Source organism: Cherax quadricarinatus, chromosome 14, assembly GCF_038502225.1.
Source record: "Cherax quadricarinatus isolate ZL_2023a chromosome 14, ASM3850222v1, whole genome shotgun sequence".
Taxonomy (NCBI): Eukaryota; Metazoa; Arthropoda; class Malacostraca; order Decapoda; family Parastacidae; genus Cherax; species Cherax quadricarinatus.
Genome location: NC_091305.1, coordinates 15,297,361 through 15,369,449, shown reverse-complemented (window position 1 = coordinate 15,369,449; position 72,089 = coordinate 15,297,361). Strand labels below are relative to the sequence as shown.

Here is a 72,089-nt window from a genome sequence, read left to right as displayed (position 1 = left end):
AGGCGGGGCCAGGAGCTATGACTCGACCCCTGCAACCACAAATAGGTGAGTACAAATAGGTGAGTATACACACACACACACACACACACACACACACACACACACACACACACACACACACACACACACACACACACAAACATACATATACAACAGGCTAAGTGTCTAACGACAAGCGCCTCTGACAACCAGTAACTAACAGCAGGCCAGGTGTAGAGATGGGTGCTCTTCCCTGGCGGGTGGGTGGGTAAGGCAGCGGTCGATGTTGCCGTGGCTAGCCTGGCCTCACCACAGTACCGCCAGTTACTCCACCCTCCCTCACTTGCAGCTTCACACTTCACTGTTCCAGAGAGCGTCAACCATAACCTCGTCGTCACTGTACGGATCATCTTATGACCATGACTTATATCGTGTTTAATCCTGACGACTGAACAAAGAGTAAGTCTTACCATACACTCAGCTGGAGTAGTGGGTCCTCTTTAACACATGTGAATAAAAAATTCGAAATCAGTAGTGTTGTGAGGTGTGCCGCTTGACCGCACCTGCTGGTCTTTCCTAGTGGTTCTCCCACCTGGCTATAACACCTGGTATCCAGGTACTTCGTTGAAAAAGTTGATTCAACCATCAACAGTTGCTCAATGTCAAAATTACTCAACAACAAAAAACAAGTAACAAATGACAATGCCTAAAAAATATAAAAACTGCCTTATACATATTTTTTTTTCAGTATTCTCAACGAGAAGTCTCATTTAAAATTTGTTAATTTTTATGTAGATTATCGCAGTGATCTTTCTCTAACGTTGCTTTGTCTAAGACCAGGCCTCTTGGCTGATGTCCTGGGTAGTTAGGCTGTTGGTGCTGGCTGCCCACATTCCAAAGTTAAAATCAGGGCCCGGATGATCAGAAGTTCTGGGGGGGGGGGAGAAGTTGTAAAGCTTCGGACCCTTTATTATACATAAGTTTTAGTACACTGACTTTCTTACGCCACTGCCTTTTTCATCCAAATTATTCCGGTTGATACCAGGTGTAACTTGTTATATGTCTCGTCTGCACTCTTTGACTGTGCAATTTAATGAATATAAATAGTTCCAAATGTTTTAAGTGTTTAGTTATATTAATATGGAAAATTAAAATGTTTAAAATTTGTAATGTCGCCTGCCACGTACGTGGAGTGTTACTGTATCCACCAGGTACGTGGAGTGTTACTGTATCCCCCAGGTACGTGGAGTGTTACTGTATCCGCCAGGTACATGGAGTGTTACTGTATCCGCCAGGTACGTGGAGTGTTACTGTATCCACCAGGTACGTGGAGTATTACTGTATCCACCAGGTACGTGGAGTGTTACTGTATCCGCCAGGCACGTGGAGTGTTACTGTATCCACCAGGTACGTGGAGTGTTACTGTATCCACCAGGTACGTGGAGTGTTACTGTATCCACCAGGTACGTGGAGTGTTACTGTATCCGCCAGGTACGTGGAGTGTTACTGTATCCGCCAGGTACATGGAGTGTTACTGTATCCGCCAGGTACGTGGAGTGTTACTGTATCCACCAGGTACGTGGAGTATTACTGTATCCACCAGGTACGTGGAGAGTTACTGTATCCGCCAGGCACGTGGAGTGTTACTGTATCCACCAGGTACGTGGAGTGTTACTGTATCCACCAGGTACGTGGAGTGTTACTGTATCCGCCAGGCACGTGGAGTGTTACTGTATCCACCAGGTACGTGGAGTGTTACTGTATCCGCCAGGTACGTGGAGTGTTACTGTATCCGCCAGGTACGTGGAGTGTTACTGTATCCGCCAGGTACGTGGAGTGTTACTGTATCCGCCAGGTACGTGGAGTGTTACTGTATCCGCCAGGTACGTGGAGTGTTACTGTATCCACCAGGTACGTGGAGTGTTACTGTATCCGCCAGGTACGTGGAGTGTTACTGTATCCACCAGGTACGTGGAGTGTTACTGTATCCACCAGGCACGTGGAGTGTTACTGTATCCACCAGGTACGTGGAGTGTTACTGTATCTGCCAGGTAGGTGGAGTGTTACTGTATCCGCCAGGTACGTGGAGTGTTACTGTATCCACCAGGCACGTGGAGTGTTATTGTATCCACCAGGCACGTGGAGTGTTACTGTATCCACCAGGCACGTGGAGGGTTACTGTATCCACCAGGCACGTGGAGTGTTACTGTATCCACCAGGTACGTGGAGTGTTACTGTATCCACCAGGCACGTGGAGTGTTACTGTATCCACCAGGTACGTGGAGTGTTACTGTATCCACCAGGCACGTGGAGTGTTACTGTATCCACCAGGCACGTGGAGGGTTACTGTATCCACCAGGTACGTGGAGTGTTACTGTATCCACCAGGTACGTGGAGTGTTACTGTATCCACCAGGCACGTGGAGGGTTACTGTATCCACCAGGTACGTGGAGTGTTACTGTATCCGCCAGGTACGTGGAGTGTTACTGTATCCACCAGGCACGTGGAGGGTTACTGTATCCACCAGGTACGTGGAGTGTTACTGTATCCGCCAGGTACGTGGAGTGTTACTGTATCCACCAGGTACGTGGAGTGTTACTGTATCCACCAGGCACGTGGAGTGTTACTGTATCCACCAGGCACGTGGAGTGTTACTGTATCCGCCAGGCACGTGGAGTGTTACTGTATCCACCAGGCACGTGGTGTTACTGTATCCACCAGGCACGTGGAGGGTTACTGTGTCCACCAGGCACGTGGAGTGTTACTGTATCCACCAAGCACGTGGAGTGTTACTGTATCCACCAGGCACGTGGAGGGTTACTGTATCCACCAGGCACGTGGAGGGTTACTGTATCCACCAGGCACGTGGAGTGTTACTGTATCCACCAGGCACGTGGAGTGTTACTGTATCCACCAGGCACGTGGAGGGTTACTGTATCCACCAGGCACGTGGAGTGTTACTGTATCCACCAGGCACGTGGAGTGTTACTGTATCCACCAGGCACGTGGAGTGTTACTGTATCCACCAGGCACGTGAAGTGTTACTGTATCCATCAGGCAGGTGGAGGGTTACTGTATCCACCAGACACGTGGAGGCTTACTGTATCCACCAGGCACGTGTGGTGCTACTGTATCCAACAGGCACGTGGAGTGTTACTGTATCCGCCAGGCACGTGGGGTGTTACTGTATCCACCAAGCACGTGTGGTGCTACTGTATCCACCAGGCACGTGTGGTGCTACTGTATCCAACAGGCACGTGGAGTGTTACTGTATCCACCAGGCACGTGGGGTGTTACTGTATCCACCAAGCACGTGTGGTGCTACTGTATCCACCAGGCAAGTGTGGTTCTACTGTATCCACCAGGCACGTGGAGTGTTACTGTATCCACCAGGCACGTGTGGTGCTACTGTATCCAACAGGCACGTGGAGTGTTACTGTATCCTCCAGGCACGTGGAGGGTTACTGTATCCACCAGACACGTGGAATGTTACTGTATCCACCAGGCACGTGTGGTGCTACTGTATCCAACAGGCACGTGGAGTGTTACTGTATCCACCAGGCACGTGGGGTGTTACTGTATCCACCAGGCACGTGTGGTGCTACTGTATCCACCAAGCACGTGTGGTGCTACTGTATCCACCAGGCACGTGTGGTGCTACTGTATCCACCAGGCACGTGTGGTGCTACTGTATCCAACAGGCACGTGGAGTGTTACTGTATCCACCAGGCACGTGGAGTGTTACTGTATCCACCAGGTACGTGGAGTGTTACTGTATCCACCAGGCACGTGGAGTGTTACTGTATCCACCAGACACGTGGAGTGTTACTGTATCCACCAGGCACGTGGAGTGTTACTGTATCCACCAGGCACGTGGAGTGTTACTGTATCCACCAGGCACGTGGAGTGTTACTGTATCCACCAGGTACGTGGAGTGTTACTGTATCCACCAGGTACGTGGAGGGCTACTGTATCCAACAGGCACGTGGAGTGTTACTGTATCCACCAGGCACGTGGAGGGTTACTGTATCCACCAGACACGTGGAGTGTTACTGTATCCACCAGGCACGTGTGGTGCTACTGTATCCAACAGGCACGTGGAGTGTTACTGTATCCACCAGGCACGTGGGGTGTTACTGTATCCACCAAGCACGTGTGGTGCTACTGTATCCACCAGGCACGTGTGGTGCTACTGTATCCACCAGGCACGTGGAGTGTTACTGTATCCACCAGGCACGTGGGGTGTTACTGTATCCACCAAGCACGTGTGGTGCTACTGTATCCACCAGGCACGTGTGGTGCTACTGTATCCAACAGGCACGTGGAGTGTTACTGTATCCACCAGGCACGTGGAGGGTTACTGTATCCACCAGACACGTGGAGTGTTACTGTATCCACCAGGCACGTGTGGTGCTACTGTATCCAACAGGCACGTGGAGTGTTACTGTATCCACCAGGCACGTGGGGTGTTACTGTATCCACCAGGCACGTGTGGTGCTACTGTATCCACCAAGCACGTGTGGTGCTACTGTATCCAACAGGCACGTGGAGGGTTACTGTATCCACCAGACACGTGGAGTGTTACTGTATCCACCAGGCACGTGTGGTGCTACTGTATCCAACAGGCACGTGGAGGGTTACTGTATCCACCAAGCACGTGTGGTGCTACTGTATCCAACAAGCACGTGGAGGGTTACTGTATCCACCAGACACGTGGAGTGTTACTGTATCCACCAGGCACGTGTGGTGCTACTGTATCCAACAGGCACGTGGAGTGTTACTGTATCCACCAAGCACGTGTGGTGCTGCTGTATCCAACAGGCACGTGGAGGGTTACTGTATCCACCAGACACGTGGAGTGTTACTGTATCCACCAGGCACGTGTGGTGCTACTGTATCCAACAGGCACGTGGAGTGTTACTGTATCCACCAGGCACGTCGGGTGTTACTGTATCCACCAGGCACGTGGGGTGTTACTGTATCCACCAGGCACGTGTGGTGCTACTGTATCCACCAAGCACGTGTGGTGCTACTGTATCCACCAGGCACGTGTGGTGCTACTGTATCCACCAGGCACGTGTGGTGCTACTGTATCCACCAAGCACGTGTTGTGCTACTGTATCCACCAGGCACGTGTGGTGCTACTGTATCCACCAGGCACGTGTGGTGCTACGTGGGGTGTCGTGATCTGCATATAAATTAGGGTTGAGCAACAGTTGGGGCTACCAACACAATGCTCTGTACACTCTGTGAGCAAGTCAAGACAGTTCAGAACCTGCAATTGCAGAGTAATTCGAGAGGAGCAGCGGGACCCTGGCTTGCCACCCGTCATCATCGCTACGATATATTACTTAACTCAGAGAAACAGCTAAGTTAAGAGCGTGTATGAAATTTGTGTACAAAGTTTGAGATTAATTTAGTTGCTAATTTAGAGGGAGGAGTTAGTGAGACCAGTTGTGGGTTAGTTGGTTACGTTATATTATTATACACTACGAGAGTAACATAATAAAATATTTATATTACGTATTAATAATGTGAAATAAAAATGATGTGAATTAGGGTTGAAATATAATGTTAAACAGGTGTAAATATTAATCATGATTAATTTACAGATCCGTGATGAAAAAAAAAAAGTTCTGAAATATTAGAAAAATGGTGAAGAATATAGGCTACATCCCGGGAATATTATCAGTTGATGAGAGAGAGCGAGCGAGAGAGAGAGAGAAAATGAAAGCGAAAATGAGAGAGCGAACATTTACGTAAATTTCTGCAATTAATGTGACGAGAATTTATATGCGACATGTTTTTCTTTATTTATTTTTCTGCAGAGTAAACTCATTTTGAGTAATATTCCACAGCTGAGGTTCCTCACCTAGTGGATGTAAGAACATAAGAAAGAAGGAACACTGCAACAGGCCTACTGACCCATGTGGGGCAGGTCCATGTCAACCCCCGGCTTAGACCAATGGCCCACCCAGTCAGGTCACCTCCACTTAAGGAAGGAGCAAAGCATCTGACACAGCAGCACCAGATGGTCAGGTCCAACTCACATCCACCCACACCCACTCATGTATTTATCTAACCTATTTTTAAAACTACACAACGTCTTAGCTTCTATAACTGTACTCGGGAATTTGTTCCAATCATCCACAACTCTATTACCTATATAGCCGTCCTGCTCCCCCTCTGGTTAGTGTGACTTTGTCAATGGTCCAAGTCGGACCGAAACGTCGTCGTAAGCTTCTCTCTTTTATGTGCGGGTTATTTGTGTATCTATTAACAAACCAATGCTTTCCTGTATCCTTCCTGAATCTGAAATTTTCCACCTTAAAACCATTGCTGCGAGTCCTGTCTAGGCTAGATATTTTTAGCACGCTATTTACATCCCCTTTATTCAGTCCTGTTTTAAATTTATACACCTCAATCATATCCCCCCTAATTCTACGCCTTTCTAAAGAGTGCAGATTCAGGGCCCTCAGCCTATCCTCATAGGGAAGATTTCTGCTACATACGTTGTCCAATGCATTTATATCCATTCTGTAATACGGTGACCAGAACTGTGCAGCATAATCTAAATGATGCCCAACCAAGGATATATAGAGTCGGAGAACAATCTGAGGATTTCTATTACTTATGCTTCTTGATATGAAGCCAAGAATTCTGTTACCTTTATTGCAAACGCTTATGCACTGTTGTCTTGGTTTCAGGTTACTGCTAACCAGAACTCCTAAATCCTTTTCGCAATCAGTAATATTAAGATCTACATTATTTAGTTTATATGTGGCATGGTTATTATCCTTTCCAACATTTTGAACTCTGCATTTGTCTATATTAAACTGCATCTGCCACTTCTCCGACCACTGCATCAGTCTGTTCAAATCATCTTGGAGTGCTCTAATGTCCTCATTAGAATGAATTGGACGGCTTATTTTGGTGTCATCAGCAAATTTGCTTATGTCACTATTTATTCCCTAATCTATGTCGTTTATGTAAATTGTGAACAACAAGGAGCCCAACACTGACTCCTGTGGAACACCGCTTGTGACGTGCCCCATTCTGATTTCTCCCCATTTATTCAAAATCTCTGCTGCCTCTCCCCAGGAAAAATTTTCTCCTATTCCGTGTGCCTTAAGTTTCCCCAATATCGAAAGCCTTACTGAAGTCCATATACACAATATCGTATTCAATACCTTTGCTTCTATCCTCGCGTGTAAACACGATACAGCACACACAGGACACTATATTCACACTAAAAGTCATAACATTAAAACTGTTCTGACGATTGGTGGCATCATTAGTTTAAAGCCTATCTACTATTCGAAGGCCAATTTGGCAACCTATCACGTACATACCACCAATCAAGAATACACTGAGAGGTACATACATCTCAGTGTTTATAACATATGTTATGATGAATAATATTCTCCATCTTGGGAGCACCTTTACAAACGTCCCTACATCACAGATGTTTTTTAATCAGCGGGATGAGCTAAACACATAAAGGATATTCAGCTCCAGGGAAGGCAATCAGATTCAATCCAAGGAAGGACAGGACAGGTCCAGTTCCTTAGATCAAGAACCCTTCACTAGTACTAGACCTACCTTCCTTGAGGGGCATAGATTTGCTACAGTTGGAATACACATACTGATACATGCGTTAAAAACGGGTATTAAGAAAATGGATTACTCGAGAATACATTAAATTTGGCGTGAGTGAAACATTGTCTCGAGTTATAGTTTTTCAGATAGGTTATACCTTGACTGCCATAACCTTGACACAAGTCAGGTTCCTACACATCCTGCCATGCTTAAGCAGTGAGTGTAATGATACCAATACTAAATAACTACAAAATACCCTACAATGTCACCATAAGCAGTGACGTGCAGAGGGAGGGGGGCGGAAGGGGCGGTGGCCCCGGGCATCCAAATGGGAGAGGGCATCCAATTAGAGAGGGAAATATGATAGTGATTTTGAAATTTCAGCGGTGATAAATCAATTTTTGGAGGCTCACCGCACTACAGAAGCAGTGGTTAGCCTTTGTTCCTTTAACATGGTGTACCCTTTCTGTCCAGAGAAAATGGTGCCCCCCAATTGAAGATGAACAAGAAAGAGAGAAATGAAAAAAGGAGTGTTCAGACTTTGCAAATTATTATGATAATGATATGGCAACCATTCAGTTATACGACGAAATTACTGATTTTGTAATGCTCCTTCGAGCTGGAGAAAACAGAATTCCCCGTGATGGTAAAGATGCTGTGGAGTCTTGACTGCAGTATGGGAGGGATGTCTTTCCGACGCTGTGTTTCATACACATTACTGCTTACAATCGCATTTTCAGTCGCAAGTTGTGAAATGTGATTTTCAAAACTGAAAATAATAAAAACATATTTGAGGTCTTGAATGTCACAGGAGCGACTGACCAACCTGGCTTTATAAAACATTGAAAAAGAATTTCTCACAGCTGATGTAAAAAGTGAAGTAGTTCAAGTGCTTTCTGACAGGAGGGATCATTTGGTTGATTTGCAGTTAAATCGAATAAAGTGTTTATTTCATGTTTCATCTGTGTTCACATACTCCAAATATCTCCCTTTCTCATAATATTTCTCAGTACTAGGCCTTATACTGGAGTCTTAGGGGCATACAATCAAGCAGTTGGCTCCGGACATCACCAGACCTCTGCACGACACTGAACATAAACCTACGGTTAATTTAATTTTGGTATTAGTGGTTAACCTTACATAATAATAATAATAAATAAATAAATAAATGTTTACTTCCTTGCAAAGCTTACAATGTGTGGTTTACATATTTTAAAATGTTGATTACAAGGATGGCCTCTAGCAAGCTTAAGCATGCTAGAGGCCATCTAATCCTAATTCTTACTCTTAACTGACACAGGTTATGGAGCAGTACATTGTAAAAACTAAATACGAAGGATAACTGATTATCCAAGGTAAAATAAATATTAAGAGTTCATCATCACTGCGTCTACAATCATTTGCTTAAATCAAACACTACGCGGACCCCAATGGAAATAAGTCACTCTGTCTGACTTTTTTGGGTTATCCTAGGTTCTCTACACATATGCTGCTATGTATGATAATTCTATGTAACTGTATTTGTGTATACCTGAATAAACTTACTTACTTACTTACTTGCGGGTTTAAGAGTATGACAAATAAATCTCCAAAAATTGATAAAACTTAATTAAGCGAGTGATCCTAAATACAGAGTGGCAGACATTCGCCAGTTAAAAACAAAATGTTTGTATAACGAGTGCAACTAGGATTAACATTAGATTATTACAACCTGTCATTATATCTGTACTTTTTGACTTCCAGTTAAAACACAGTTTCATACGGCATAGTTTCATTTGGTACTTAAATTTAGTTGCCCTCCATCAACACTGATAATATTAATTACAACAATTCTAATAAAGTTACTACTTTGGCAATATATGAGGTAGTACTACCCAACCTGGCCTAGTAGAGAGATCCATGGGTTACTAAGCAACACGTATCATCTCAGAAGATGCAATAACCACCACATCCACATATTTATGATACCAACAAACTTAAACCAAAGCGCATAATATACAGTAATTGGTGAGAATTCCTGAACCCCCAAAAGAACTGTTGTAAATTATTGAAAATCTTTGATCTTTAACACTAACGAAAACTATGATTTATGCTGCGGCGCCGCAAGACGAAGCAATAATGTGTTGACTGTTTTAGTTACTAGACGTTGAGATAAACTCTCAGGGTAAAATTTACTTTCTGTAACAAACTATAAAATGCCGCGAGTTCAATCCCCAACCGTACTGTGATTTATCTGCAATTGTATCATTACAATTTCGTGAGTCAAAATGTTATTCTTATATTCACACAAAAATAAATCGTTAAATCGGCAGTGGTAATGCAGTTAAATCTTAAACAAGTGTTAATAAAATCATGTCGGGCGCCTAGAAAAGACCATTATTATTATTATTATTATTATTATTATTATTATTATTATTATTATTATTATTACATTACAATCATAACTAAGCGCTAAACCCATAAAGGATATACGTGTTGTAGGAGATAGCTCAAGTTGAGGGACGTAGAGCAGATACAAGTTATATATTGTATACTTAACGTTTTCGACGCAGAATAATTAAAAACGAGTAATTTTAAGGTTAATAATAAGTAATTATAAAAGTTAATCGACGGATAAGTGTTCATCTGAGAGGAGTTAGGTATGAGGTTGAAGGAAGGTAGGTGCTGGAAGTAGGTACTGAAGGAAGGTACGTGTTGAAGGAAGGTAGGTGTTGATGGTAGGTGCTGAAGGAAGGTAGGTGCTGATGGTAGGTGCTGAAGGAAGGTAGGTGGTGAAGGTAGGTGCTGAAGGAAGGTAGGTGGTGAAGGTAGGTGATGAAGGAAGGTAGGTGCTGAAGGAAGGTAGGTGTTGATGGTAGGTGCTGAAGGAAGGTAGGTGTTGATGGTAGGTGCTGAAGGAAGGTAGGTGTTGATGGTAGGTGCTGAAGGAAGGTAGGTGCTGAAGGTAGGTGCTGAAGGAAGGCAGGTGGTGAAGGTAGGTGCTGAAGGAAGGTGCTGAAGGAAGGTAGGTGTTGATGGTAGGTGCTGAAGGAAGGTAGGTACTGAAGGTAGGTGCTGGAGGAAGGTAGGTGCTGAAGGTAGGTGCTGGAGGTAGGTAGGTGTTGATGGTAGGTGCTGAAGGAAGGTAGGTACTGAAGGTAGGTGCTGGAGGAAGGTAGGTGCTGAAGGTAGGTACTGAAGGAACGCAGGTGGTGAAGGTAGGTGCTGAAGGAAGGTGCTGAAGGAAGGTAGGTGTTCATGGTAGGTGCTGAAGGAAGGTAGGTGGTGAAGGTAGGTACTGAAGGAAGGTAGGTACTGAAGGAAGGTGCTGAAGGAAGGCAGGTGGTGAAGGTAGGTACTGAAGGAAGGTAGGTACTGAAGGAAGGTGCTGAAGGAAGGCAGGTGGTAAAGGTAGGTGCTGAAGGAAGGTAGGTGCTGAAGGAAGGTAGGTGCTGAAGGAAGGCAGGTGGTGAAGGTAGGTGCTGAAGGAAGGTAGGTGTTGATGGTAGGTGCTGAAGGAAGGTAGGTGCTGAAGGAAGGTGCTGAAGGAAGGTAGGTGGTGAAGGTAGGTGCTGAAGGAAGGTAGGTGCTGAAGGAAGGTGCTGAAGGAAGGCAGGTGGTGAAGGTAGGTGCTGGAGGAAGGTAGGTGTTGATGGTAGGTACTGAAGGAAGGTAGGTACTGAAGGAAGGTAGGTGTTGAAGGAAGGTAGGTGCTGAAGGAAGGTGCTGAAGGAAGGTAGGTGCTGAAGGAAGGTGCTGAAGGAAGGTAGGTGGTGAAGGTAGGTGCTGAAGGAAGGTAGGTACTGAAGGAAGGTGCTGAAGGAAGGCAGGTGGTGAAGGTAGGTACTGAAGGAAGGTAGGTGTTGATGGTAGGTGTTGAAGGAAGGTAGGTGGTGAAAGTAGGTGCTGAAGGAAGGTAGGTGCTGAAAGAAGGTGCTGAAGGAAGGCAGGTGGTGAAGGTAGGTGCTGAAGGAAGGTAGGTGTTGATGGTAGGTGCTGAAGGAAGGTGCTGAAGGAAGGTAGGTGGTGAAGGTAGGTGCTGAAGGAAGGTAGGTGCTGAAGGAAGGTAGGTGCTGAAGGAAGGTGCTGAAGGAAGGCAGGTGGTGAAGGTAGGTGCTGGAGGAAGGTAGGTGTTGATGGTAGGTACTGAAGGAAGGTAGGTACTGAAGGAAGGTAGGTGTTGAAGGAAGGTAGGTGCTGAAGGAAGGTGCTGAAGGAAGGTAGGTGCTGAAGGAAGGAAGGTGGTGAAGGTAGGTGCTGAAGGAAGGTAGGTACTGAAGGAAGGTGCTGAAGGAAGGCAGGTGGTGAAGGTAGGTACTGAAGGAAGGTAGGTGTTGATGGTAGGTGCTGAAGGAAGGTAGGTGGTGAAGGTAGGTGCTGAAGGAAGGTAGGTGCTGAAGGAAGGCAGGTGGTGAAGGTAGGTACTGAAGGAAGGTAGGTACTGAAGGAAGGTACGTGTTGAAGGAAGGTAGGTGCTGAAGGAAGGTAGGTGCTGAAGGAAGGTGCTGAAGGAAGGTAGGTGCTGAAGGAAGGTGCTGAAGGAAGGCAGGTGGTGAAGGTAGGTACTGAAGGAAGGTAGGTGTTGATGGTAGGTGCTGAAGGAAGGTAGGTGGTGAAGGTAGGTGCTGAAGGAAGGTAGGTGCTGAAGGAAGGTGCTGAAGGAAGGTAGGTGCTGAAGGAAGGCAGGTGGTGAAGGTAGGTACTGAAGGAAGGTAGGTGTTGATGGTAGGTGCTGAAGGAAGGTAGGTGGTGAAGGTAGGTGCTGAAGGAAGGTAGGTGCTGAAGGAAGGCAGGTGGTGAAGGTAGGTACTGAAGGAAGGTAGGAACTGAAGGAAGGTACGTGTTGAAGGAAGGTAGGTGCTGAAGGAAGGTAGGTGCTGAAGGAAGGTGCTGAAGGAAGGCAGGTGGTGAAGGTAGGTGCTGGAGGAAGGTAGGTACTGAAGGAAGGTAGGTACTGAAGAAAGGTAGGTGTTGAAGGAAGGTAGGTGCTGAAGGAAGGTGCTGAAGGAAGGTAGGTGCTGAAGGAAGGTAGGTGGTGAAGGTAGGTGATGAAGGAAGGTAGGTACTGAAGGAAGGTGCTGAAGGAAGGCAGGTGGTGAAGATAGGTACTGAAGGAAGGTAGGTGTTGATGGTAGGTGCTGAAGGAAGGTAGGTGCTGAAGGAAGGCAGGTGGTGAAGGTAGGTACTGAAGGAAGGTAGGTACTGAAGGAAGGTACGTGTTGAAGGAAGGTAGGTGCTGAGGAAGGTAGGTGCTGAAGGAAGGTAGGTGCTGAAGGAAGGCAGGTGGTGAAGGTAGGTACTGAAGGAAGGTAGGTGTTGATGGTAGGTGCTGAAGGAAGGTAGGTGGTGAAGGTAGGTGCTGAAGGAAGGTAGGTGCTGAAGGAAGGTAGATGCTGAAGGAAGTTAGGTGCTGAAGGAAGGTGCTGAAGGAAGGCAGGTGGTGAAGGTAGATGCTGAAGGAAGGTAGGTGTTGATGGTAGGTGCTGAAGGAAGGTAGGTGGTGAAGGTAGGTGCTGAAGGAAGGTAGTGCTGAAGGAAGGTAGATGCTGAAGGAAGTTAGGTGCTGAAGGAAGGTGCTGAAGGAAGGTAGGTGGTGAAGGTAGGTGCTGAAAGAAGGTAGGTGCTGAAGGAAGGCAGGTGGTGAAGGTAGGTACTGAAGGAAGGTAGGTGTTGATGGTAGGTGCTGAAGGAAGGTAGGTGGTGAAGGTAGGTGCTGAAGGAAGGTAGGTGCTGAAGGAAGGTAGATGCTGAAGGAAGGCAGGTGGTGAAGGTAGGTACTGAAGGAAGGTAGGTGTTGAAGGAAGGTAGGTGCTGAAGGAAGGTAGGTGCTGAAGGAAGATAGGTGCTGAAGGAAGGCAGGTGGTGAAGGTAGGTACTGAAGGAAGGTAGGTGTTGATGGTAGGTGCTGAAGGAAGGTAGGTGGTGAAGGTAGGTGCTGAAGGAAGGTAGGTGCTGAAGGAAGGTAGATGCTGAAGGAAGTTAGGTGCTGAAGGAAGGTGCTGAAGGAAGGCAGGTGGTGAAGGTAGATGCTGAAGGAAGGTAGGTGTTGATGGTAGGTGCTGAAGGAAGGTAGGTGGTGAAGGTAGGTGCTGAAGGAAGGTAGTGCTGAAGGAAGGTAGATGCTGAAGGAAGTTAGGTGCTGAAGGAAGGTGCTGAAGGAAGGTAGGTGGTGAAGGTAGGTGCTGAAAGAAGGTAGGTGCTGAAGGAAGGTGCTGAAGGAAGGCAGGTGGTGAAGGTAGGTACTGAAGGAAGGTAGGTGTTGATGGTAGGTGCTGAAGGAAGGTAGGTGGTGAAGGTAGGTGCTGAAGGAAGGTAGGTGCTGAAGGAAGGTAGATGCTGAAGGAAGTTAGGTGCTGAAGGAAGGTGCTGAAGGAAGGCAGGTGGTGAAGGTAGATGCTGAAGGAAGGTAGGTGTTGATGGTAGGTACTGAAGGAAGGTAGGTGGTGAAGGTAGGTGCTGGAGGAAGGTAGGTGTTGATGGTAGGTACTGAAGGAAGGTAGGTACTGAAGGAAGGTAGGTGTTGAAGGAAGGTAGGTGCTGAAGGAAGGTAGGTGCTGAAGGAAGGTAGTTGTTGGCGGAAGGTAGGTGCTGAAGGAAGGTAAGTACTGAAGGAAGATAGGTGTTGAAGAAAGGTAGGTACTGAAGGAAGGTAGGTTTCAGGGAAGGTAGGAGCTGAAGGAAGGTAGGTGTTGAAGGTAGGTGATGAAGGAAGGTAGGTGCTGGAGGAAGGTAGGTGTTGATGGTAGGTGCTGAAGGAAGTTGGGTGGTGAAGGTAGGTGCTGGAGGAAGGTAGGTGTTGATGGTAGGTACTGAAGGAAGGTAGGTACTGAAGGAAGGTAGGTGTTGAAGGAAGGTAGGTGCTGAAGGAAGGTAGGTGCTGAAGGAAGGTAGTTGTTGACGGAAGGTAGGTGCTGAAGGAAGGTAGGTTTCAGGGAAGGTAGAAGCTGAAGGAAGGTAGGTGTTGAAGGTAGGTGATGAAGGAAGGTAGGTGCTGGAGGAAGGTAGGTACTGAAGGAAAGTAGGTAGTGAAGGAAGGTAGGAACTGGAGGAAGGTAGGTGCTGAAAGAAGATAGTTGTTAAAGGAAGGTAGGTGCTGAAGGTAGGTATTGAAGGAAGGTAGGTGTTGATGGAAGGTAAGTGTTGAAGGAAGGTAGGTGTTGAAGGAAGGTAGGTGTTGATGGAAGGTAAGTGTTGAAGGAAGGTAGGTGTTGAAGGAAGGTAGGCATTGAAGGAAGGTAAGTGCTGAAGGAAGGTAGGTGCTGAAGAAAGGTAGGTGCTGAAGGAAGGTAGGTGTTGAAGGAAGGTAGGTGTTGAGGGAAAGTAGGTATTGAAGGAAGGTAGGTGCTGAAGGAAGGCAGGTGCTGAAGAAAGGTAGGTGCTGAAGGAAGGCAGGTGCTGAAGGAAGGTAGGTGCTGAAGGTAGGTAGCTGCTGAAGGAAGGTAGGTGTTGAAGGAAGGTAGGTGTTGAAGGAAAGTAGGTATTGAAGGAAGGTAGGTGCTGAAGGTAGGCAGGTGCTGAAGAAAGGTAGGTGCTGAAGGAAGGCAGGTGCTGAAGGAAGATAGGTGCTGAAGGAAGGTAGGTGCTGAAGGAAGGCAGGTGCTGAAGGAAGGTAGGTGCTGAAGGTAGGTAGCTGCTGAAGGAAGGTAGGTGTTGAAGGAAGGTAGGTGTTGAAGGAAGGTAGGTGTTGAAGGAAGGTAGGTGCTGAAGGAAGGCAGGTGCTGAAGGAAGGTAGGTGCTGAAGGAAGGTAGGTGCTGAAGGTAGGTAGCTGCTGAAGGAAGGTAGGTGTTGAAGGAAGGTAGGTGTTGAAGGAAGGTAGGTGTTGAAGGAAGGTAGGTGTTGAAGGAAGGTAGGTGCTGAAGGAAGGCAGGTGCTGAAGGAAGGTAGGTGCTGAAGGTAGGTAGCTGCTGAAGGAAGGTAGGTGTTGAAGGAAGGTAGGTGTTGAAGGAAGGTAGGTGTTGAAGGAAGGTAGGTGCTGAAGGAAGGCAGGTGCTGAAGGAAGGTAGGTGCTGAAGGAAGGTAGGTGCTGAAGGTAGGTAGCTGCTGAAGGAAGGTAGGTGTTGAAGGAAGGTAGGTGTTGAAGGAAGGTAGGTGTTGAAGGAAGGTAGGTGTTGAAGGAAGGTAGGTGCTGAAGGAAGGCAGGTGCTGAAGGAAGGCAGGTGCTGAAGGAAGATAGGTGCTGAAGGAAGGTAGGTGCTGAAGGAAGGCAGGTGCTGAAGGAAGGTAGGTGCTGAAGGTAGGTAGCTGCTGAAGGAAGGTAGGTGTTGAAGGAAGGTAGGTGTTGAAGGAAGGTAGGTGTTGAAGGAAGGTAGGTGTTGAAGGAAGGTAGGTGTTGAAGGAAGGCAGGTGCTGAAGGAAGGTAGGTGCTGAAGGTAGGTAGCTGCTGAAGGAAGGTAGGTGTTGAAGGAAGGTAGGTGTTGAAGGAAGGTAGGTGTTGAAGGAAGGTAGGTGTTGAAGGAAGGTAGGTGTTGAAGGAAGGCAGGTGCTGAAGGAAGGTAGGTGCTGAAGGTAGGTAGCTGCTGAAGGAAGGTAGGTGTTGAAGGAAGGTAGGTGTTGAAGGAAGGTAGGTGTTGAAGGAAGGTAGGTGTTGAAGGAATGTAGGTGTTGAAGGAAGGTAGGTGTTGAAGGAAGGTAGGTGTTGAAGGAAGGTAGGTGCTGAAGGAAGGTAGGTGTTGAAGGAAGGTAGGTGTTGAAGGAAGGTAGGTGTTGAAGGAATGTAGGTGTTGAAGGAAGGTAGGTGTTGAAGGAAGGTAGGTGTTGAAGGAAGGTAGGTGTTGAAGGAAGGTAGGTGTTGAAGGAATGTAGGTGTTGAAGGAAGGTAGGTGTTGAAGGAAGGTAGGTGTTGAAGGAAGGTAGGTGTTGAAGGAAGGTAGGTGCTGAAGGAAGGTAGGTGTTGAAGGAAGGTAGGTGTTGAAGGAAGGTAGGTGTTGAAGGAATGTAGGTGTTGAAGGAAGGTAGGTGTTGAAGGAAGGTAAGTGTTGAAGGAAGGTAGGTGTTGAAGGAAGGTAGGTGTTGAAGGAAGGTAGGTGTTGAAGGAAGGTAGGTGTTGAAGGAAGGTAGGTGTTGAAGGAATGTAGGTGTTGAAGGAAGGTAGGTGTTGAAGGAAGGTAGGTGTTGAAGGAAGGTAGGTGTTGAAGGAAGGTAGGTGTTGAAGGAATGTAGGTGTTGAAGGAAGGTAGGTGTTGAAGGAAGGTAGGTGTTGAAGGAATGTAGGTGTTGAAGGAAGGTAGGTGTTGAAGGAAGGTAGGTGTTGAAGGAATGTAGGTGTTGAAGGAAGGTAGGTGTTGAAGGAATGTAGGTGTTGAAGGAATGTAGGTGTTGAAGGAAGGTTGGTGTTGAAGGAAGGTAGGTGTTGAAGGAAGGTAGGTGTTGAAGGAAGGTAGGTGTTGAAGGAATGTAGGTGTTGAAGGAAGGTAGGTGTTGAAGGAAGGTAGGTGTTGAAGGAAGGTAGGTGTTGAAGGAAGGTAGGTGCTGAAGGAAGGTAGGTGTTGAAGGAAGGTAGGTGTTGAAGGAAGGTAGGTGTTGAAGGAATGTAGGTGTTGAAGGAAGGTAGGTGTTGAAGGAAGGTAGGTGTTGAAGGAAGGTAGGTGTTGAAGGAAGGTAGGTGTTGAAGGAAGGTAGGTGCTGAAGGAAGGTAGGTGTTGAAGGAAGGTAGGTGTTGAAGGAAGGTAGGTGTTGAAGGAAGGTAGGTGTTGAAGGAATGTAGGTGTTGAAGGAAGGTAGGTGTTAAAGGAAGGTAGGTGTTGAAGGAAGGTAGGTGTTGAAGGAATGTAGGTGTTGAAGGAAGGTAGGTGTTGAAGGAAGGTAGGTGTTGAAGGAAGGTAGGTGTTGAAGGAAGGTAGGTGTTGAAGGAATGTAGGTGTTGAAGGAAGGTAGGTGTTGAAGGAAGGTAGGTGTTGAAGGAATGTAGGTGTTGAAGGAAGGTAGGTGTTGAAGGAAGGTAGGTGTTGAAGGAAGGTAGGGGCTGAAGGAATGTAGGTGTTGAAGGAATGTAGGTGTTGAAGGAAGGTAGGTGTTGAAGGAATGTAGGTGTTGAAGGAAGGTAGGTGTTGAAGGAATGTAGGTGTTGAAGGAAGGTAGGTGTTGAAGGAAGGTAGGTGTTGAAGGAATGTAGGTGTTGAAGGAAGGTAGGTGTTGAAGGAAGGTAGGTGTTGAAGGAAGGTAGGTGTTGAAGGAAGGTAGGTGTTGAAGGAATGTAGGTGTTGAAGGAAGGTAGGTGTTGAAGGAAGGTAGGTGTTGAAGGAAGGTAGGTGTTGAAGGAAGGTAGGTGTTGAAGGAATGTAGGTGTTGAAGGAAGGTAGGTGTTGAAGGAAGGTAGGTGTTGAAGGAAGGTAGGTGTTGAAGGAAGGTAGGTGTTGAAGGAAGGTAGGTGTTGAAGGAATGTAGGTGTTGAAGGAAGGTAGGTGTTGAAGGAATGTAGGTGTTGAAGGAAGGTAGGTGTTGAAGGAAGGTAGGTATTGAAGAAGGTAGGTGCTGAAGGAAGGTACGTGCTGAAGGAAGGTACGTGCTGAAGGAAGGTAGGTGCTGAAGGAAGGTACGTGCTGAAGGAAGGTAGGTGCTGAAGGAAGGTAGGTGCTGAAGGAAAGTTGCTGTTAAAGGAAGGTAAGTGTTGGAGGACGGTAGGTACTGAAGGAAGGTAGGTGTTGAAGGCAAGTAGGTGTTGAGGGAATTAGAGATGCCTGGAGGGTGTTCAGGGGGTCAATGCCCCCGCGGCCCGGTTCATGAACAGGCTTCGTGGTAGATTAGGGCCTGATCAACCAAGCTGTTACTGCTGGCCACACGCAAACCGACGTACGAACCACAGCCTAGCTGGTCAGGTACTGATTTTAGGTGACTCCAGCTCCCTCTTGAAGACAGCCAGGGGTCTATTGGTAATCCCCCTTATGTATGTTGGGTAGCAGTTGAATACTCTTGGGCCCCTGATACTTATTGTGTTGTCTTTTAGCGTGCTCATGGGTCCCCCTGCCTTTCATTTTGGTGGGAGGGGATGTTGCACAGTCAGCTTAGTCTTTTGCTTTATAGGGAGTGATTTCCGTGTGCAGATTTGGGACTAGTTCCTCTTAAGATTTTCCAAGTGTATATTATCATGTATCTCTCTCGCCTGCGTTCCAAGGAGTACAGGTCAAGGGACTTCAACCGTTTCCTGTAATTTAGGTGCTTTATTGTACTTATATGTACAGTGAAAGTTCTCTGTATATTCTCCAGGTCTGCAATTTCGCCTACCTTGAAAGGGGCCACTAGCTTACAGTAATATTCCAATCTAGAGAGAACAAACGATTTGAAAAGAATCATCACTCGCTTAGCATCCCTAGTTTTGAAGGTTCTCATTATCCATTTTCCAAGCAGATGTGATAGAAACATTGTTGTGGTCTTTGAAAGTGAGATTCTAACATTATCACCCCCAGGTCCTTCACATTAGTTTTTCGCTCTATTGCGTGGTTGGAATTCGTTTTATACTCCGATCCAGTTGTTATTTCCTCGGGTTTTCCACAGAGGAGTAATTGAAATTTGCCTTCATTGAACTTCATATTTAAAGTAAAAGGACACAAGTGCAACTAATGTGACATTTATTGTGGCAACGTTTCGCTCTCCAGGAGCTTTATCAAGCCATTACAAACAATACATGGACACAGAGGGTATATAAAGGCTCAGAGTGAGGTGAATACTAGTGAGGTACCATTTCGATGTTCACTAGTGGTAGTAGTAGTAGTAGTAGTAGTAGTAGTAGTGGTAGTGACAAAAGTAATACAATATGGTAGAGCAATTAATTCGTACATGAGTAAAAGGATATAAAAGCTATTACTTGGGTAACATAAAAATAGGTTGGACAAATATAGACTGGAAGGAGGCAGGTTGTTTCAGTGTTCACTCTCTGTGCTTTGTGTAGTATAACAGGAGAGACTATGTGATGGCAGGGTTTACTGTTTTCAGGAGGATTCTTGCTAAGACTTCGGAGATGGTGAAGCTGCCGTTGTTTTGTTTAATTGTATTCGAAACAGCGATCAGTGCTGATTCAAGGCACTTGCGTGTGCGGAAATTAGTTTCTTTTATCACTAATTGGGCGTCTCTGAATTAGTGATAAAAGAAACTAATTTCCGCACACGCAAGTGCCTTGAATCAGCACTGATCGCTGTTTCGAATACAATTAAACAAAACAACGGCAGCTTCACCATCTCCGAAGTCTTAGCAAGAATCCTCCTGAAAACAGTAAACCCTGCCATCACATAGTCTCTCCTGTTATACTACACAAAGCACAGAGAGTGAACACTGAAACAACCTGCCTCATTCCAGTCTATATTTGTCCAACCTATTTTTATGTTACCCAAGTAATAGCTTTTATATCCTTTTACTCATGTACGAATTAATTGCTCTACCATATTGTATTACTTTTGTCACTACCACTACTACTACTACTACTACTACTACTACTACCACTAGTGAACATCGAAATGGTACCTCACTAGTATTCACCTCACTCTGAGCCTTTATATACCCTCTGTGTCCATGTATTGTTTGTAATGGCTTGATAAAGCTCCTGGAGAGCGAAACGTTGCCACAATAAATGTCACATTAGTTGCACTTGTGTCCTTTTACTTTACATATTGTCGGTAATTCTACCAACTTTATTACGAACTTCATATTGTTTGTGTGTGTGTGTGTGTGTGTGTGTGTGTGTGTGTGTGTGTGTGTGTGTGTGTGTGTGTGTGTGTGCATTCACCTAATTGAGATTGCAGGGGTCGAGTCCAAGCTCCTGTGTGTTTACCTGGAGTTTACCTGGAGAGAGTTCCGGGGGTCAACGCCCCCGCGGCCCGGTCTGTGACCAGGCCTCCTGGTGGATCAGAGCCTGATCAACCGGGCTGTTGCTGCTGGCTGCACGCAAACCAACGTACGAGCCACAGCCCGGCTGATCAGGAACTGACTTTAGGTGCTTGTCCAGTGCTTGTGTGTGTGTGTGTGTGTGTTTGTGTGTGTGTTTGTGTGTGTGTTTGTGTGTGTGTTTGTGTGTGCGTGTTAGTTACCATTTTGTCCTAGGCACATGTCGATTAGACACTAGGCCTGTTGTATTTGCGAGTGTGTATGTGTATGAGTGTGTGTGTGTGTGTGTACTCACCTATTTGTGGTTGCAGGGGTCGAGTCTTAGCTCCTGGCCCCGCCTCTTCACCGGTTGCTCTTCACCGGTATGAGTGTGTGCGCGTGTGTGTGAATGAGTTTGTGTATGTGTGTGTGTGTGTGTGTTTATGTGAATTTGTATATATATATATATATATATATATATATATATATATATATATATATATATATATATATGTGTGTGTGTGTGTGTGTGTGTGTGTGTGTGTGTGTGTGTGTGTGTGTGTGTGTGTGTGTGTGTGTGTGACTCAACAATCAATATTTGCACCAATAACTCATTACAGTTGTGACCGGGTGTGGAAGTGTGAATTGCTCATTACTCTATAATTTGTTCATGATTGTAGCCATGTATAAACGTAAGTAACCATTCTTACAGTATTCATTACCTTTGTAACTTGTGAGTTCATTACCTTGTACCTAGTTCAGCCATCCAAACTTTGGGGCCCAGTCCCTGGACCCATTCTGTACCTCTGTAATCTGTAAATACCTTTGTAACTTGTCATGATTGTGACTAGACCTACCCGGAGTTCATTACCTTTGTAATTTGTGAGTTCATTACCTTTGTAAATTGTGAATTCATTACCTCTGTAACTTGCTCAGCTATCAAAACTTTGGAGTCCAGTCCCTGGACCAATTATGTACCTCTGTAATCTTTTGACTACCGCCCACAGGATGGGTATGGGGTGCATAATAAACATATTAAACTAACTAACTCAATGGATGACACTCATGCAAATTCTGGTATCATCAACAAAGCAGGACGCGGTGCTGTGACCTATATCTTTGTCAGATGTGAGGATGAGGAAAAGGATGGGAGCAAGTGCTGCACCTTGTGGGACAGTTTTGTTTTTTTTTAACTTTAGCCGCTTTTAACTTTACTCTGTTTACTATAACTCTTTGTGCTCTATTTATTAGGAATTTATAGATCCATCTACCCATTTTTCGTGTCATTCCTTATCACGCATTTTGTGTGCTATCAGGCCATGATTGCACTTGTTGAAGGCTTGTGCAAAGTCTGTGTATACTACGTGCATTTTGCTTGTTCTTCAGTGCATCCAAGACCATGTCATAGTGGTCCAGTAATTCTTTGCAACTGCTTTTCTGCCACCTTTGTGGAGTGGGGCTATGTCTGTTAGTTTTAGTGACTATGAGATGAATGACCCCTGTGTCTATGCTCCCTCTCCATAGAATATTTAAGGCACGTGACAGGAGTTTCTTGCAATTCTTGATGAATATAGAGTTCCACGAGTCTGGGTCTGATAGAGAATGCATAGGCATGTCATTTTTTTTTCGAAGTCCTGTGGTGTTAGGGTTATATCTGAAATTCTTGAATTAACCATATTTTGAGTCTCATTCATAAGAAATTCATATAGGCTGTCGACCCTTAGTTTGATTAATGGCTGGAGTTTACCTGGAGAGAGTTTCGGGGGTCAACGCCCCCGCGGCCCGGTCTGTGACCAAGCCTCCTGGTGGATCAGCGCCTGATCAACCAGGCTGTTGCTGCTGGCTGCACGCAAACCAACGTACGAGCCACAGCCCGGCTGATCAGGAACTGACTTTAGGTGCTTGTCCAGTGCCAGCTTGAAGACTGCCAGGGGTCTGTTGGTAATCCCCCTTATGTGTGCTGGGAGGCAGTTGAACAGTCTCGGGCCCCTGACACTTATTGTATGGTCTCTTAACGTGCTAGTGACACCCCTGCTTTTCATTGGGGGGATGGTGCATCGTCTGCCAAGTCTTTTGCTTTCGTAGTGAGTGATTTTCGTGTGCAAGTTCGGTACTAGTCCCTCTAGGATTTTCCAGGTGTATATAATCATGTATCTCTCCCTCCTGCGTTCCAGGGAATATAGGTTTAGAAACCTCAAGCGCTCCCAGTAATTGAGGTGTTTTATCTCCGTTATGCGCGCCGTGAAAGTTCTCTGTACATTTTCTAGGTCGGCAATTTCACCTGCCTTGAAAGGTGCTGTTAGAGTGCAGCAATATTCCAGCCTAGATAGAACAAGTGACCTGAAGAGTGTCATCATGGGCTTGGCCTCCCTAGTTTTGAAGGTTCTCATTATCCATCCTGTCATTTTTCTAGCAGATGCGATTGATACAATGTTATGGTCCTTGAAGGTGAGATCCTCCGACATAATCACTCCCAGGTCTTTGACGTTGGTGTTTCGCTCTATATATTGGGACTTCAGTATCTCACTCATTTTTTTTTTTTTTTTTTTGCTGAAATTTGTGTAAGTCCCATCTTGTTGAAGCAGGGGGCCCAAAACTGGATGTGATTTTTGCCCTAGATCTGCCATAAGAAAAGAAATACCTTTTTTTTCAATTTCATTTATGATTTTAAGTTCTTCCTGTGTTTCTTGGCTAGTGCTTCCTTCCGTATCTCAGATGTAGTGGCCTCTTTCGTAGCTCTGTGATTCTTCGCCTTCACCTGTAGAGGGAGCATCTCTCTAATTTGCATCTCTTCTTTTTTCTTAGGGGAATGTGCCTTGAGCATACCTAAGGAGTCAAGCGGGGAATGGCTGTCGATGGAGTGCTAGATACTAGGAGGCGCTAATTGTTCTTATCTTGTAAATAAAAGAAGCACACAATTTTATCCTTAATGCTTTATTATTATTCCAGTTTATGGTTTAGTTGGGAAATGAGAACTATGATTGCCAGAATCAAAACTATCTTAATAAGCATCTATACACAATAGATGAAAGTAATAAAATCATGCAGTGTTGGTACTAAAATGTTATTATTCTTTGTATGTAATAAAAGATTCATATTTGTGTAAACGTTTATCACGTAAAATAAGAGGGGCTAATATTAAGTTCAAGGGTTACAACGAATTACACCTTCCTTTTCATTTCTATAATACAATCACTCTATCCATAGACCGGCAAAAGCAGTTATTTCTTAAGTAAATTTTTTGAGGGAGAGATATTAGCAAAAAAATATTTTTATGGGAGGTAGAATATATCAGGTAAATTGTACACAGGGCCAATCAGCGCGCGTGGCTTGCCGTCCTAGTGATGTAAACAGTTCCAATAATATCAACACTCGAGCAATGTCTCCGATGTACATGTATTAAATTGGATTAGGTTAGTTTTATTAGTTAAGTAAGGGTCTTTTATAAACCTTTCTTCTCGAGACAAAAAAAATCAAGGTTTTGTCATATTTTCACAAATAATTATGTTTCACAAACCAATCACTATTGGTCCATAAATTTACATCAACAAAATAATCAAGAATGAAAGGTTTACCTGGAGAGGGTTTCGGGGGTCAACGCCCCCGCGGCCCGGTCTGAGGCCAGGCCTCATGGTGGATCAGGGTCTGATCAACCAGGCTGTTACTGTTGGCCGCACCAAGCTGACGTGGAAAATTATTTTTACTATTATTATTATATTCATGGGTCATACAGGACCTGGGTAATAGAAGACAATCAGGTTCGATCCAAGGAAAGAGAGCAGATTAAATTTCTTGGACCAAGAACCCCGGAAACATATTAAATCTAACCTTTACCTATCAGACGAGGTTAGGATGGCAACTGCCTTCCAATACAGCAAACAAAAATGAGAAGTGTGTAAAAAAACCTTGAACGTCAGATGACAAATGAGGCACCTCAGGACAGAAAATGGAATAACATCTAAGCCACTCGCGTGATGGTAGGATGCGCAGGACTCTAGAGGTAATTATAATCTTCCTAATTTAAACTCATCGAGTAAGCACAACCTGCAGTCGTGCAGGATCAGTGTCTGCTCATTTATCCCAACAAACACATTTTCACCAGACTAAGCATGGAAAACATTCAAATTCATTTCAAAGTTTATTCTCTATAAGGATTACAATGCTGAGTTTACAGAAATTTAGTTATTGTGTGGTTTACATGTAGTAAAATAGTGATTACAGAGTGTACCACTAGAACGCTTAGCATGGCTAATGGCTAGGCATTTCGGGCAGACTTAGTTTTATTCTTAATTGTAAAATATTACAAATTATGAGGTAAGTTAGTATTATGGCTAAGTGACTAAATACTAGTTTGTGAGTTTAGCAATGTAAATGCTTTTGTTTTGGCACAGTACATGGTCCCACAATGTCTCATACAAAACTCCGAGTGTTTCTTACATAATTGTAGATATAACGGTGATTACTTGCAGTAAATGTGGGCCCCGTGCAGTGATGAAACTAACATTTGCAGGTAGGGATGCCGTGTCAAGTTGAATATGTATTAGCTGGTAGTAGCCCAACCTGCATTCCAATGTCCCACAATGGACACCTGATGGTCTCCAAGACTCCATTATCCACGTAAACAAGTCACATTACCTTCGTCTGTAGTTGTAACAGCTGAAGCATCGTCTGCACATTTCTAGAGGGCTGGAACAATCGAAGCTTTGTGTCCCTATGCTCCTTGAGCTACACAACTAAGCCTTCATATTCTCGTTTCCACTAGACCAAGGACGTACTTTGCGTTGTATAACTATGACCTTCCACCGTTTCCCGTGACTCGCTCATCTCTCGTGTACCGGGGAGGATATAAGTACCTGAAGCATTCCTGTTCACATCCCATACTGAGGGTACTCCTTCGCCTGTTGCTAAATACCCCCAGCTTTGTGCAGTGGTTAAGCCATTTTTATCTGCTTTCCCATGTTCGCACATGGTTGAAGTTGGTTTTAGTAATGCAAACACAATTCTAACTAAGCAGAGGAACAGAGTGAACCTGGAAGAGCGTGGTGACTTACCAGTAAAACTCACCAATCACCAACTAAATATCAGTGACACTCATCAGATGCATCCTTCCAATTAATGATATCAACAGTTTCAGTAAAGAAAAATGGTATGCTAAATCTTATAGTTTTCATAATTTAAATATTACCTATTTTTTATGAAATTATTATTATTATTATTATTATTATTATTATTATTATTATTATTATTATTATTATTATTATTATTAGTAGTAGTAGTAGTAGTAGTAGTAGTAGTAGTAGTAGTAGTATTCGTTGTACTTTTAGTTAGAGTACTATTTATTAAATAATTTTCAATTAAAAGCTTGGGGGTCAATGAACAATCTGAAACTTCATGAAGGGGTCGATAAGTTGAACAGTTTGGGGACCCCTGTACTAGACCGACAACAATATTGTAATGCATTTTCACACACGTTATGAGGCATCACTATATAAAATGTGTACAGTTCTTAAGGTTGCTGCTTACCATAACCCCCAAGTCCTTTTCGCAATCTGTATGGCTAAGTTCTACATTATTTAACTTATAAGTGCTAGGGTTATGGACACTCCCGAGCTTCAGAACCTTGCATTTATCTACATTGAACTGCATCTGCCACTTTTCTGACCAAGAGTAGAGTTTGTCTAAATCCTCCTGAAGTTCCCTAACATCTACGTTTGAATCAATTATCCTACCTATCTTCGTGTCATCGGCGAATTTGCTCATATCACTAGTAATTCCTTCATCAAGATCATTGATATATATTATAAACAACAACGGACCCAAGACTGATCCCTGTGGAACGCCACTTGTTACTGATCCCCACTCGGATTTAACCCCATTTATGGACACTCTGCTTCCTGTCTGTGAGCCATGATTCGATCCACGAGAGCACTCTTCCCCCAATGCCATGAGCTGCTACTTTTTTCAACAGTCTTTGGTGCGGAACTCTGTCAAATGCCTTACTAAAATCTAAGTAAATAATATCAAATTCTTTACTGTGGTCAACAGCCTCAAAAGCTTTACTGAAGAAAGTTAATAAATTAGTTAGACAAGACCGGCCTCTTGTGAATCCATGCTGAGTATCATTAATCAAGCTATGCTTATCGATATGGCTTCTTATAATCTCAGCTATAATTGACTCTAGTAATTTGCCTACAATTGAGGTCAGGCTTATTGGGCGGTAATTTCACGGTAACGACTTGTCCCCTGTTTTAAAAATAGGAATTACATTAGCCATCTTCCACATATCAGACACTACACCTGTTTGAAGAGATAAATTAAAAATATTAGTTAATGGTTCACAGACTTCCATTTTGCATTCCTTAAGAACCCTTGATTATTATTATAATCAAAAAGAAGCGCTAAGCCACAAGGACTATACAGCTGAACCCTTGAAAAAACCTCATCAGGACCTGGTGACTTATTTTGCTTCAGTCGGTCTATCTGCTTCACAACCATTTCACTAGTGACTGTGATGTTACATAATTTATCTTCTTCTGGCCCACTATAAAAATTAATTACCTGAATATTATTAGTGTCTTCCTGTGTAAAAACCGAGAGAAAATAATTATTTAAAATCGAGCACATTTCATTCTCTTTGTCAGTAAGATGCCCATAGTTATTTTTAAGGGGACCTATCTTATCTCTGACTTTTGTTCTATAGACCTGGAAAAAACTTTTTGGGTTAGTTTTAGAATCCCTAGCAACTTTAATTTCATAGTCCCTTTTAGCTTTTCTTATCCCCTTTTTAATGTCCCTCTTAATGTCAATATACTGATTCATAAGATGACCCTCGCCTCTTTTGATACGCCTATAAATTCCTTTCTTATGCCCTAGTAGATATTTCAGCCTATTATTCATTCATTTTGGGTCATTTCTATTTGATCTAATTTCTTTGTAAGGGATAAACGTTCTCTGAGCAGCATGTATTGTGTTTAGAAAACTGTCATATTGATAGCTCTCTTTGTTACCCCAGTCAACAGATGATAAGTGTTCTCTAAGCCCATCGTAATCTGTTAAGCGAAAATCTGGGACTGTTACTGAGTTATCTCTACTATCATACTTTCATTCAATGCTAAATGTAATTGATTTGTGGTTGCTAGCACCCAGTTCCTCTGAAACTTCTAAATTATTAACAAGGGATTCGTTGTTTGCCAGAACTAAGTCAAGCAGGTTATTACCCCTTGTAGGTTCAGTCACAAACTGCTTCAAAAAACAATCCTGAACTACTTCTAAGAAGTCGTATGATTCTAAATTCCCAGTCAAGAAATTCCAATCAATATGACTAAAGTTAAAGTCTCCTAGAATTACTACATTATCGTGCCTTGTGGCCCTAACAATTTCCTCCCATAGTAGTCTCCCCTGGTCCCTATCTAAATTTGGGGGACGGTATATCACACCTAAAATTAATTTTTCATGCCCCTCTGAAAATTCTATCCAGACTCTGTATGTGTTACTTCAGACTTAATACCCGTTTTTATGCAACAGTTCAAGCGATCTCGGACATACAATGCCACCCCACCCCCCTTTCCGACACTTCTATCTACTTGGAACAATTAAAACCCTGGATATGACATTCTGCAGGCATGTCCCAACTTTTTGAATTAAACCACGTCTCAGTAATGGCAAATACATCTATGCTACCTGCACTAGCAACTAGTCTCAACTCGTCCATCTTATTCCTAGCACTGCGACTATTTGTGTAATAAATATTTAAAGACCCTACTCTCTCTTTACCCTTCCTGCTCCTTTCTGTTTTTCCACCAAACCTATTACTGTCCTTGTCAATTAGTGCCACTGGCTTTCCAATATCCACCTCATTTTGCCTATTACTAGTTCTCCTAGTACTCATATTACTACCCTGCGACTTCACAGTTTTCCCGCAAAAATCCATACCACTAACTATTCCTAGTTTAAAGACCTAACAGCTCCCTCCACTGCGTTGGCCAGTGCTCCCACCCCACACCTAGATAAATGAACCCCGTCCCTGGCATACATGTCATTTCTGCCATAGAAGAGGTCCCAGTTGTCAATGAATGTTACTGCATTTTCCTTACAGTATTTGTCCAGCCAGCAATTGACACCAATTGCTCTGGACAACCATTCATTTCCAACTCCTCTCCTAGGCAAAATGCCACATATGACAGGTTTCCCACCCTTCCTCCTAATTATCTCTATTGCTGACCTACACCTGCTAATCAGGTCCTCACTCCTACGTCTGCCAACATCGTTGCCTCCAGCACTGAGACAGATAATAAGGATTGCTCCCATTACCTCTCATAATGTCATTCAGACAGCTAACAATATCCTTCATCGCAGCCCCAGGAAAACACACTCTCTGCCTCCTACTCCTATCCTTCAAGCAGAATGCCCTATCCATGTACCTAATCTGGCTATCCCCAACAACTACAATGTTTTTACCTTCCTTGGCGTTGTCCGTTGTGATGCTCCGAGTAGTCGACTCACATTTGCCAGGTAGCATTACACCACTTGAAGAATTCGTCAAGACGTTCTCGATGGCCTTCGTTGGGGTTTCTAGGGATGTCTCACTCACGTCTGCCAATGCTTCTTTGGTGCTCGTTGTGGCATTCCCAGTAGAACACTCACATTCGTCAGGTAGCACCGAGAATGGGTTGGAAATTTCCACGGTAGTCTTCTGGTTTCTCGTTGTTTCTGCCTCTCCAACCGTTTTCTTGATCTTCAGCTTGGTTCCATGTTGCCCGGCCACTGACTAAGCTCCCCTCTTAACCTGGGGACTCACAACAGGAGGATTACTACGAATCCTCTTGTTCTCCTCCGTTAATCGCCGTATCTCCATCTTAGCAACTCTGAGCTCTTCTCTCAGCTGCTGGTAAAGTTGCTCAAGAGAGGGCATCCTGGTTCAGATTCACAGAGAGCACACAAACAGGTCTTCACAGAGCTAAGTACACGTCACCACTGAAGCTAAGTACACGTCACCACTGAGCTAAGTACACGTCACCACATAAGAATGAACACATCGGTAGGCCTATTAGCCCACGCTAAACTGTTTACATGACTTCCACTAACGGCCCCACTCACTTATGACATCATCAAGCTGCTACAGTTGAGTCCGTGTGTGTTTGGACTTTTGCTCTGATTTAGGCAGAGACTAACCATCTTCCGCACTGCTGAGAGTGGGTACCTCAACCTACCTCTCCGATTACAGTCTCCACTGCTGTAATCAAATACAAATACAAATCTTCATTTAAGTCATATAGTAATCTGAAGGTCCGTGGGATTTCTGTATTTAACTAATGATGCCTACTGCGCTGAGGGAACGTTTCGTTATTCAAGAGACACTGAGTGTTGCACACGTGTCATACTAATGCCTGATGGGTATTATTTTATTTAGTGGAGCACTAAGCCCGTAGGGTAATACAGCTCCTGTGTAATAGGGACAGTCAGGGTCTATCCAATTATTATTCTTAAAATAAAAAAGAAGCGCTAAACCACAAGGGCTACACAGCACTGCAGGGTCTATCCAAGAAAAGGGAGGGCAGTTCCAGCTCTTTGGATCAAGAGCCCTTCACCTGCAATTCTGTATTGAGGCCCACCCCTTGAAGGGACGAAGAGGCGAACATCTGTAAAATACTCGGTGTGTATCTGTGTACATACACCGAAGTATATACACACTGAACGGTACATATCACTCACTGTATATGCACTGAAGGCTTACTTTAAATATTATGTCTGTACCATGGGTGTCTATAGTACTATACAATCGAGCTACGGGTGTCCCGCGCACTCAGCTCACACACTGAAGTCCGGAGTTTCAATCTCCGGTACGGCTGGGATACATTAGTACGTGTTTCCATAAGACACCTGCTGTCCCTGTTCACCCATCAGTATAAAATTGGGTACCTGGGTGTTAGTCGACTGGTGTGGGTCGCATCCTGGAACAAAACTGACCTAATTTGCCCGAAATGCTCTGAACGTAACAAATGGGTTTCCATATAGTAGTATGTCATTGATATCAGCCAGGCCTGTATACCTTGTACATGCACTTGTATTATTATAATCAAAAGCGCTAAACCACAAGGGCTATACAACGCTGCACATGTACTTGTATAAATATATTATTATTATATTAACTCAAGATTTCCTACCCGTCATTATATACACCTGGAAAATCCTAGAGGGACTAGTACCGAACATGCACACGAAAATCACTCACTACGAAAGCAAAAGACTTGGCAGACGATGCAACATCCCCCCAATGAAAAGCAGGGGTGTCACTAGCACGTTAAGAGACCATACAATAAGTGTCAGGGGCCCGAGACTGTTCAACTGCCTCCCAGCATACATAAGGGGGATTACCAACAGACCCCTGGCAGTCTTCAAGCTGGCACTGGACAAGCACCTAAAGTCGGTTCCTGACCAGCCGGGCTGTGGCTCGTACGTTGGTTTGCGTGCAGCCAACAGTAACAGCCTGGTTGATCAGGCTCTGATCCACCAGGAGGCCTGGTCACAGACCGAGCCGCGGGGGCGTTGACCCCCGGAACTCTCTCCAGGTAAACTCCAGGTTATCCAGTGAGTGTGGTTCAGCGACTTAAGTTATTATAATAAAGTCAACTGCTAACTGTTAAATCCGGGCATGTGTCCATGATGAACCTGCTCAAGTAGTTGGGGGTTCATATCATCAATTATGCTGTTTATATAGTCATGCCTGGGGTATAACTGGAGTATTCCTAGAGCTGGAGAGGGGGTTCAGGAATCAGCGCCCCTGCGGCCCAGTCCGTGACCAGGCCTCGTGGTGGATCAGAACCTGATCAATCAGGCTGTTACTGCTCGCCACAGCCCGGTTGGTCAGATACTGAATTTAGGTGCCTGACCAGCGCCTTCTTGAAGACAGCCAGGGGGATCTATTGGTAATCCCCCCTTATGTATGCTGGCAGTTGAACAGTCTTGAGTCCCTGATACTGTTTTGTCTCTTAGTGAACTCGTTGCACCCCTGCTTTATATCAGGGGGGGGGGGGACTGCCAGGGGTCTGTTGGTAATCCCCCTTATGTGTGCTGGGAGGCAGTTGAACAGTCTCGGGCCCCTGACACTTATTGTATGGTCTCTTAACGTGCTAGTGACACCCCTGCTTTTCATTGGGGGGATGTTCGTCTGCCAAGTCTTTTGCTTTCGTAGTGGGTGATTTTCCAAGTTCGGTACTAGTCCCTCTAGGATTTTTGAGGTGTATATAATCATGTATCTCTCCCACCTGCGTTCCAGGGAATACAGGTTTAGGAACCTCAGTAATTGAGGTGTATTATCTCCGTTATGTGCGCCATGAAAGTTCTCTGTACATTTTCTAGGTCGGCAATTTCACCTGCCTTGAAAGGTGCTGTTAGTGTGCAGCAATATTCCAGCCTAGATAGAACAAGTGACCTGAAGAGTGTCATCATGGGCTTGGCCTCCCTAGTTTTGAAGGTTCTCATTATCCATCCTGTCATTTTTCTAGCAGATGCGATTGATACAATGTTATGGTCCTTGAAGGTGAGATCCTCCGACATGATCACTCCCAGGTCTTTGACGTTGGTGTTTCGCTCTATTTTGTGGCCAGAATTTGTTTTGTACTCTGATGAAGATTTAATTTCCTCATGTTTACCATATCTGAGTAATTGAAATTTCTCATCGTTGAACTTCATATTGTTTTCTGCAGCCCACTGAAAGATTTGGTTGATGTCTGCCTGGAGCTTTGCAGGATCTTTGTTACATCCGAAGAATATAAGGATGAGGAACAAGATGGGAGCTTTTCCAGTGATATATTATCTTCTGTGTGTCTGGTGTTAGTAGTTGACTGCGTTTTTCTACTTGAATAGAACTAAGTTTATAAAAACAATTAAAAAATATTCACATTAGCATGTAATGATTTATCATCCCAAGCTGTCAAGTACGGCCATATCTAAGTGACATTTTTATTAAGGGGATATTATTATTATAATTAAAAAGAAGCGCTAAGCCACAGGGGCTATACAGCGCTGCTATTAAGGGGATAATGCATGCGTGCTACATGCAATGTAGTCAAATAGATCACCGTTTAAAATTATTTTTATTTTAATCGGGAAGCTCTGAATCTGCGGTGGCCATATAGTTCGGAGGGAATGGGAGGCAATCAGGTTCGATTCAAGGAAAGGGAGGAATACGTTCAGTTGCTTGGATCAAAGAGTCCTTCATCAGCATCCACTCACCTCCCATGAGATGTTTATGTCACATGACCATAAACATTACTATAATATATATGTATATGCACTGATTGTTTCCTAATTTAAATTACACCATGTGTCGCAATAATGTATAAAATGTGCCAGTGATATTATCCTGTATCTTGTATATCTTATAATGTTGGTATTAAGCATTTTTTAATATAATTTTTATTTCTACTTATTTTAATCAAAGGAGGTGCTAAACACAAGGGTCATATAACGCCTGGGGACTGGAAGGCATTCAGGTTCGATTCAAGTGGAGGACCAATCCAGTTCCTTGAATCAAGAGCCCCTTACCAGAATCAATTCCCCCTTCCCTTCCCAGGTAAACTCCAGGTAAACAGTACCATGGCACTCTAATATGTAGAAAGGTTTAACAGGGCATTAAATATATGGGGAAGCACTAACCTTTTGTGAATTATGTGAGCAATTACCTGCATGAGGTTTACAGGGAATTACCTGAATTTCCTGTAAGTAATTTGGGTGAACTGGGACTTAGTCACAGTAGGTTGTCAAACTGTCACTCCCTTGATGCCCACTCCCTACCACTCTCACTAAAAGCTAGACCTGACATTACTACCCTGGTAAATTAAAGTTGTGTAGTGGTGTTTATGATTAAGGCTTGCTGGGGCACACACAATATAATTATGGCATATAAATTATATGTTATTAGAAGGGAAATTTGTATCACCACTTACAATTACTGGATCACTATTATTCTTTGGAAGCGCACCCTAATGCTGCCACTATAGTTAGAATTTATGATGGCCAAAGCAAAGCTACTGTACATTATGGGTTAGCATCACTTAACGAAGGTGTGCTCCTAGGAAGAATCGGTGTCCTCTATTTTTTCCATTCTTGTTGCCAAAATGTAAAGGTTTTCCACATTATTTATCCCAATTCTTCAGGAGGAACATGTCAGCAATTTCTAAATTATGAATCGAGGTTGATGTACATCAGTTGACCTTTGAGAATGCCTGATTACATTGCACAGTTCAGACCAGTATTCACACATTCAGTTTCAATATGGCATCTCCTCTCTGCATCACTCAGCAGCTGTTCTACATCCCCCCCACACTCAAAATTCCTCGCAAGGGTCAAATCAGCATCACATTTTATTACACAATTATTCAAAATTCCTCGCAAGGGTCAAATCAGCATCACATTTTATTACACAATTATTGTATTCAAATTTACACATGATGAATTTACGAAAATTCAGAATTTTCCACAAAACCCATAGATGTCATACAGCACTTGGGGAATGGGTGTTAATCAGGTTCTGTCCAAGGAGATCAGTATCTCCCTTGGGAAATGAGAGGTAATCTGGTTCAGTCAAAGGAAGAGATCAGTAACTTTAATTTGCTGAATTAGAAGCCCCTTACTGACATTAAGGCAACCCTTCTTACAGGATATTTAGTTTGGATGCATGGGACTACAGACACGATGCTGACAGGTGTTGGTATGGTACAACTTTTAATGGGACAGTTTTGTTCATGGTAGAGCTCTATCAAGTTGTGCAAGATGAATGAATGACTTGATAAAAGCTGTACACAGAGGAATGGTGTCCTATTATGAGTATGTTTTGCACATTGCATCTTCATAACCTTCCTATCCACACTGGCAGTTTCCAAAAAAAATTTTTAAGTATTTTTATTACATTCATTGGGAGAGCACTTACAAGCTAAGCTACAGCTTAGGATCCTAAGACATGTGGTACTTCAAAAATTTTTGTCCCCTTGCACCAGCTCTCTACTTGCATTCAGCTGAAGCTAAGTGAAAAATGTACCATGATGAGCCTGGCCGATGGCCGGACTCTGGGAGTGGAAAAACTCTTGGAACTCATCAGAGGTATATCAAAGGTACCATGCAACTCTCAAATATAAATCACTGATTGGCATTTTTGTTTGTAGCTTAAAGACAAACCTGTATTAGCAATATTCATCTTCCATACTGTAGTTGCAATTTGGGAGGAATAAAATTTAATTAAGCTTATAGTTTCTTTTTATTAAAATATTTATATTCAAATAGTGTGATGATAATAGTCATGTTCATTAATATTCTTTACATTAACAATTTAAAGACTACTGTAATTTAACCTATTAAAAAGGTACTTAATGAACTACTTTTTGTTGTACTGTACATGTAACTGACCCTCATGGGTTTAGTGCTTCTTTTTTATTATAATAATAAACAAGTACAATTTTGTTGAGCTTTAACATCCCTGTAATTCAAGGGTTAATCACAAATATATCTTAAATTCATGAATGACAGTCTTTGAGGAATCACAGAAATTAGAATGAGAAATACTGTTGGAGTCCATAAGTGGTGAAATTAAAAGAACAGCTATTAGAAAACAGCTATGCCAACAACAATTTTTAAGACAGGGGGCAGAAGGTAGGTACAAATACAATACTTCATAAAACAATGTGCAAAGTTAGCCATTAATCTTGTAAGATACAAAGTATACTCTAAAATTACTGAGCTACAGCCCTGTACTCCACACATTTGGAAGGGTCTGCTGGGAAATACTGTTGACATTTTGTCATGAGACGTTTTAGGCCCTGGATATATTTACGCTGTGTTTCATCATTCAGCACATGAGCTACGTGCTTACTGAAGATCTTTTCACGTCCTGTACGTGCATGGATACCAACCATGGTGACGCCAATAGGCCAAGGTGCATTTCCAATAGCCATTTGTAAATAAGCATCATTAGCTTTAACATAGTCTCCATCTAAGCAATGTTGCACAATTTCTACGAGGCACTCCATAATGTCATCTGGTAAGGAGCGTTTCTTAAGACATTTGATAAGGGGTTTTAAGTATGCTTGTGTTTGCGTGTAGGTAGCAGAGTCCATCTTGCCTCTAACACTCGTCTTCTCAGCTTCAGGTCTTGCATTATGTTTACTGCCCCATAATTGTAGTATAAGCTGTACAAATTTAAATATAACTTTACATCTCAATTCATTGGTAGCATTGCCATTATTAAGATCTTTTGCCATTTCAATTACACTTTCCATGGTAATGGTTTCACCAGAAAGGGCAACATTACGAGCTCCTTCGCCATCTTCCGTCTTTAAAATTTCATTCAAGTATGCCTGATCTACACGCTCAAGAGCTTCCTGGAAGTCATTTCGAAGACCTCTGTTAACCTCGGGTTCTAATATTTCTAATCTTCTTAATCTTCGGAATGCATCATGTTCACTCTCAGCAAACAGTAAAATAGGTTCCTCTCGTTCTCGTAATCGACGAATAACCTCCACACGTGGTAACTCAGGTGCATCTCCAACATCTTCTTCATTCACTGTATCCCGAGACACTGAAGACCCATTTTCATTAACATTAGATCCTCCATGTCCACTGTTACCACCAATTGATCCAATTCCACACTTTTTCCAATATGCTTCTGCTTGGCGTGCACCTAATTCACTTCTCTTGAAGTACTTCTTTTCTCCCTCAAAAACATTGCTTTCTTCTAGTGATCGTTTTTTAGCTTCAATTTCCTTTTTCAGCAAACTCAACATATTGTGCTGTTAAGAGAAATATATTATTAGGAGATAAATAATTTAAAAACAACACACTACAAATTTAATGCCCCTTCTATATGGACATGCAAAGTACCCAAGGTACTGTACTATTTAAAAAAATATAGTATGCTGTACAAGACAGTATTTAGATTAAATCTGAAATTAAAAAACTAAAGCAAAACACATCACATCTGGGTGTGATTTTTAATGGTACACTATATGCATTTTGAGGCAAAATGAGCAATGTACCTGAGTACAGTGGTAACAACCCTTTTATATGGGTGTGAGGCATGGACTTTAAACACTGCAGTAGGAGAAGGCTGGAGACAGTGGAGATGACATGTTTAAGAGCAATGTGTGGTGTCAATATTATGTAAAAATTAAAGAGCATAGATGTGGAAGGAAGGAGAGGTAGGAGTTGGTTCAGGAGGGGCTAGGGGTATTACAGTAAGAGTTAGAGGGAGGGTATGAAGGTTTCAAGTAGTGAGGGGGCTTGAGCTTCCAATAGTTGTGTGAGCATGTTAGATCAGAGTGAATAGAGACAAGTGGCTTTAGGAATATGACACACTGTTGGAGTGTGTACATTGTAACATTTATGAAGGAATTCAAGGAAACTGGTTAGCCAACCTCGAATCAGGGAGGTGGGAAGTATAGTGCATTTACTCTGAAAGGATGGGAATGCTCTAGTTCAGAGGGGTTTTTGAATTATGAAGCCTGCACACTACTGTCAAGAGAGCTATTGAATAAATTGTGGTGAATGATTCATTTTTTTTGGGTTGTCCTACCTTGGTGGGAGATGGATGGTGGAATTAAAAAAAAAATCTAACATTAAATATTCAGTTTATATTTATTTTTGGCCTTGGCTATAACAAGTGCCATAGCCTAGGAATCTGGGTAGCTGGCATGGTGTAGATACACTGCTTGTTAAGATTTACTCTAGGAGCTTAAAATTACATAAAATGTGAAAATCAAATCTTACAAGATTATTCTTGCTTTTAATAAGATTTAGCAGATATTAGAGGTATTTTCTTACCCAACAAATCATTTACTGTATATGAAAAGAATAAGCAAGATAAGTTCAACACAATACAGTGGAACCTCAAAATTCGAACATATCACATATCGAATGTTTCAAAAATAGAACCCTTTTTTTGAACCGACTTTGTCCCAATTATCAAACGTGCCCCTATTTTCGGACCGCTGGGTACCGGACCTGTCCGCCAGCCCACTCTGTCTGCGTCCCCGTGCAGGCGCTGTGAGCCAGTCTGGCTTTGTTTATGCTTGAGTGAACATTAACATGCACTCTCATTCAAACATTTTATAATTATTTCATTGTGTTTAGTGCTTGTGGGACTGTGAAATAAGCTACCATGGGCCCAAAGAAACTTGCTAGTGGTACCCCTGTGGTAAAGAAAGTGAGAAACACCATAGATGTGAAGAAGGAAATAATACAGAAGTACAGTGGACCCCCGCCTTACAATCAGCTCCTAACTCGAACAATTATGTACGTGTATTTTTGTAAGTGCTTTTGTACGTGTATTTTTGGGGGTCTGAAACGGACTAATCTAATTTACAATATTCCTTATGGGAACAAATTCGTTCGGTAACGTCACCCGAACAGACTTCTGGAATGAATTAATATCGTAAGTTGGGGGTCCACTGTATGAGAGTGGTGTGAGACTTGTTGAGCTTGCCAGGATGTACAGAGGACTGTGGACAGTTATTTTGTGAGACAGAAACAAAGGACCGTGGACAGTTATTTTGTGAGACAGGGGTCCAGTAACTCTCAAGCTGGTCCTAGTGGCATTAAAAGACAGAGAAGGGAAGTAACCCCAGAGAGGGCTTTACCTGAAGTCCTTATGGAGGGGGATTCTCCTTCCAAACACTAACCCCGACTCCCTCTCTCCTCCCTATCTTCCAGATGCCATCACCAATCTTCAATAAGGGTAAGTAAAAGTGTTATTTTATATTTATATACATAACTGAGGATCTCACCTTCAAGGACCATAACATTGTATCAATCGCATCTGCTAGAAAAATGACAGGATGGATAATGAGAACCTTCAAAACTAGGGTGGCCAAGCCCATGATGACACTCTTCAGGTCACTTGTTCTATCTAGGCTGGAATATTGCTGCACATTAACAGCACCTTTCAAGGCAGGTGAAATTGCTGACCTAGAAAATGTAGAGAGAACCTTCACGGCGCGCATAACGGAGATAAAACACCTCAATTACTGGGAGCGCTTGAGGTTCCTAAACCTGTATTCCCTGGAACGCAGGCGGGAGAGATACATGATTATATACACCTGGAAAATCCTAGAGGGACTAGTACTGAACTTGCACACGAAAATCACTCACTACGAAAGCAAAAGACTTGGCAGACGATGCACCATCCCCCCAATGAAAAGCAGGGGTGTCACTAGCACGTTAAGAGACCATACAATAAGTGTCAGGGGCCCGAGACTGTTCAACTGCCTCCCAGCATACATAAGGGGGATTACCAACAGACCCCTGGCAGTCTTCAAGCTGGCACTGGACAAGCACCTAAAGTCGGTTCCTGACCAGCCGGGCTGTGGCTCGTACGTTGGTTTGCGTGCAGCCAGCAGCAACAGCCTGGTTGATCAGGCTCTGATCCACCAGGCCGCCTGGTCACAGACCGGGCCGCGGGGGCGTTGACCCCCGGAACTCTCTCCAGGTAAACTCCAGGTATAGTATTTGTTGTGTGTATGTAAAACTGTAATTAATCTCTATAAAATGTATTTTTTTTTGTGAATATTTTTGGGTTTCTGGAACGGATTAATTGTATTTCCATTATTTCTTATGGGAAATATTGCTTCGATTTTCAGACTTTTCGAATTTAGAACTAGCTCCTGGAACAGATTAAGTTTGAAATTTGAGGTTCCACTGTATGTCTGATTCTGATTGGAGATACTGTACAAACAACTGAAAGTATCTGTAGTGCCTGGAAAGACAGGTAGCAGATGACTTGTCCACTCCATGAAGGGTATCTGCTGAGAATGATTATCTATTTCTATCTAGATTAAAAAATCATCATATATTATCTAGATGTCTAAGTAAAGGACAGTAAAGCAAAAGGCTCTCTCCCCTTCCCCTACTCCCTTCATGAAATTGGGGGGAAAAACATACCATACCATATTGAAAGAAAACCATTAAATTCATAATTGAGAGATAAGTAAGTAGATGGAGGGCATTAGCTAGCAACTAGTTTTACTTTTCAGCCCTACTTCTGCTGTAACTACTTATTACCCTGCTGCCACCCAGAGCTGTATGTATACCTCGGTTCTCTGAACCATTCACCTACATACTTAGAGTATACCTGGACGATGTTCTGGGGGTTGACACTCCTGTGGCCCGGTCCATGACCAAGCCTTGAGATGGAGCAGGGCCTGATCAACCAGGCTGTTACTGCTGGCTGCATGCAAACCAATGTACGAACCACAGCCCGGCTGGTCAGGTACTGACTTTAGGTGCCTGTCTTGCTCCCTCTTAAAGTCAGCCAGGGATCTACTGTATACTGGGAGGCAGCTAAACCACTATTTCTACCTCTGGATACTCTGGTGCAGGTAGATGTGAGCAACCTGATATTCTGAGCAGCTCTGGAGCAAAAACTACAATACCAGTAGCCACTGCTATATCTACCACAACCATAACTATTATCTCTATTTCTACCACTGCTATAGTAGTATTATTATATGCAAAGTGGCTTAGTGTTAACTGTTTGTCTTGATGTAGTTGCTGAATTATCAGGCATATATTGACCACAGTTAGTCCCTGTATAGTACAAAGTTAAATCTTGTGCTTATAAACAGCTTGTCCAGCTGGTTTTTAAATAGCCATATTGTCTGCCTCACCTACAACTTCAGCAGGCAGTTTGTTCCATTTTGCTATAATTCTTTTGGCAAAAAAGAAAAAAAATCTGTAGACATATTCGTGTTTCATCTCTTGCTTAAAATTTTCATTTCATTGTTTTAAGTTATCAACTTACTTTGCACTCCAAATAATTTTTCATGTTCGAGAGTATGAAAACAATTTAATATCTTAATGGTTTGAGTGAGGACTCATAGCCTCCATTTCATATGTTTTTTCTGTGATGGTACGAGTCAAGTCACGCGGCTGACTTACTTGCTCTCACTGGTTTCTAAGATTGGCTAGGCGAAGCCGAGAAGTTATGAGCAACCTCATTTACTTTTATGTATGTATGTCTAGCATCACAGGCTTACTGTGATATTCATAACTAACCAATTCTTTATTTGGTACTGAAATTTGACCTGAGTTACAGTATTTCCATATTATTAAGTGTACAATGGAACCTCTGGTCACGAACACTTCTGAACACGAACAAATCGGTTCACGTCCAGTGATGGCTCATAGCTAAAATTAGTGGAGGTGCTGCTTCAGAAAATTTTTAGCCATTGATTTAATATTGTGTAAAACGAAACAAGCATATAAAAAGAAAATTTATACATAAGCTTGATAAAATCATAAACAAAAAAATGTTTTTACTTACCTAAATTGTTACAGTTCAAGCTTGACCCATTCATTTAAAAATGAAATCCATTCTTCTTGTTCTACTTTGTGCGAAAAGATTAATAATTTTCTCCTTGATCTCTTGATGACTGTTGATGAAATTATATAATGTACAAGTATAAAGAAAGAATTAAAGAAAAAAAAAAGACTCATTACATTGAATATCATCAATAATACAGAGTGAAAATAGGGGGTGCTGCAGTTCCGCAGTGCCTGTATACAAGCCGCCACTGTTCACGACCAAAAAATTTGCCAAATTTTTGCATCTGGTCATGAAGACAATCAGGTGCCAAACAAACACAGCTGCACCAATTTTCACATTGTGCCATTTTTTTGCAGGTGCCAATTTTCCCCACTTCCTGTTGTTTGTGTACACAACAGGTCTCAGTCAGACGTGCGTTCATTTGCTGTGAACTCCTCGTGTTGTATTTCGTGTGTTTTTGAATTCTTTTTGCAATTAGCCATGGACTCTAAGCAAGTGAAGAGTGGTAATGAGGGTAAAAAGAAGGGTTTGAAGAAAATTGAAATAGAGGTGAAGAAGGAAATTATTGAAAAGTATGAGTGTGGTGTGCTGAAGCCTAAGTCTATGATCTCGACTATTCTGAAGCAGAGAGTGGCTATTAAAGCAGCTAATGTTGCTAAGGGAGTTACAATGTTAACCAAGCAGAGGCCTCAAGTGCTGGAAGAGGTGAATTATTATTATTATTATAATCAAAAAGAAGCGCTAAGCCACAAGGGCTATACAGCTGGAAGAGGTGGAGAAATTGTTGCGAGTGTGGTTGAACGAGAAGCAACTTGCAAGTGATAGTGTAAGCGAGGCGATCATATGCGAGAAAGCCAGGAAGATACATAGTGATTTGTGGCAGAATTACCCTTCTACGAGTGCAGAAAGTGATGAAGTTAAAGCCAGTAGAGGATGGTTTGAAAAGTTTCGTAAGAGAAGTTGCATTCATAGTGTGGTAAGGCATGGAGAGGCTGCTAGTTCTGATGCTGCTATGGTATAATTAACTATTTTTGTACTTAAAAATCTTAAAAATACAATATTTACATACAGCTCGTAGGAGTCTGGAAAATTAGGTTAGGGTCATGACTAAATAGGGTCGCAACCAGAGTTTTGGAATGAATTATGGCCGTGACCAGAGGTTCCACTGTATAAGTAGTGCTGTGGATAAAGGCTAGCAAAGAATTCACCATATATAATTATTACATTTATGAGAAAGCACTAGACACATAGGTGCCCAGCAGTGCCTGGAAAATGTAATATAATCAGGTTTGATCCAAGGAAAGGAAGAGGGTCAATATATACTTTGTTCCCTGGTCAGAACCCTGTAGCACTGACCACTTACTACAACACATCCGTATCCGTAACAGAAGAAACATGCTTATCTATTGTGGAAATTATTATTTATCAGCATATCAGCCATAGCACCACAATAATAATGATGCACTAAACAGACACACAACAGCAGTTGATGACTGGGTCAAAGATCACTGGTCACTGCCTCACCACCAACACTGACCACCTACACAACCACCGCTGTCTTTCATCACTTCCTGTCTTAATATCTATTATTCTGGTTAGGTTAAGTTAAATGATGAAAGAGTTAGGTGGTGTGGGTGTGTGTTAATGGTGAGAATGCGACCAGCGACCCACTGCTGCTGGGTCACGTCATTATTATTATTGCTAATATCTCGATATATAAAAATTTCCACAACAGGAATATGTTTCCAGTGGCTTGGTAGGTAACACATTTGCCTTACACAGTGAGTATCCGTGGTTCAATTTCCGGCACAGGTGGAAATGTTGGGCATGTTTCATTACACATGCCATGTCTTCACCTAGTAGTATGTAGAAACCTGGGTATTAGTCGATTATTGTCGACTAAGAGAGAGAGTCGTCGATGACGCTGGCTTTCTTGGGTTATCCTGGATGGCTTATCCTCAGTGTTAAAAATCCGAACAAATCTTATCGTCAATGTCCCTCATAAGCCTGCTACATCTAGAACTTTTCTTCATACCCATTCGAGTGAGGAGCTGCAAACTAACCATCATTCACTGTTCATCAAGTTATTTATACAACCTGCCTGCGCTAAAACAGCAGGGGTCACAGTGCTTGGGAAATGGGAAGCATCTACATCCGACCCAAACAAAGGGAGATAGTTCCAGTTCTTTCGAACGAGAGCCCTTCATCAGCATCAAGGTACTTCCCTTGATGGGCAACTTACCTGGAATATATATATAATAAAAAAATCAGCCTCTTTGACGGTCCAACAGCAGCAGCCTCTCAGGTTTTGTTTACTGTGTCCGAATCCTTCAATTCTTCACATTAAAAAAAACAGAATTATTCGATGCATAAATGTTATCAAATAGTGTAAATGGTGGTATATTGCTATTATTTATCTATAGATAAGCAGTTTTGAAGTAAACAATATTTTCGTAAATATTTTGTAGTCGATTAAGAGATTCGAACAATAAGAATACGATTCACATAAGGACTCAGGAACCCCAATGAATATAAATCACTATTTTTTTTGAGGTTATCCTAGGTAATTTACACATATGTTGCTATATATCATAATTGTAATCACCTAAATGTGTGCAACTGTACCTAATTAAACATATAATTCACCTTGAGTTGATACGTACTGGAAGGTGTACATCTCTAGAGAAATATAAACACACAAAAGGTGTACTGTATATGTATTTTTACAAGATATTTATATTTATATAAATTAAGAGTTGTTTATCTGAATGTGCACCTGTTACTTTATTCATGGGGAAACGCTGGACCTTTATTAAGTTTACTCAAGAACAGGTACACATAAGCATAATTATCATACATAGCATTTTTTTATTATAATAATTGTACATAGCAGCATATGTGTATTATTATTATTATCATCAAAGGGAAGGACTAAACCCGTAGGATTATACAACGCCTGTGGGGAGGGATGTGGAAGGTATTCAGGCTTAATTTAGGGAACTGGGGCAAAGATCCAATTCCCTAGATCAAGAGCCCCTCACTAGCGTCAAGGAACCTTCACTGAGGGGAGGATATGTGTGGATTACCTACGATAGGCCCAAAAAAAGTCTGTGGCTTATTTCCAATGGGGTCCTTTCGAGGTTGTACAGCGCCTGCCTGGGGAATGTGATGTGATCTAAGGAAGAGGAGGATAGCTCCAGTTCCTTGGATCGATAGCGCTTCACCAGCATCATAGAGACAAATCTCTTGAGGAGAGGGTAAATCGCTTTGACTTTCATGGGTTATACTAGGTATTTTATATTATCATGTGCTTGTGTACTGGTGCCTAAATGAACTTATTTTCTTATATGTACACCAGGTGGTGTATATCTGTATATACTGCACTGTATGGCCTTGTAGGTTTAGAGCTTTTTTATATCTGTAAATAAACTATGCTGTATTGTATGACCCATGTGGGTATAGCGCTTAGTTATGATTATAATATATATATAAACCATGATCCTTTCAGGTTTAGCACCAGTTTACAGTTACAGTTTAATATCTTTATTATGCACCCCATACCCATCCTGTGGGCGGTAGTCAAAAGATTACAAAGGTACATAATGGGTCCAGGGACTGGACTAGATTAAATTATTATTGTACATAAACCAAGAGGTATCTGTACGTATATACATTCTTCAAGGGTCATGCCTTGAAGGGGCTCTTGATCCAAGGAAATGGACCTATAATCTCCTCCAATACTGAAACTGTATACTGTGCCAAAACAAAAGCATTCACATTGCTAAACTCACAAAATAGTATTTAGTCACTTAGCCATAATAGCAACTTACCTCATAATTTGTAATATTTTACATTTAAGAATAAAACTAAGTATGCCCGAAATGCCTAGCCATGCTAAGCGTTCTAGTGGTACACTCTGTAATCTCAATTTTACTACATGTAAACCAAACAATAACCAAATTTCTGTAAACTCAGCATTGTAATCCTTATAGAGAATAAACTTTGAATTTGAATTTCTTTGACTGAACTTGATTGCCTTCCAATTCCCACATGTTACAGGTTTATTGCTCCCTTTGAATGTAACTATTATTATACTAATCAAAGCCAAGCACTAAACCCACTAGGGTCATACATTTTGAATGTAATATAATAATAATTACCCATAACTACTCGGTGGAATTGAGTCATTATTTTATACCTTGTAGTAATAATAATAATAATAATATATACATAAAACTACTGTAGGTACATTATAGGATAAGTCATTTATTGTGCAAATTGTTATTTTTGGGAATTATAAGAAAAATTAATACATTATATATATGGGTCATGCAGCACACAAAGGCACAGGCCAAGCCTGGCTCCAGGACTAGGCTGCCAGAGTAGGAAAACTCTCAAAACCCTTCAAAGGTATTTCAAAGATATGAGGTGTGTTTCATGTCTGACAATGTATATGAAGATGGTTGGTGTTTTCAAGATTAAAGTTACTTAACGTGACCAAATGTTACCTAAACAAACCTAACCTTGACTAAATACACTAAATAAAAATTGGCTCAAGAAATACTTATTCCATGATGTACTTAGGTTTAATGTATTGAAAAGTGTAAAATAATTGCTGACTTCCACTGAGTAGTTGTCGGTAATTAGCCAGTAATAACAATACTAATAAATATATACCCATATACGTATATATGGGCATATTCAGTGGCATCGTAAGGGGGGAGGGCCGCCCCAGGTGACACCATCAAAGGGTGACACCATAAAGCCTCTAAAGAAGGTGACACTAATACCCAAAACAGTGCTGCAGCAACATAAGACAAAAATCCTTTGTTTCTATATAGCCTCCAATCATTTCCGGAGTGGAATAACAGTCGATGGCCTTTACTCCAAAACAACAGATACTAGTGCCAGGAAAAAATGACCACCAATACCACCAATCCGACGACATTCATCTTTGCAAATATACAGGGTCTAAAGCCAGCAATGAATAACAAAATACCTTTCATCTGTGGACTGCTTACAGAGTCAAATGCAATGTTCGTGGTTTACACAGGGACCCACATAAAGGATCACTTGGACAACGAAATCTGGATCCCAGGTTACAACCTACACAGATGTAAACAAACCATACCACGGGCAGGGTTAGAACCCACGATCAGAGAGTCTCAAAATTCCAGACCGTTGCGTTGTTGAAGTTTTAGCAGTAAAGATCGAGAACCAAAATCTGGTCATTGTGGCTGCATACAAGCCTTCGGATGCAACGTCCCAACAATTCCAGGAACAGGTTTTGAAACTTGACCACTGTCTGGAAAATCTTCCAGCTCCTGCCCCCAACATCTTGCTCCTGTGGGGGATTTTAACCTAAGGCATCTAAAATGGAGGAATATAGCAAATAATGTGGTAGCAGAGATAACACCAGGAGGCAGCTCAGATGAAAACTCACACACACAAATTCAACTTCAATAACATTAGTATATATATACACACACACACATACACACAGTGGAACCTTGGGTTACGAGTGCCCCACCACATGAGTTTTTCAGGATACAAGCAGTCACTCGGTCAATTTTTGTTTCTGGATATGAGCAAAAATTCAGGATGCGAGCTTCCCCTTCAAACATTTTGTTTTTTGACTCCCAGATCTTACAAAAATAAAAGTGAATACTATATAATTGTAGTTCACTGTCATGATGTACAGTGGACCCCCGCCTTACGAACGCATTGCATTACGTTAAATCCGCCATACGAAGCATTTAAATGCAAAAATTTTGCCTTGCCTCACGATAAAAAACTCACCTTACGTGATTCGTCAGGGACGCATCCCACATGTGGCCTCAGCTGCCCCATGGGTACCAGTGTTTACATGCCAGCCAGTGCGGTCGCATCTAAGCATACATTCGGTACATTTCATATTATCAGTGTTTTCAGTAACTGCAAAATAAGTCACCATGGGCCCCAAGAAAGCTTCTAGTGCCAACCCTGTGGTAAAAAGGGTGAGAATTAGTATGGAAATTAAGAAAGATTTTGAAGGGTTTGGGGCTAACCCTGAGAAACCTGTGCCAGTTGTGGAATCCATTGTGCCTACTTCAAAGTTTAAGGAAATATGTGCAAAGTGGGTTGAATTGCAAACCTTTATGGATGAAAATCACCCTAACAGCTATTGCAAGCCGTGCTGGTGACTATTACAATGACAATGTTGTGGCCCATTTTAGGCAAATCTTAAAGGAATGGAAGGTACAGACCTCTATGGACAGATTTGTTGTGCGATAGAGGTCCAGTGACTCTCAAGCTGGTCCTAGTGGCATTAAAAGAAGAAGGGAAGTAACCCTGGAAAAGGACTTGATACCTCAAGTCCTAATGGAAGGGGATTTCCCTTCTAAACAATAACAACTTCCACACTCTCCCCTCCTCCCATCCCATCATTCATCACCAGATCTTCAATAAAGGTAAGTGTCATGTATTCTTAACTTAGTAGAGTAGTAATTGTGCATGTCTTCTTCAGTTTGTGTGCATTAAAATTAATATTTTATGTGGTAAAATTTTTTTTTTCATACTTTGGGGTGTCTTGCACAGATTAATTTGATTTCCATTATTTCTTATGGGGAAAATTAATTCAGCTAATGATAATTTCAGCTTACGATGAGCTCTCGGGAACGGATTAATATCGTAAGGCGGGGTCCACTGTATTATGTTGTTTTTACTGCTTAAGACTATAACTGCAACAGAAATAATAGCATTTCTTACCTTAAATTGTGGGTGCTGGTGTTTGTGGAGGATTATGAAGAGAGTAGAGAATTATGCTGTGGCTCTACTGGGCTGAGGTGGATGGTAGAGGTTCTGGTACTGAAATCAATGGTTGTACTGGAGTGTGCATAAATTCTGTAATGGATTTCTGTTCTATTTTACTCCGCAGTGCATTATACAACTGACGGTAAGGCATCAACTCCTCTAGACACCATTTCAGGGTCCTCTTCAGTGAAAAAGTCTAACTGTAAGTCATTCAGTCAAGTCAGTCAGTCAGTCAGTCAGTCAGTCAAGTCAGTCAAGTCAGTCAAGTCAGTAAGTCATTCAGTAAGGCAGTAAGTCAGCAACACTGGTATGCCTACTGGGTGTCATGATTGCTTGGCATTTACATGATATGGTAATTAAAAGATCAAAACACAATTCACAAATACAGCTAGCTTGTAGGAGAGAAGTGGAACTGAACACATATTCACAAAGCTGGGATGGTGGTGCTGGGAGTGTGGGAGTGTCGGAGGATGACGGGAGGTCTCCCCCACTGACCCACAACAGGCGGCTGATTGAGGTAGGGAATGGCCTCCGCCACAATGATATATTTTATTCATTCTAGAGTATGTATCAGGTTTCTGTTATTTATATTGTTTATTATGTCATGTCAGATGAATTGTGATAGATAAATAAAGCATAAAGTTGATATTAGCATCATATTGAAGTATTTTTGTTCTGCCTCCCAGAGCATGAATTCTGCTTGAATGGATTAAGGGCATTTCAATTAATTTAAATGAGGAAAACTGACTCAGCATACGAGCAGATCAGGATACGAGCAAGGTCATGGAACGAATTAAACTCGTAAGCTGAGGTTCCACTGTATATCAATAACAACACTGCAACTAGCTGAGGATTCGAACCCATGTCGTTTTGGCCCGCCTCATGGTGAGCGAAAATCACATGACGCTCTAACCCACAGGACCATGCAATCCTACAAGTATCAAGCACCCAGAAGAGCTAGGTGTTTTACTTTGATCCGAGGACATACGGTGGTGTGGGAGCCTCTGAGCTAATTTCATTCTACTCCGTTTGGTGTACTAGCCTCCACAAGCAGTATATATATTATTGTAACCATGAACGAATGGTATTTAATCAATAACAACACTGCGTGTAGCGGAGGATTTGAACCCACATCGTTTTGGCCTGCCTCATGGTAAGCAAAAATCACATGATGCTCTAACTCACAGAACCATGCAATCCTACAAGAATCAAGCACCCGGCAGTGCTAGGTGTTTTACCTTGATCCGAGGACATACAGTGGCTAGTTGCAGTGTTGTTATTGATTTAATACCACTCGTTCGTGGTTACAATAATATATATACTGCTCATGAAGGCTAATATTCAGTATTTTATATAATTTGTTTTGTGTGACATTTTTATATAATTTCTTATCTACCACATTTAACTTTTATAAATGTAATATTATCGGTAAGATAGCAAAAGGACCTCAGTGGAAATAAGTCACTCTGTCTGACTTTTTTGGGCTATCCTAGGTTCTCTACACATGCTGCTATGTATGATAATCTATGTAACTGTACGTATTTGTGTATACCTGAATAAACTTACTTATGCACTGAAGAACATACAACTCAGTGTATATACACCAAAAGGCCAAGGATATAGTATCTATATGCATACTTATACAATTTAATCCGTTTTGTGGATTAATGATTATTATAGTCATAGAGAAACATTTAATTCATGCAGGGCATACAGCACTTGAGGAATGGGAGGTAATCGAGTTTGACCTGAAGGGAAGAGTAGCTCTAATTCCTTTGAGAGCCCTTCACCAGCATTGGGGCACCTTTGCCCCCCCCTTCAAATTCAAATTTATTTATTTCTTTGCAAGTAATACATTGCAGTTATGTATTTACAATAATGGGTTGCAGTGGAAAGAGAGCCTCTATTATGCTTAGGCATTATGGGCCGACTTAATTTAATGGCTTACTGACTAGTACTTAACATTAAAGAAATTTATCATAGATGTACAATAGTTCTATTAGTTATAAATGAATCTAATTTATATTCGTATAGGGTTTAGGAATTAAAGTATTCTTCATTGTTAAGTGTGCAGGTGAAATGCATCCAGTGACCCCAGAGAGGTCTACATCTGTCAACCTGTCTATGCTGAGTGTTCATTTTAATCTCTGTTGAAGGGATTAAAGCATCCTTGACTGATGGCAAGGTCGCATGCATCCTTAATTGGTCCTCATGTAGTCAATAGACTTTAAACCAGCAATCATTTAACTTTAATTCTAAGAAACTAACTTATCATTTCTACCATTCTACTTATTTCTGTGAGGAGGCACAAGTTGTGCATACAAACAAGAATCCAAACCACTGGAGACAGTTGTTATTGTTATTATAATGGAAGAGGTAAACTCGTAGTGGTCATACAGTGCCAAGGTAATGGGAGGTAATCAGGTTTGAGTTACGAGATGAGGAGGTGGCTCCAATTCCTTGCATCAAGAGTTTTTCACCAGCACCAAGGCACCTCCTTAAAAGGAGAGAGTAGTTAAAACTATAGAATCTGATATGTACTTCTTATCCTCCTCCCAATGATACTTCTGGTGTTTACTTCACTTCTGACAGACTTAAGAATGCAAATGAAGTGTTTGCCTTTCTAATACCAATAGCTCTCTTTCATATCACATCAGAGACCATAGCCATCCATAAACTGGTCCTCAGGTAACACTCACTCACTCACTCTCTCTCTACGGCTTTTGTATGCCTTCTTGTATTATTATTATTATAATCAAAAAGAAGTGCTAAGCCACAAGGGCTATACAGCATGCCTCCTTGTAGAATCAGTCCTTGTACGAAAACTTCTTAGCACAAATCTTAATCTTGGCTCATTGTTTAGCTTCACATTCTTATATCATCACCAATCAATCAAACACTATATCCCCACCTGCTTTTAACAGCTGGATGATTGATGCTGCTGCTCCTCCTCCTCCTCGAACTACTACTACTGCAACTGCTGCTGCTCCTACTACTACTTCTACTACTGCTGCTATTACTACTGCTACTACTCCATGTACTACTGCTATTACTACTACTAAATCTTATACTACTACTGCTGCTAATACTATGACTACTGCTAATGCTACTGCTACTATTATTACTACTTCTACTCCTACTACCAAATGTGAGAGAGGCATCATTGGCAGTACTGATTCTCATGCTTCACACCCATATAAAGTGTTTATCATACAAAATGAAAGAAAACAGCTTAATGTTATCTGCTGTGAACACTTACCAACACATGAAGTCATTTTCTTCCATGACTTAAAGCAAAACGGAATACTGCACGGCTTATGTTGTAGAAATTTGTAGAGGCTTCCTTCCTTTATTTATGTTGTTCTGCATTATGTGAATTCGCTTTTATGCAATGACCCCATTTCTACCAGCAATTAGCTTAACATGATATAAACTTGCTTTCATGTGATCACCCAAGTTCAGCACCACCTGACATTTTAATCATATCTTAAATTTCACTGTAAATTTACCACTTGATATTTTAATCATATCTTCTGAATCTTAGCATAACTTGATAAATGAATCTCAGCATGGATTCACGAGATGTCGTTCCTGCCTGACAAATTTACCGACGTTCTTCAATAGAACATTTGAGGCAGTTGACAGTGATAAAGAATATGATATTGTTTATTTGGATTTTAGTAAAGCCTTCGATAGAGTACCCCACAAGAGACTCTTAAGAAAAGTGGCAGCTCATGGTATAGGAGGTAAAGTCCTAGCATGGATAGAGGCATGGCTTACCAATAGAAAGCAGAGAGTTTCCATTAATGGAGTGAAATCTGAATGGGGATTAGTCACTAGTGGCATTCCACAAGGATCAGTTTTAGGCCCTCTCTTGTTCAAAATTTACATTAATGACCTTGATGAAGGGATTACGAGTGACGTGAGTAAGTTTGCTGATGATACAAAGATAGGCTGTATAATTCACTCTGAGGAGGATAGCAATGAACTCCAGGAGGATTTGGACAAATTAATGTCTTGGTCTGAAAAATGGCAGGTGAAGTTCAATGTGGATAAGTGTAAGGTACTAGCCCTTGATAATGAAAATAACCCTTGAAGCTATAATCTAGGTGAAGTAGAGATTGATCATACAGAATGTGAAAAAGACTTGGGAGTCATGGTAAGCAGAAATCTAAAGCCAAGACAGCAGTGCCTTAGTGTGTGCAACAAGGCCAACAGATTACTTAGATTTATTTCAAGAAGTATAAGTAACAGAAGTCCAAAAGTTATTTTACAGCTCTATACATCACTAGTGAGGCCTCATTTAGATTATGCTGCTTAGTTTTGGTCCCCTTACTACAGGATGGATATAGACTCATTAGAGAACATACAGAGAAGAATGACTAAAATGATTTACTGTGTAAGGAACCTCCCATATGAAGATAGACTTAAAGCCTTAAATCTCCACTCTCTGGAGAGGCGTAGAATGAGGGGAGATATCATTGAAGTGTATAAGTGGATGACAGGCATAAACAAGAGAGATATTAATAAAGTACTGAGGGTGTCGGCCTAGGAAGGGTTGGAGGGAGGGGGTAAAGGAGGTTTTGTGTGCGAGGGGCTTGGACTTCCAGAAGGCATGCGTGAGCGTGTTTGATAGGAGTGAATGGAGACAAATGGTTTTTAATACTTGACGTGCTGTTGGAGTGTGAGCAAAGTAACATTTATGAAGGGATTCAGGGAAACCGGCAGGCCGGACTTGAGTCCTGGAGATGGGAAGTACAGTGCCTGCACTCTGAAGGAGGGGTGTTAATGTTGCAGTTTAAAAACTGTAGTGTAAAGCACCCTTCTGGCAAGACAGTGATGGAGTGAATGATGGTGAAAGTTTTTCTTTTTCGGGCCACCCTGCCTTGGTGGGAATCGGCCGGTGTGATAATAAAAATAAAAATTTAGATTTAGAAAGGACATAGGTAAGTACTGGTTTTCTAACAGAGTTGTAGATGCGTGGAACAGTCTTCCCAGTGGGGTGATAGAGGCTAGGACCTTGGGTAGCTTTAAGAAGAGATTGGACAAATATATGAGTGGGAGGGGCTGGGTTTGATTGGTGTCATTGCGTACGGGAGTTATTTCTTGGGTGGCTTTAGGTAGAGGTCGTTTTGATAAGGACCTGCCTCGCATGGGCCAGTAGGCCTTCTGCAGTGTTCCTCCATTCTTATGTTCTTATGTACTTATGTTCTTAAATTTCACTGCAAATTGGTTTATACTGACAACTATAGGAAAGAGATAAAGATAAGATGTAGCTTATATTAAATTTGACTCGTCTATTCAACTTTATTTTTGATAATAAATTCAAGGGAGAGATAGTTAAGAATAATGTGTACTCTCATGTCCTCAAGTGAGGCATAGTGAACTGTTGCCTTCCTCTGCTTCACACTGACTTTTCAACTTCATTACTTTCTGCACTTGACACTCTTTTTAACAACTTTTGCACTTACTGAATTATCTTGCTTATCATAGTCATGAGTATACAGAAAAAGTGTACAACTATACTTTTTAGTGGGCATTATTGCATAATTACAGAGAAAACTATGAAAAAATAACTAGAACACTCCTTGTTTCATTCATTGAGAAGCTTGTATGCAACAGGTCAAATGTGGGTGGCATGAAGACTTTAAGCTAAACTACAACTAAATAGAATTGTACTATATCACTCCAGATTACTTGAAGATTTTTCATTAAGGGGAGATGGAAAAATGCAACTAAATCAAATTCCTTGGTTAATCCTAAGTCTTGGTTATGATATACGTACATTGCTCTGACATAAAGTTGCAACTGTATTTATCTATAACTCATAATATTTTTTTTTTTCAACAAGTCGGCCGTCTCCCACCAAGGCAGGGTGACCCAAAAAAGAAAGAAAATCCCCAAAAAGAGAATACTCTCATCATCATTCAACACTTTCACCTCACTCACACAATCACTGTTTTTGCAGAGGCACTCAGAATGCAACAGTTCAGAAGCATATATGTATAAAGATACACAACATGTCCTTCCAAACTGTCAATATCCCAAACCCCTCCTTTAACCCTTTCAGGGTTTCAGACATACTAGTACGGCTTACGCACCAGAGTTTTTGACGTACTAGTACTACAGTGGGCCCCCGATTAACGATATTTTTTTCATTCCAGAAGTATGTTCAGGTGCCAGTACTGACCGAATTTATTCCCATAAGGAATATTGTGAAGTAGATTAGTCCATTTCAGACCCCCAAACATACACGTACAAACGCACTTATATAAATACACTTACATAATTGGTCACATTAGGAGGTGATCGTTAAGCGGGGGTCCACTGTATGTCTAAATTCTAGTGCCCTCAAATCTAGTGAGAAAGCTGGTAGGCCTACATATGAAAGAATGGGTCTATGTGGTCAGTGTGCACAGTATAAAAAAAATCCTGCAGCACACAGTGCGTAATGAGAAAAAAAAAAAACCTAGACCATGTTTTTGGATTAAAACAGCGACTTGGCACTGTATTTTCGTATGGTATTTATTGTTGTATTCTAGTTTTCCATGGTCTCATTTTATAGAATGGAAGACATATTACAGAAATTGAGATGATTTTGACTGGTTTTACAATGAAAAGTACCTTGAAATTGAGCTCAAAGTAGCAGAAATGTTCGATTTTTACCAAAGTTCAAAAGTAAACAAATCATGCTAATCATCCAATACACGTCAACTGGCGAGTCTAATATTCTTTCACAAGTGCCCTGATATTATTTATACCATTTCTACACTAATGCAGTATTCTGCATAACAGTAAATCTTCTATTTTTTGTGAGAATAAAAATTCAAAGTGGAAAGCAAAAGAATGTAAGAGGGGCATGGGGACGTGACTAATGGACAGAGGAAATGTTATTTTAGTGCCAGGAATGTCTTTCTTGTTTATTCTGGACCCTATTTGGAAATTGGCATCTTTTGAAATTTGTGTGAAATTGGCAAAAATTGCTAAATTCTGACCACTTTATTGGATAGTTGAAATCGGTAAATGGGTGGTTTCTTGTACTCATTCGATAGAAAAAAATGGAGTTCTAACGAAATAGTTGTGATTTTTGTCGACTAGTACACTGGAATTGGCCGAAAATAGGGCTCAAAGTGGGCAAAATCGCCGATGCGTAAACATCGTCGAGACCGCTAACTTCGCGAGAGCATAATTCCGTAAGTTTTCCATCAAATTTCATATGATTGGGAAAAGATTCTTTATCTTTTCATAAGAAATTTTTTTTTTTTTTTTAAATTTGGCGACCCTGAGAACAAGTCTCGGAGAGGGCCTGGGGACCCTGAAAAAATATATTTTTTTTTTTTTGAAAATTTGGCGACCCTGAGAACAGGTCTCGGAGAGGGCCTGGGGACCCTGAAAGGGTTAAAGTGCAGGCATTGTTCTTCCCATTTCCAGGACTCAAGTCCAGCTATATAAAAATAACTGGTTTCCCTGAATCCCTTCACTAAATATTACCCTGCTCACACTCCAACAGCTCGTCAGGTCCCAAATACCATTCGTCTCCATTCACTCCTATCTAACACACTCACGCACACTTGCTGGAAGTCCAAGCCCTTCGCCCACAAAACCTCCTTTACCCCCTCCCTCCAACCTTTTCGAGGATGACCCCTACCCCGCCTTTCTTCCCCTACAGATTTATACGCTCTCCATGTCATTCTACTTTGATCCATTTACTCTAAATGACCAAATCACCTCAACAACTTCAGCCCTCTGACTAATACTTTAACTCCACACCTTCTCCTAATATCCACACTCTGAATTTTCTGCATAATATTCACACCACACATTGCCCTTAGACAGGACATCTCCACTGCCTCCAACCGCCTCCTCGCTGCAGCATTTATAACTCAAGCTTCACACCCATATAAGAGTGTTGGTACTACTATACTTTCATACATTCCCTTCTTTGCCTCCATAGATAACATTTTTTGTCTCCACATATACCTCAATGCACCACTCATCTTTTTTTCTTCATTAATTCTATGATTAACCTCATATACTTGTAACATCTGCCACATTACTCCCCTATCCACTCTATCATATGCCTTTTCTAAATCCATAAATGCAATAAAAACTTCCCTACCTTTATCTAAATACTGTTCACATATATGCTTCAAGGTAAACACGTGATCTACACATCCCCTACCCACTCTAAAACTCATAATATGTTATTACATCATAAAATATCAGAGTTAATAATTTATTTTTTTTGACTCAATGGTCATCTTCTGTCAAAGCAGGGTGACCCAAAGAATACCAGTGGTGGGGAGAGCTAACTGAAAAGTTAGCTTTACTAACTGCTAATCATCTAACTAAAACTTTAGCTCCGCTAATGCTAAACAGCTGAAAAAATTAGCAGAAGCTAACACTAAATGCTAGCTTTTTCACATGAATTCAGATTGTTTAGTTTTTTGGTCTTTTACTTTTACTTTAAAGACTTTTAGAACAGACATGGAGAGCTTCCCAATAAGATATAGAATGCCAAGGTTGTATGATGATCAAGTGCCACTAGTGTGAAAATAGCGAATGTTTAATTTTGTGATGTAACACAAGTGACCGACAAGGACACACTTGTCGCTGTACTGAAGCCCCTCAGCACCCGAACAGATTGAGTTAGTTTATTTGACTGTTTTCTTCATTAGTTCCAGTTACTCACTGTATTTGTTCATTTTATTCTGTTTCTGTTCATATTTGCATTTAACCAAATTTAGATTTTGAACCCAGTAAACTAAAAACAAGTAGTTGAAAATCATGCTTAAAGTTGAAACCTTGAGGCCGACTTATAGCTGCACCAGCAATACAGCCATACAGGTGCACACAAATAGGTTTAACAAATGAAATCATACATCAGTTTGGATCAAATATACACTTTATTTACTGTACAAAATGCATAGCATTGGTATCATGCCAAGATCAGATGATGGCTGAGCTGATTACTACTCTGGCTGTGCCTTCTCCATCGCTTTGATGTGATGCTGGTTGCCCTTTATGAGCATCAGCCTCTCAAAGTTTCCATCTGACAGGGTAGCTCTCTTGGCCTGCAAGATATACACAAATAACCCGCACATAGAAGAGAGGAGCCTACGACAACGTTTCGGTCCGACTTGGACCATGTACAAAGTCACGCTAACCAGAAGTGGAGCACGACGGTTATACATAGGCAGGAAGAGGTAGTGGTGGTGGTGGTGGTGGTGGTGGTGGTGGTGGTAGTAGTAGTAGTAGTAGTAGTAGTAGTAGTAGTAGTAGTGGTAGTAGTACCACTACTACTACTACTACCACCACTACCTCTTCCTGCCTATAAAGCAATCCTGCTCCACTTCTGGTTAGTGTGACTCTGTAAATGGTCCAAGTCGGACCGAAACGTCGTCATAAGCTCCTCTCTTCTATGTGCATGTTATTTGTGTATCGTTCCAGTCACGGTATTGTGCCTTTTTCTGCAAGATATCTTTGCCTATATAGAATAGGTGCACAACTGCAGCACTGGATGGGATGGCAGTGCTGTACTTAATGAATAGGTCAATCAAGACTTGCCCACCCAAGAAGGTAACTTCACTCGTGACCTCCTTCAAGCCGGTCTCCAGCCAGGTCTTCATCATGCTCTGTGCCTTTGACTTCAGTGACCTGTGGCTTCTGCTGTCCCGGAACTGAGTGATGCCGCTGAAGTTCTGCCACAAAAAGATTGCCCGTGTTTTCCATGGGAAGATCCGGCCTTGATTCTCTCCTCAAACTGATGGCATGCGCTGGGTGTTGTTTCCTCTTAACATGCAACTTCAAGTTGTAGAGGCTCACTGCCTGTCCCTTGATGATGGTCTCCTTGGACTGGCACATGACGCACAGAAAGTACAAAATATTGGCGTTCTTCATATCCCTTGAGAACAAAATAGTCATCCAGGTGGGGTCACAACTCCTGACCCTCAGCCTGAGTAGCCTCTGCTTCAACCACAGGCACTGCAGACTCCTCAACACCCTCCTCAGGCGGAACAGAAACGTCTTTCTTGTTCATAATGATAATTGACAACGCAACTCCAGTGATCGCTGACACTGTAAGATTATAACAATGCTACTCAGATGCTGCTGCTGCGTTGCCAAGTCACGTTTGCACGTAGTCAGCCAATAGTGTGCCTGACTGACTGTTGGAGAAACACCCGCAACAGACAGGAACAAACACATGTGCCATTGAAAAGGCGTTGCTTTCTGACTACCAATAATGTATGAATTTTTTTTAGTGGACTCAAAGTTAGCTGAAATTTATTTCGTAGAAGCTAATTGGTCCGCTAACAGTTTCCGAAGTTAGTGGAAACGCTAATCCGCTAAATAAAAAGTTAGTTCCGCTAATTAGCGGAACTGTGCCCACCACTGAAGATTACAACATATTCACATAATTCATTCAACTGCCATCTCTCAAGGATGTGATGACATTCCACCCCTCCTTCAGAGTGCAGGCACTGCCCTTTCCACCCTCCAAGATTCTAAGTCCAGCTAACAGGAATATCTATATAAACACCAGTATTTTTTTTAAATTGAAATCTTTAAACCTTGAAAAGGAAGGTTATATTAGTTTCCATATGTAGATACAATATCACAGATTTTTTCAGATACTTTATGTTTAATAGAAGTTAAAAATTGGAAAATGCTACTTACAATATATCAATATATATTTACTTCTCCTGCCATCTTCTATATGAGCATGAAATATCTCATGACACAATTGGTAGTGATGTTCTAATAAGAAATTTTCTATTTTGACTTTCAAAACATCAAATAGCACTATATGAGAGGGCATATCATTGTATGTAGACTGAGAAAATTTACTGCTGGAATTATTTAACTTGATGTACTCTCCAAAGTCTGAAGTATTGACTGGGTCCCTATTCATACCTGAAACTCTCACTTGCTCTTTGAGAGTACTGGAGGTATTACCATATTCTTGATGTAGCCAGTTAAGTGGGTCTTGCTCAAATATATCAGCCTCATCTAAATAATTCTCCTTCTGTTGCAGGTTTGGTTCACAAGTCAAAAACCTCATTGTTACATTTTTGTGTATATGACTGAAAATAACATAAGATATACTGTTGATATACTGTGCATACATAAAGGAAACAGATTTTATGTATATAGTATATAGTATAAAGGTAAAGAGAGTGGTGAGAGAGTGCAAAAGGAGAGCAGATGATAGAGTGGGAGAGGCACTGTCAAGAAATTTTAATGAAAATAAGAAAAAATTTTGGAGTGAGTTAAACAAGTTAAGAAAGCCTAGGGAAAATATGGATTTGTCAGTTAAAAACAGAGTAGGGGAGTTAGTAGATGGGGAGATGGAGGTATTGGGTAGATGGCAAGAATATTTTGAGGAACTTTTAAATGTTAAGGAAGAAACAGAAGCAGTAATTTCATGCACTGGTCAGGGAGGTATACCATCTTTTAGGAGTGAAGAAGAGCAGAATGTAAGTGTGGGGGAGGTACGTGAGGCATTACGTAAAAGGAAAGGGGGTAAAGCAGCTGGAACTGATGGGATCATGACAGAAATGTTAAAAGCAGGGGGGGATATAGTGTTGGAGTGGTTGGTACTTTTGTTTAATAAATGTATGAAAGAGGGGAAGGTACCTAGGGATTGGCGGAGAGCATGTATAGTCCCTTTATATAAAGGGAAAGGGGACAAAAGAGACTGTAAAAATTATAGAGGAATAAGCTACTGAGTATACCAGGAAAAGTGTACGGTAGGGTTATAATTGAAAGAATTAGAGGTAAGACAGAATGTAGGATTGCGGATGAGCAAGGAGGTTTCAGAGTGGGTAGGGGATGTGTAGATCAAGTGTTTACATTGAAGCATATATGTGAACAGTATTTAGATAAAGGTAGGGAAGTTTTTATTGCATTTATGGATTTAGAAAAGGCATATAATAGAGTGGATAGAGGAGCAATGTGGCAGATGTTGCAAGTATATGGAATAGGTGGTAAGTTATTAAATGCTGTAAAGAGTTTTTATGAGGATAGTGAGGTTCAGGTTAGGGTGTGTAGAAGAGAGGGAGACTACTTCCCGGTAAAAGTAGGTCTTAGACAGGGATGTGTAATGTCACCATGGTTGTTTAATATATTTATAGATGGGGTTGTAAAGGAAGTAAATGCTAGGGTGTTCGGGAGAGGGGTGGGATTAAATTTTGGGGAATCAAATTCAAAATGGGAATTGACACAGTTACTTTTTGCTGATGATACTGTGCTTATAGGAGATTCTAAAGAAAAATTGCAAAGGTTAGTGGATGAGTTTGGGAATGTGTGTAAAGGTAGAAAGTTGAAAGTGAACATAGAAAAGAGTAAGGTGATGAGGGTGTCAAATGATTTAGATAAAGAAAAATTGGATATCAAATTGGGGAGGAGGAGTATGGAAGAAGTGAATGTTTTCAGATACTTGGGAGTTGACGTGTCGGCGGATGGATTTATGAAGGATGAGGTTAATCATAGAATTGATGAGGGAAAAAAGGTGAGTGGTGCGTTGAGGTATATGTGGAGTCAAAAAACGTTATCTATGGAGGCAAAGAAGGGAATGTATGAAAGTATAGTAGTACCAACACTCTTATATGGGTGTGAAGCTTGGGTGGTAAATGCAGCAGCGAGGAGACGGTTGGAGGCAGTGGAGATGTCCTGTTTAAGGGCAATGTCTGGTGTAAATATTATGCAGAAAATTCGGAGTGTGGAAATTAGGAGAAGGTGTGGAGTTAATAAAAGTATTAGTCAGAGGGCAGAAGAGGGGTTGTTGAGGTGGTTTGGTCATTTAGAGAGAATGGATCAAAGTAGAATGACATGGAAAGCATATAAATCTATAGGGGAAGGAAGGCGGGGTAGGGGTCGTCCTCGAAAGGGTTGGAGAGAGGGGGTAAAGGAGGTTTTGTGGGCAAGGGGCTTGGACTTCCAGCAAGCGTGCGTGAGCGTGTTAGATAGGAGTGAATGGAGACGAATGGTACTTGGGACCTGACGATCTGTTGGAGTGTGAGCAGGGTAATATTTAGTGAAGGGATTCAGGGAAACCGGTTATTTTCATATAGTCGGACTTGAGTCCTGGAAATGGGAAGTACAATGCCTGCACTTTAAAGGAGGGGTTTGGGATATTGGCAGTTTGGAGGGATATGTTGTGTATCTTTATATGTGTATGCTTCTAGACTGTTGTATTCTGAGCACCTCTGCAAAAACAGTGATAATGTGCGAGTGTGGTGAAAGTGTTGAATGATGATGAAAGTATTTTCTTTTTGGGGATTTTCTTTCTTTTTTGGGTCACCCTGCCTCGGTGGGAGACAGCCGACTTGTTGAAAAAAAAAAAAAAAAAAAAAAAAAAAAAAAAAAAAAAAAAAAAATAATAAAAAAAAAAAAAATAAAAAAAAAAAGATTTTATGTATGGTATCAAGCATTAAACAAAAAATAAAACTTAGCTATGGTTTTATTACAATAAGGCATTAAAGAGAAGTAATTTGTCACCTAATCCAATTTGCTGTGCCTCACTGCCACAAAATGATGTGATCTGTATCTGTGTTTTAATACATTAGCTATTCTCCACCAAGGTAGGGTAATCCAAAGAAAAGATTCAGCATCACTCATTCTTTCTATTTTTCCAGAAATGCATGGCCATCACAATTCAACTGACCTATTTAACTGCAATATCACACATCCTTCAGAGTGCAGGTGCTGTACTTTCCACCTCCAGAACTCAAGCCTGGTTGATCAGTATCCCTGAACCATTTCATAGATGCTATCTTATTCACACTCCAACAGTACATTAAATCCTAAAGATCACTTGTCTTCACTCATTACAATGCAACACACAAGTGTTTGCTAAATACTCAAGCCACTACCAATTACATTGAAAATGGTATACAGTACTGACTTGTTGAATAGTAAGACATATGTGCAACAGCTGGATATCTTTACAGTTGACTAAAATGTTTTGCCTACACAACAGGCCTCAGCCAAATAGAGGCAGCAGGTGTGGTAGTGAAGTAAAGATGATATAATCAGTCCATCAACCTTGGGGAAAAAAATTTGAAGTGGTCAGTCCCCTCATCTTGGGGAAGTTTTCAGCTCCATAGTCTGGAATAATGTGAAGCTTCAACAATAAAGATATCAAACTGTTGCACATGTCTTACTCTTTCCCTACCAATTACCTCATTCACATCATCCTTCCAGCCTTTCTGGGATGTCCCTTACACTTTCCATCTACCTGGGATTTTTACATCTCTTATAATTTAATCATCTGATTAACCTCCATTCTCAGTCCAATATTTCTTGAACCTGTTTTATTCATTCTTGAATAAATTACTTGAGTTAGAAGCAGCCCTTCCTAGGATGATCAAGATGATCCCACTTTGTACCTAAGCTATTCCTTTACAAATTCCATAAAAGCTCTGTACCTTTTGAGTTCCCATTTATTCCACTATTGTTCTTCACCTCTTTACAGACAATAGTTACCTGTAATATGGAGTTGAGTGACAGGGCATAAGAAAAAGAACATTTGACTTGTGACTCTGAGTGTCATGTTGTAGCACTGTCATTGTGTCCAGTGGTCCTCGCTGGTGAACTAGACCCAGGTACAACACACTTAAGAGGTTGGGTATAATCAGAAAGGAGAAACCAGCAACACTTCTGAAAAGGAAAAAATAATATTAGGTACAGTAAATAAATCTTATCACTCAAAATGAGCAATATATCCCTGGGCCCCAATAACCCATCCCTCTATTCAAGAGAAAAAGGATTATAGGAATTATCTTACATAGAACTGTCTCCCTACATTTTCTTCTCTCTTCCACCAAATGCATACTAAAAAATAATTAATATAGGTGCTGTATGCTTTGAATATAGTATTCTATGGTAACTCCTACATTTAGTTACAAAGAATAATAAAAAAGTACCTGTAATGACTATTAATTATAAACAGTAGTTATTACTAGTTTTTTTTTCTTTTGAACACACCAGTTGTATCCCACCATAGCACGGTGATCTAAAAAGAAAAATGAAAGTTTTTCTATTTAAATTTAGTAATTTATACAGGAGAAGAGGTTACTAGTCCCTTGCTCCCAGCATTTTAGTAGCCTCTTATGACACTCATGGCTTATGGAGGAAGCATCCTTTCCACTTCCCCATGGAGTTATTATTAGTTATAGTAAGTTAATACAGTAAGTGAATCTTTACCATACTCACTACAGTAGAAGTGTTTCCTTAGGACATATAATGTGTAGGATTTAATGAAATCTGAATGTTATTCAGATTTTTATGACAAAACACAAAACAAAAAGGCAGCAATAAAAATTTTGTTAACTAGTGCCAATGGATCAGCTGAAGTTAAGTGGAATTATACCAAAATTTGGGCACATTTTCTAAGGGCAAATGAACATGCTATTCTCAGCTGCGCTGTATAGCCTTTGTGGCTTAGCACTTTTTTGATTATAATAATATAATAATAATATTCCTAGGTAGTAGGCTGGTAGACAGCAGCTGCCCAGGGAGGTACTACCGTCCTGCCAAGTGAGTGTAAAACGAAAGCCTGTAATTGTTTTACATGATGGTAGGATTGCTGGTGTCCTTTTTTCTGTTTCATAAACATGCAAGATTTCAGGTACTTCTTGCTACCTCTACTTACACTTAGGTCACACTGCTGTTACGCGCCCCTACTTCACTCCATTATATACAAAAATAAAAGGCCTGGTTAAAATAAGTTCTGTAATAATATATCGCGAACCACTTTATTACTAGCTAGATAAAGCAGGTTCGACTATATATTATCGGGTACAGTATGAATCATCAAAAGTACTCTCATTGTATTATATTATATTATTATTAGGTTAGGTATTACGAATGTGTAACCACTACTGTAGTGACCAATTGGTGGTTCTAGAATTGACGCCACGCGTCGCCTTCTGGCAGAGCTGAAGTCATACTATGAAGTAGTTGAGTGAGTCAGTCAGCTCCTAGCTCTGACTCGGTACGGGTCTTCAACCCAAAGCTCCTAGCTTAAACTAAAACTTTATACCAAGTCTATTGTCTTGCCTTTGCCATTAGTTTCCTGAAGTCTGGTAATTCATGTCACTTATGAAAGATAACTATTTCGTTACCCTAGACCTTTCTAAAAGAGTTAAATGGTGAGATTAGTAGATTATTAATTGAAAGTATCATACTCTGTTAATGAGAATTTGAACGTAAGATTGGGTTCCTTGCTGTATAGTATTTCATTTATAATTGCTTGTGGTTATTTTAATTCACTAACCAAATACCAATGAAGCTAAACGATTGGTAATAAAATAAAACTAACAAAAAATTGGAGTTATTTGTGCCCCTATTGTTACGGTGAAGATTAAGTCGTAACACTGCACATACATGTACAAGCATATATATACATACCCCTCTGGGTTTTCTTCTATTTTCTTTCTAGTTCTTGTTCTTGTCTATTTCCTCTTATCTCCATGGGGAAGTGGAATAGAATTCTTCCTCCGTAAGCCATGCGTGTCGTAAGAGGCGACTAAAATGCTGGGAGCAAGGAGCTAGTAACCCCTTCTCCTGTATATATTACTAAATTTAAAAGGCAAAACTTTCGTTTTTCCTTTTGGGCCACCCCACCTCAGTGGGATATGGCTGGTGTGTTGAAAGAAAGAATAATAATATTCTCAGCTGCAAATAGCATCCCAGATACTGGGCATATTGTGAAATTTAAAAATGGTAGTAGGTTGGTAGACAGCAACCACCCAGGGAGGTACTACCGTCCTGCCAAGTAAGCGTAAAACGAAAGCCTGTAATTGTTTTACATGATGGTAGGATTGCTGGTGTCTTTTGTGTGTCTCATAAATATGCAAGATTACAGGTATGTCTTGCTACTTCTACTTACACTTAGGTCACACTACACATACATGTACACGTTTATTTATACACACTCATCTGAGTTTTCTTTGATTTTATCTTAATAGTTCTTTGTCTTATTACTTTTCCTTTTACGTATATCCATGGGTAAGTGGAATAAGAATCTTTCCTCCGTAAGCCATGCGTGTTGTAAAAGTCAACTAAAATGCCGGGAACAACGGGCTAGTAACCCCTTTTCCTGTAAAGATTACTAAAAAGAATAAGAAGAAAATTGTCAAAGTGGGAAGTCTGAATGTGAGTGGATGTTGTGCAAATGATAAGAAAGAGATGATTGTGGATGTTATGAATGAGAAGAAGCTGGATGTCCTGGCTTTAAGTGAAACAAAGCTAAACGGGGTGGGAGAGTTTCAATGGAGAGGAATAAATGGGATTAGGTCAGGCGTTTCAAATAGAGTTAGAGCTACAGAAGGAGTAGCAATAATGTTGAAGGATAAGCTATGGCAGGAAAAGAGGGACTATAAATGTATTAATTCAAGGATTATGTGGAGTAAAATAAAGATTGGATGTGAAAAGTGGGTCATAGTAAGCGTGTATGCACATGGAGAAGAGAGAAGTGTAGAGGAGAGAGAGAGAGATTTTGGGAAATGTTGAGTGAATGCATGAGGAGTTTTGAATCAAGTGTGAGAGTAATGGTGGTTGGGGATTTCAATGCTGAAGTGGGTAAAAATGTTATGGAGGGAGTAGTAGGTAAATTTGGGGTGCCAGGGATAAATGTAAATGGAGAGCCTTTAATTGAGCTATGTGTAGAAAGAGATTTGGTAATAAGTAATACATATTTTATGAAAAAGAGGATAAATAAATATACAAGGTATGATGTAGCACGTAATGAAAGTAGTTTGTTAGATTATGTATTGGTGGATAAAAGGTTGATGGGTAGGCTCCAGGATGTACATGTTTATAGAGGGGCAACTGATATATCGGATCATTATTTAGTTGTAGCTACAGTTAGAGTAAGAGGTAGATGGGAAAAGAGGAAGGTGGCAACAACAAGTAAGAGGGAGGTGAAAGTGTATAAACTAAGGGAGGAGGAAGTTCGTGTGAGATATAAGCGACTATTGGCAGAAAGGTGGGCTAGTGCAAAGATGAGTAGTGGGGGGTGGGGGGGGGGGTTGAAGAGGGTAGGAATAGTTTTAAAAATTCAGTATTAGAATGTGGGGCAGAAGTTTGTGGTTATAGGAGGGTGGGGGCAGGAGGAAAGAGGAGTGATTGGTGGAATGATGAAGTAAAGGGTGTGATAAAAGAGAAAAAGGTAGCTTATGAGAGGTTTTTACAAAGCAGAAGTGTTATAAGAAGAGCAGAAAAGAAAGCTAGCATCAGGTAGGGTAGGCTCCAAAACCTGGTGGTCCCTGGTCAAGGACAGACAAGGTTATCTACCTGATGAACTCATTCCACCTCTAAATCGACAGGATGGGACCACCTCTACTAGTAGTCAAGAGAAGGCGGACCTCTTTGCTGAACACTTTGTTACCAAAATGCAAGTTCCTGATCCAGCAAGGGACCCTCCTTGGCTAGCTGCAAGAACTGTGTCAAAACTGTCAGTGGTGACAGTAAGGCAGGAGGAGGTGCATTTCATTCTTAAATCTCTTGACCAAGAAAAGGCTGTGGGCCCAGACAAGTTGAGCCCAAGATTGCTGAGAAGATGTGCAGACCAGCAAGCAGCACCTCTAACTCGCATCTTTCAGCACTGCTTAGTAGTGTAAATGGCCCTCTCTATGGAAAGAGGCAAATGTAGTCCCTGTTCACAAAAAGAAGAGCAGAGCAGAAATCAGCAACTACAGACCAGTGTCACTCCTGTCAATCACTGGTAAGATCCTTGAGACAATAATCTCAAGACAAATGACAGAGTTTTTTGACTATCACTCACTACTTTGTGATCGTCAATATGGCTTCAGGAAAGGTTACTCTGCTGCTGATCTGTTGTTAAACCTCTCCACTAAGTGGCACCAGTCACTGGATGAATCCAAAGTCAGCTGTGTGGTAGCACTGGACATTGCTGGTGCTTTCGACCGGGTGTGGCACCAGGGCCTCTTAGCAAAACTTCAAGCACTGGGAATTGCAGGCTCTATGCTATGTCTCCTTAGTGATTACCTTCATGGTAGATCTCTAAGTGTAGTTCTCAATGGAACGGAATCAGCAAGACATCCTAGTAGGGCAAGTGTTCCACAAGGAAGCGTGCTGGGACCATTGTTATGGAATGTCTACTTCAACGACCTTCTTCATCTCATCCCAGAATCACATGCATATGCAGACGACTGCACACTGACATTCACTTATCCAAGAGAAGAAATGCCAGCTGCTCTAAGCTACATCAATCACCAGCTGAGAGCTATATCAGCTTGGGGAAATAGATGGCAAGTAACATTTGCACCTGAGAAAACGCAAATGATGATCGTCTCTAGGCACCATGATGGTAATGCTGGTGCAGTAGTAAGGATGAATGGGAGGGTGTTGGCACCTGGAGAAGTTGATATCCTTGGGGTGAAATTTGACTCCAAACTAACCATGAAGAACCATGCTGTAAATCTTGCAAACAAGGCAGCCAGGAAGCTTACAGCACTTCGCCGTATCTCGCATCTGCTTGACAGTAGGAGTTGCAAGATTCTGTACGAGGCACAAGTATGCTCGCACCTTGAGTATGCTCCACTTTCTTGGTTTGCCTGCCCCCCCTCATCCGCGACTGCTTGACAGAGTAGAGAACAGAGCAAGACGTCTCATCTCTCGCCTGGACCCATCCTGGATAGATCTGTCATTTCAGCAGAGCCTTCAACATAGGAGGGATGTGGGTGGCCTTACTGTTATGTACAAGGCCAATATTGTCAAAGTACCACACTTGGATCCACTTCGAGGACAGCGTGAAACAAGCTTTTATGCCACAAGACGGGCAGAAAGCAGCAACTTCACTCTGGCTGTACCCTTCTCCAGAACTTCACTCCATCTGAGATCCTATATACCCAGGGTGACTCAAGTATGGAACACATTCGTACAGCATAATGATGTCAACGAGATAAAGTCAGTTGATCAAATGAAAATGCTGGCCCACAGATGGCTCCAACTTCATCCTGAGTATATGGAGAGTAAAAGAAAGGTGAAGAGAGTGGTGAGAGAGTGCAAAAGGAGAGCAGATGATAGAGTGGGAGAGGCACTGTCAAGAAATTTTAATGAAAATAAGAAAAAATTCTGGAGTGAATTAAACAAGTTAAGAAAGCCTAGGGAAAGTATGGATTTGTCAGTTAAAAACAGAGTAGGGGAGTTAGCAGATGGGGAGAGGGAGGTATTAGGTAGATGGCGAGAATATTTTGAGGAACTTTTAAATGTTGAGGAAGAAAGGGAGGCAGTAATTTCATGCACTGGCCAGGGAGGTATACCATCTTTTAGGAGTGAAGAAGAGCAGAATGTAAGTGTGGGGGAGGTACGTGAGGCATTACGCAGAATGAAAGGGGGTAAAGCAGCTGGAACTGATGGGATCATGACAGAAATGTTAAAAGCAGGGGGGGATATAGTGTTCGAGCGGTTGGTACTTTTGTTTAATAAATGTATGAAAGAGGAGGTACCAGGGATTGGCAGAGAGCATGTATAGTCCCTTTATATAAAGGGAAAGGGGACAAAAGAGATTGTAAAAAATATAGAGGAATAAGTTTACTGAGTATACCAGGAAAAGTGTACAGTAGGGTTATAATTGAAAGAATTAGAGGTAAGACAGAATGCGGATGAGCAAGGAGGTTTCAGAGTGGGTAGGGGATGTGTAGATCAAGTGTTTACATTGAAGCATATATGTGAACAGTATTTAGATAAAGGTAGGGAGGTTTTTATTGCATTCATGGATTTAGAAAAGGCATATGATAGAGTGGATAGAGGAGCAATGTGGCAGATGTTGCAAGTATATGGAATAGGTGGTAAGTTACTAAATGCTGTAAAGAGCTTTTATGAGGATAGTGAGGCTCAGGTTAGGGTGTGTAGAAGAGAGGGAGACTACTTCCCGGTAAAAGTAGGTCTTAGACAGGGATGTGTAATGTCACCATGGTTGTTTAATATATTTATAGATGGGGTTGTAAAAGAAGTAAATGCTAGGGTGTTTGGGAGAGGGGTGGGATTAAATTATGGGGAATCAAATTCAAAATGGGAATTGACATAGTTACTTTTTGCTGATGATACTGTGCTTATGGGAGATTCTAAAGAAAAATTGCAAAGGTTAGTGGATGAGTTTGGGAATGTGTGTAAAGGTAGAAAGTTGAAAGTGAACATACAAAAGAGTAAGGTGATGAGGGTATCAAATGATTTAGATAAAGAAAAATTGGATATCAAATTGGGGAGGAGGAGTATGGAAGAAGTGAATGTTTTCAGATACTTGGGAGTTGACGTGTCGGCGGATGGATTTATGAAGGATGAGATTAATCATAGAATTGATGAGGGAAAAAAGGTGAGTGATGCGTTGAGGTATATGTGGAGTCAAAAACCGTTATCTATGGAGGCAAAGAAGGGAATGTATGAAAGTATAGTAGTACCAACACTCTTATATGGATGTGAAGCTTGGGTGGTAAATGCAGCAGCGAGGAGATGGTTGGAGGCAGTGGAGATGTCCTGTCTAAGGGCAATGTGCGGTGTAAAAATTATGCAGAAAATTTGCAGTGTGGAAATTAGGAAAAAGTGTGGAGTTAATATAAGTATTAGTCAGAGGGCAGAAGAGGGGTTGTTGAGGTGGTTTGGTCATTTAGAGAGAATGGATCAAAGTAGAATGACATGGAAAGCATATAAATCTATAGGGGAAGGAAGGCAGGGTAGGGGTCGTCCTCGAAAGGGCTGGAGAGAGGGGGTAAAGGAGGTTTTGTGGGTGAGGGGCTTGGACTTCCAGCAAGTGTGCGTGAGCGTGTTAGATAGGAGTGAATGGAGACGAATGGTACTTGGGACCTGACGATCTGTTGGAGTGTGAGCAGGGTAATATTTAGTGAAGGGATTCAGGGAAACCGGTTATTTTCACATAGTCGGACTTGAGTCCTGGAAATGGGAAGTACAATGCCTGCACTTTAAAGGAGGGGTTTGGGATATTGGCAGTTTGGAGGGATATGTTGTGTATCTTTATACGTACTGTATATGCTTCTAAACTGTTGTATTCTGAGCGCCTCTGAAAAAACAGTGATAATGTGTGAGTGTGGTGAAAGTGTTGAGTGATGAAAGTATTTTTTTGGGGGGATTTTCTTTCTTTTTTGGGTCACCCTGCCTCGGTGGGAGACAGCCGACTTGTTGGAAAAAAAAAAAAGTCTAATAAAAATTTAAAAAATGTCAATTAATCTGTTAGTTCACTATAGTACAAGGCTTTTAAACTTGCATCTGACTGATAACAAGCCTTGGTGATGGCTCCAAATTGAAGCCCAATCAGCATTACATAAAGCAGCTAGCATTTGGGATTTACCAGTAAGGTGCAGATCTTATGTTTACTTACTATAATCAATTAAATGAGAATTTTATAATGTGAAAGTAGCAGAAAATTACAAGATGTATTTGTGGATGTGAACTCATGACCATGAATGCTGGCAATTTTTTGTAAAAATGTGATCAGGCTGCTTTTAAAAAATTTAATTTTGCATGATAGTGTTCCAACTAGGCCTCTCAGAATACAACTGAAGAAGATTGGCTATGAAATCATCTACCATGGGCTTACACTGCTCATTTACAATACAAACCTTAATTTTTAAGAAAATATGCATACTTAGAAAGTTTTAAATGCCAGTGAACAGGTATTCTCACATTCCTGCAGAGAAATCAAAAGCAGGGAAAAGAGACAAGGAAAAAATGCCAAAAATCATAAGATATTCTATCTAGGGAAAGTAAGGGTAAGGCTATCTAAAAATGATTATCAATATTCTGCAGTATTACCCCTCACTCACTTGTACAAAATATTGTAGTAAATAATCTCATGTTGTTACATTAGTCGGTAACGAAAAATGCCAAGCATGCCAAATATAATACTTAAGAGCGATGGAACATAACTAATGTGTGGCGTATTCTCATCTTACTTGTATTTTGAAAGTTGAGTTTTCCTCTTGGAATATGAAGTTAGTTCATAAGCAATCAAATCACCAGCAATACAGAGGCACAGAGGAAGGATTGGGAGCAGAAACCTGAACTCCTTGTGACCTAAACAGCTGCAAGAATTTGTATTATTTATTATGAATGCATGTATCACACTGGTTTAGTAATACAGTGACCCTATTATTTGAGAAAATGTAAAAAAAATATTTAAGATCATACAGGAGAGCCCCGCTTATACAGCAGGTTAGGTTCCGGGCTACTGAAGTAAAGCAAAAATTGCTGTTAAGTGAAACATAACCTTTTTTCACTTTCAAATGCATATAAGAGCATATAATATACTATCAAATATTAAATGAGCAATAGAGCTATGCCTAAAAAATGCATTTACAGTACACTCATTACTTACCTTACAATATTTTCATGCTCAGCTTATAGTGAGTGGTAAATACATTTATTGTAGGAAATATGATTAAATGAAGATTGTGTATAATTGAAAACTGATGCATTAGCGGAACACCGTAAAGTGAGGCACTGTAAAGCCTGTAAATGTAAGCCTTTTCTTTTTATTTTAGAATAACAGCACATATGCCATTCAATATTCAGATTAAAGAATAAAAAAATGCATAGAATATTTACATGGTATTCCTGTAGCAACAAAGAAAATACTTATTAGAAATGCTTCCATCTCTCCCAAAATTTAAAAGCTACTGAAATAGCCCAACTTCACACAGGATGTTTTAAAGCAAATGTAAACATTTACAGCAGGGTCCCACCAATACAGCACCCTCTTTTCAGTTTTCCACATTTTCGTTGGCTTTTAATTAAGCCATAGTTCATTATGTTCGGTGCTTTTACTGCTTTTCTGCTATTTTCACTGTTTTCATACAACAGTTACATAAGGGAAGATTGAGTGGCACCATATTTTAAGTTAAGTACTGTACGTACTGTGTATTTATTTTACTTTTTCATCTTTTTTTTATGTATAACTGTGCTGAGTACTTAATATATTATAGTGTAAAACAATATTAGGGGTTTTATATGCATTCAATAATGAAAAACTGCTGCCGATTTTTGCTTACTGTGTAGGGTGGGGAACCTAAGAGCTATACAAATGAGGCCCTCCTGTATACAGTGAAAGCATTAGCATTACACATACAGTAATTGAAATACTCTGTAAAGGTACTCATGGTATAAACCTTGGTAATAAATACCGACAAGTTGGTTTAGAAAGACACTGAAACATTTTCTAATAAATATGTTATAGTGTTTGCTTACGTGTCTTTCTAAACCAAAGGTACTCATAAAGCATACAAAACACATCATATCAACACAAGTGAGGCCAATGTAGGTTTAAACTCTTAATTCTTATATCACTCTGACATGATCTGAAATGCATTAGAGGACAATCAAAATGCCAATGCAATATACAAAAATTTAGCAAAATCTTTCAGCAATTGTGACCTTAGTTTAACGATAAAAAAAAAAAATGTGTATAACAGGAATAGAGAGAAAAATAGGGATTAAATTCTTCACACTTAAAGTAAAATCAACAATCTTCACCTACTGTGCTAAGCTCTATTCTCTAGACTATGGCATTCACCAAAATATTCTTTTTCATCCTCATATCTAACATGACACCTAAATTATAGTGTCATATCATCCTAGGTAGTAGGTTGGTAGACA

General features: G+C 41.4%; 1 protein-coding gene across 7 annotated transcripts; it reads right to left on the bottom strand.

The window, feature by feature from the left end:
• Positions 1 to 34,577: 34,577 nt before the first annotated feature.
• Positions 34,578 to 70,540, bottom strand: Prp18 (pre-mRNA processing factor 18). Of its 7 annotated transcripts, XM_070084872.1 has the most exons (4): positions 70,391 to 70,540; positions 61,941 to 62,114; positions 58,368 to 58,537; positions 34,578 to 36,132 (listed from the first exon to the last, which is right to left on the bottom strand). In XM_070084872.1, exon 4 carries the CDS (start codon positions 36,124 to 36,126, stop codon positions 35,077 to 35,079), a length of 1,050 nt encoding a protein of 349 aa, XP_069940973.1. In that variant the 5' UTR covers positions 36,127 to 36,132; positions 58,368 to 58,537; positions 61,941 to 62,114; positions 70,391 to 70,540; the 3' UTR covers positions 34,578 to 35,076. The 7 variants fall into 7 exon arrangements, with proteins under 7 accessions (XP_069940973.1, XP_069940974.1, XP_053642362.1 ...); XM_070084873.1 differs by lacking the exon at positions 58,368 to 58,537; XM_053786387.2 differs by lacking the exons at positions 58,368 to 58,537; positions 61,941 to 62,114; positions 70,391 to 70,540 and adding exons at positions 37,978 to 38,064; positions 42,904 to 42,974.
• Positions 70,541 to 72,089: the final 1,549 nt, after the last annotated feature.

Coding starts and splice junctions, on each gene's coding strand:
- Prp18 (XM_070084872.1), bottom strand. CDS start 36,126: ATGTTGAGTTTGCTGAAAAAGGAAATTGAAGCTAAAAAACGATCACTA.